Raw genomic sequence first — 72,089 nt, 5'->3', positions numbered from 1 at the left:
TAGAAGCTCTGCATAGACACTAGATTTCCCAATAACAAAATGGCGACTCCGCTGGGGAGCGAATATCTTGTTTGATTTTCTATACTTGTTTGTTTTATAAACTTACAGATGGAGCCTGAAGTCAAGCCAACTAGCCTTCAAACTGCATTTGCTATGCAAGTGCAAAGTAGATCAATGCTGCTTCAGTCTATCTCCGGGTTTTGTTTATAAACTGAAAAATTGATTTGTAAACATCTTAATTGCCCTTGTGGTGGCTCTAGTAACCTCCTTAGATCTACCCCTGTGATTTATTTACTGATTATCACTTGCTCGGCCTAAATCCCTGAACTGTGCTGCAAACTGTGATCAAGAACTGGATCAAAAGTATCGCAATGTACCATCGCACCCTATCTTCAAGGATATCAGTATGCATCGCACTTCTCGAGTGCAGTAGGTGGGATGCATACTGGAATCCCTGTGTAACAGGTGTGATGATCAGAGAAGGCTAATTTTGCCTCCAAACTTTGGTTTTTCTTCACTCTTTTCAGCTCTATTCAAGAGTTTTGCTGTTTGTAATCAGTATACCTCTGTGGAAACCCCCTTCCTTGCCATTATTCCACCTCAATTGTGAAAAGAACTGTAAATTTGTTTATGTATTGTGAGCCATTTTTAGTTCTCTTTTAAAAAGAAGTAGCGTAATTGAACTATCGTTCCTTGATTTGGAAGTGTCACAAGTGTCGTTTTCAGTCATAGAAGAGAATCTGATTGTTCTTAATAGTCAATTACACTGTTATTCTTGTACTTGATTTGAATTAATAGTTTTTCAAGTGTCGAAAGCAAGTTTTCAATTCCAAATTGCAAAGTGTTGTCATTGTCTTCATTTTGTCTTGAAAAGAAGCTTGTTAGTAATGTCGCTTTGAAAAATAATTCAGATTTTCACTTAGCTTTCTTTTATCATTCACACATTAAGAAGGTTGAAAAACAAATACATGCATGTGCATTTTCATTTAGACTGTTTGTTGGTTTGATTTAGGACAGTGCATATAGTGTGTCCTCTCTGCTCTATGTTGAAAGAATATCATCTCTCTTTCTTTTGTAGCTAGGATTTTCATTGCAAAAAGAAGATTAAACGATCGTTTATCATCTTAGATTGCATTTTAGGAATTGTATATCTACATCACGCGGTGAACCTGAAAAGCGAATTTCTTAAACAAGATCAACTTAAAATAAATTTAATGAATCTAAAAACGCTTTGGAACCTAACGCACAACATTTAGAAGTCTAGGCTAGAGACGTATTCCGGCATCGTAAAGCCTAGTAACTATTGTTTTCATTGATGGTTGGGTGATTCCTCCACTTTGAGACGACAAGTACCAGTACGGACTTGTGCTCCCATGTACCATCGAGTATATATTGGGAGACCACAATAGGCTATATCCTTTATCCATAGGAAGTCGTGTCTGCCGCCCTATCGATCGCAATGCACTGAACACAGCCTTCGGGAAGATTGACTGCCGTACCGTAAAGAGTATTCTGCAGTTTTGCAATTGGTTTGGTAATCCCTCTGTCTAGACTTCCAGAGTAGTCTCTTTCGTTCCTTTCCAGACTCTTAAAGGAAAAGGTCCATCTGAGCACTTGTCACTTCAAGCTCATTAAAAATCGAAGGCGACTAGAGTCATCTTTTGTTTTTTCTCGACTCTTAAAAATTGAAAAAACAAGTTGTGTCAAAGCATCTAAAATTTATTTTAATCGGAATAAACGTCACCTTTCCTATGTTGGTCTTAGGTTGAGAAAAATGCAGTCCTCCAACCAAGGATTTCCCTTGGAGGAAATCCTAGTCCTTTCTCCTCTTGGGGAGATGTTGGTGCACCCCATATGGCCACATTTTCGCTTCCAGGATTGACAATCGGCCTACCCATATGGCTCTTCTCGACCTCTGTCATTCAAAACACCGTGATTCCTGAGCAATCAAGTAAGCAACTAGAGGATACCAAAGCTACCCCCCAACCATCTACTTCGTCTGATTCTCCCTCTCCTCCTTCCTCTTCGCTTGATGAAGCTGGTAAAGCCAAAAATCAAGTAACTGAGAAGGAGAAGAAGGAGAAGAAGAAGAAGAAGCCAAAGGTGAAAAGGGGCAACCAGGCATCATCTAGTGAAAATCCACACATTGCACTGTCAAAGCCTAGATATCCATGTGTCATTTGCAAAGGAGATCGCTATCATCGAGATTTTCCTTGCATCCCTCAGATCTTAAGGGACTGGTCTCCTCATTTGCACAATCCGGTGTCAACAACCTCTGATGATCATGTTGAAAGTACACCATCAACTAGTGAAAGCGAAGTGTCGGGACAGAAAAGGAAAAGTAAATTCCCTTGTACACTGTGTGAAGGCAATCACGCCGTCCGCCATTGTCCCTTCCTAGACGAGGCTAAAAGAGTTTTGGACGACCACCCGGTTTCACCATTACGGCTCCCTCCTGGATATAAGAAACTCTTGCCAAGTCCATCACTAGTTGAAAATCCGACTGACACGCCATTGTGGTCGGTCGAAGCGTCTACCATTGAAGATAAACCATCTGAATTCACACCAGATGAAAGTCAAAAGGTCGAGGTGGCAGTTGACCCAGTCTTGCCTTCAGAAGGTCCATCTTCATATGATACAGTCACCGGAGAGAACAAGAACGACACTATTCAAATTCTCTTCGTAAACACATACTCTGATGAACATGGGGGCAGTCTACCCATTCCTTTACCACAGGAAGGAAGTTCATCAGAGTCATATCTGGCCGTCTATTCGGTCCCACCTCCAAGCAACCTAGTTGTTTCCTTCGATTGGAATCTACTAGGCAGACCCCGTTTACCGGCTAGTGTACCATTTCGAATCATTGCACAAATATACAGAATGGTCATGGCCAATACCATCATAGATGAAGGGGCTTCTGTGAGTATCCTTTCCTCAACTGCTTGGAAAGCGCTTGGTTCGCCATCGCTTTTGCCTAAGATGAGAAATCTAACAAGCTTTGACAAAGGAACCAGTCGACCGCTAGGGATCCTTCCCAATGTGCCGATAACATTGAGAAGGAAAATTGTTCACATGAATGTAATGGTAGTCCAAGGACCCCTAGATTACAATCTACTCCTCGGACGCGACTATATTTATTGCATGGGAGCCATTGTCTCCTCGCTCTTTAGAGTAATGTGTTTTCCGCATGAAGGAAGAGTGGTCAAGCTCGTAGACCAACTTTCATTCCCCGACTCACACATAGCAAATAGCCAAATACCATCCCTGAATGGTCTTTTCACACAAGGAATGTCTCATCAATCCCCAGTCTGTCCACCTGATGAGCGCGAGTGATTCAGGAGGACATGACTGAAACCTAAGGGGCATGCACCCTGGTCTGTTTCGGTAGGAAAACCTTGGGTATAGGGTAGGTTTCCACAAAGGATATATAACTGGTTTATGAGATTAGACTAGAATAAGATTCCTTCATCAAAGTTATGTGAGTGGCGGCAAGTTGCACCACTCACCTTTGTTTATCTCGGTAGACATCGCCGAGGCAGTGTTTTTTCTGCAATGTGGATGGGACAATCTTTAGTAACCTGGAAAGTTTTCGCTATACCTGGGGGCATGCAAACCTTTTAGCATGCAAGCAAAGAGCGACCATTTATTTTTTAAATTTGTAGGTCCTCTAACCCTTTAAACTCATAGGATTGGTCATTTCCTAACTTGCATAAAGAAAGGATGCGGAGCAAAGCTTTGTAAGGTGCAAGCTCCATAAAAAATGGCATCTTAGATGAGACATCCTTATTATACGACTCGATCGAGCAGTTTTTATGTGGAGTTCAAGCTCGTTAAAAATTAAACATAAGCAATGAGCAAATGTTTCCCCCAGAGTTTAAGCTCATTCATTAAAAAATGAACCAATTTCCGGTAAATAACCATCGTGAATGCATTATCATCAAACTTTGAGCCTTGGTCGTGTTCTCATCATCACCTCCACTCTGTTTTGGCTGATCATTCACCTCCATTTGATTGTTTACCCTTTTTGAGGAACAGCTGCGAAGAGTGATCCTGTTAGCCATCCTTGTGACACTGCCGTGATTGGAAAATTCCAAACCTTACCTGGAATCAGCTGCTACCTGAATTTATCACTCGTTCCTTGAAAAACGAGTCTCCTTTAAGCTCTTTTCATCTGACTCGTAAAATATGAAAATATTGCCGAGCAATTAGCCTCTCCAACTCGTTAAAGTGACCGGAAGTTCTATCCCTCCTCTAGATTTTAATCTTTTTGGACCTAAGGGATTATTACACAAAAAGATCGAGCGCTTGTTTTTTTCAGCTCGTTAAAATTACCAAAAATTCATCCCTTTTGTATTATTTTATACATTTTCAGACTTAAGGGATTATAAGACGAAAAAGGATTATTGGAGTTTTCTTTACGTCCCTTTTAGACTCTCTAAAATTGAAAAGGATTGAGTTATCTTTGTCGTTAAACTCGTTAAAACCGAATAGCGACAAACTTGTCCATACAAACAAGAACGAGTTTCACTATCTCTAGGCTCATTAAAACATAGCGATGGGTTTGCCCGAAGGGCAACTTATAGAACAAGCATATGTTATCCTCCTCAAGCTTGACAAAAATAAAGAGGTACTGGTCAGAAATGACTGGGGAAAAATTGGGAAGAAAACTTGAAGAAACTTTATTGGTAGCAAGTCGCTCTTGAACATGACATTTTCACTGCATCCGAGTCTGTTGGGTTGTTCTGTTCACTGGTCATATCACCATTGGTCCATCACACCATCCACATTTTGGGTTAACGCTACCAATCCATCATGTCAGTGTCACCAATATGTTCAAGAGAAGTCGCTCAGAGAATTCACCTGTGTCGCATCCACTGTAATACATTTACGCTCCATTCTTTCATGACCGCCACCCTGAACCTTATATCATCAGATCGTTCTCACCTCCATTAAAATCATTTGCTCCATTCTATGTCGTAGATGTGGGATTCATTAAGTCCCTCCTACGACGAATCGCTTCTTGTCGACATCAGCTCATTATCCAGGAAGTCGATCTAGGAACAACCCTTTCAGTACTTTGAAGCTTGCATGCCTCAATGGCAAGTTTCTCACTTCCAGCGACATGTTTACATCAATGGCATTCGACCGAAAGATTTTGCGTGGTGTTCGACAGCAAGTCCCTTTTTCACACCATGTGAATTGCACTGTCATACCTTGAGGGTCATCATCATTATCGATGATTCCTCTCGCGCCTGTTAACATCTTACATCACTAGCTGGTAATCAGGCGATGTATTTCCATGTTCGACTCCAGAACATCTCTCACATGGATCGACTTGTACTTTGAGTGAAGATCGAACGAGATTGAAGACCCCGGATATAGTTTCATCCATCCGGGCTGCGATATATATTCAGGAAAATAAAGACATCAAATGTACATCATTGCTGCACAGATAATAATCCAATCTAAGGGATGATGGCTCTACCAGAATCATCAGTCTGCACACAGACGATTGTCTGTCTTATGTACATGAAAATGAATTTATAAAACTGAGCATGGGAATGCCCACCTCAACTAGATCATGAAAATATTATGAAGATAATGTATTGTATTGTATCTTATTACAGGTCGCCTTCCAGCTCGAAAAAACTTTGGATCCTCATGATAAAGCATTTCACTCGACATCAAAAGATTAACGACCTCATGCTTTAGGGGGCTACTGTTATAGACATTTTTGGGCAGTGCGACCCCAATCATATATGTCCATAAACCAAGGGCTCCTATGTCCCTAAAAGTTTTTTTTCACACCCTAAAGGAACAAAGTCAGCTGATTACATCATCTCCAAAAAGTTCTCCACAGAAAACTACTCAGAACTGGTCAAATCTAGACCATAGAAACTGCCCAGTGTAGAAGGTGCGATGCATCCCACCTGCCCAGAGTAAAAGGTGCGATGCATACTGGATATCTCTTCAGCAGGGTGCGATGAGCGAGAGTGGACAAATGGCAGAGACAGTTTGCAAGGTGGTTCAACATGGAATCTTCCAGAAACTTCTCCTATGACACTTGCCTCTCTGAATTTGCCCAGGGATGAGTAAGAGATCATCAATCTCCAAATGCAATCAAGAACTATCAGAGAGAGGACACTAATCAAATCTCAGAAGCTGACTCACCTCCTTGCAATCATCTATATATGGATCCCTCATCCCAGAGATCCAAGAGGTTGGAATTTTGTATCTTGTAAGGAAGTGCTACTGGTTTCTTGGTGTAACATCATAGTGTTGGGTGATCTAAGCTTTTCATGAGGTGAAGAAGGGCTTTCTTGCTGAGAGGATGATGTTGGGTCAGAACAATTGGTTGTAATCCTCTTTGCTATTCTTGATATTAATAAAGCTATTCAAGTTTTCCTCCACATTCTTGTATGATTGATGATATATGCATTTGTGTGGTCAATATATATCTGGTCCTATATTGTTTGTGATAGTAGATCTCTGTTCTTGGATAGTGTTATGCTGCTTTGATTCCACAGGTTCTCTTTGAAGCTGGGTAGATGAGGAAGCGAGTGGCAAAGATCTATCAGAAGGGAGAGGAATCAAGCAAGGAACCAAGTGCAAGACAGAGGTTGGTCTCCTTTGTTCCCCTCTTATCTACTTCTCATAAAGGAAAACGAAAGTAGTTTTAGTTTGTTTGTTTCTAAGATAGCTACCAGTCTTAGTGGGACTAGCAGCTCTGCATAGACAACAGATTCCCCAATAACATGTTATCACTCTTATATTCACCTTCCTTGATGGGCTCTGGATTTCCTTCTTGTTTTCCACCTTTTTCTTTACTAGAGATCATTGTCAATGCTCCTTTTGAGTGAATATCATGAAGTTTATCCCCCTTTTGGTCACCAACATTTTTCAAAATTGGCCTTCATAGAATTAGGTAGCCCATTAAAGATCACTTTCATTGCTCTTGTATTATGTTCCTTGGATTCTCCAACCATTATGCTATCATCAATCACCGATTTCCAGAATTCAATGACTTAACTCTTTAAAAAATTCCTCATTCTTGCCTCCCATATATCAAAGTTTCCATTGAACAATGGAGCCTTCACAAATTGATTGATTTCAATTTCAGTGGTTGAGGGAGGTACATCTTTAATAGGATTGGAGACTTTTTTCCTTGGCTTCACCATTTGTATCCTAATGATCAACCTTCAAGCTGTTAGGCTTTCAGTGAAGGTACTGGCTCTGATACCAATTGTTGGAAATACTTGGTGGGGGGGTGAATTAGTATTTATATTCAATTATTACTTTTACAAGTTAGATAATTTATTTTTAGAACACAAAATGAACAATAAGAATAAATGCTTTTATTAATATATTTTTCACAATAAATCAAGTACAATGTATATAGGGCTCCAACCCTAGATGAAGACACTGACCTTCAATATCTGAGTCTCCAACCTATTACCAAGCACCAACTTGGACTTTTGTGAGGCTCCGACCTCTAGGGCACTGACCCTATCTTCTCAAGGCACCGACCTTGCGTTTAGAGGCTCCAACCCCTAAGGCACCAAACCTTCTCTGGTACAAGCTCCAACTTGGTTTCTTGATGACACTGATCCTCTAAGGCTCCAACCCTATCCTCCAAGGAACCAACCTTGTCTTTTAGAGGCTCCAACCTCTTGGGCTCCAACCCACTGCAATACTTCATCAAGATATGTTTGGTAGCAACTCACGGATCCCAAAATCTTCTTCACCGAGCCCCATCAATCTTCAGCTTCACTGTAGTCTTCCACTTTACGTCATCAATGACAACCTTGTCATATAGAAGGTGTCACGATTGCTCTTCATCGTACCCAAGCAATTTCTCTAAGTCACCTCATGATGACATCAATGACGATTTATAATAATATTTCCAAGTTCAATTTCAAGGCGTCTTCATAAGATGCTCCAAGGTGTCGTCAATGTGCTCAAAAAGATATTCAAAACAATGCTCCTTCAAAAGTACTTCAAACCCAAAGCCCAATCAAGAAATACATAATGTATTTAATTGATCCAAGGATAACCTTCAGGTCTTCAATCTAGATCCTTCTTCAACGTCACTCCAAAAGGTTTCAATCAAAGTCTCCAACTTCTAAAAGGTGTCTTCAACAATCCAAATTCTCAAGGTCTTCAATACTGTTGTTTAAAGGCTGCTCCAAATTCTAGTCACTGTCCAGCACCCAGCTCTCCAACTAATGTATGCTCAATTAGTTTCAAAAGTAATCTTGACTGTCCAATATTAGGTTTGCTGCTAGTTCATTCTATGTTTGAGTCATAACTAGAAGTCTGAGCCACTAGAGTTTGCGAGATAACCAAGAAACTATCGAATCTAAATCTGTGAGATAACTGAGCCACTATTTGAGGTTTGTCTAAAAGAATGTAATCCTGAGCTTGAAACTGAGGTTGCACTGAGCTCTCCTCAAGGTAGTTTCCCACAGATCGAGGTCTTCGAGTTTATTCACAACAACAGTAAGCTACATGATGTAGGTCCAATGTTTGGTGGATGCTCTCCACAGACAGGTCTCGTTTCTTATCCAAGACTGCAATCTGGAAACCAGCTGAGGTGTTGGCACTGGTTCAAGCTTCACGTATCATTTGCTGAACTATCTAGTTGTCCATCATGGGTTATGTGGTAGGCAAATTATTTGTCACAAATCTGAAGTATAAGTCATTTTTTTTGTCTTTGAGGTTTCTGCGAGTTTCATTATTGTTCAGATTATCTTCCGGATACATCGCATAAGGATTATTCTTCATTGACGTTTCAAACCAGCAACGGTGGTTCATGTTTTCTTCTTCCACCCACAGATCAGCAGAAGGATAATCTTTATATTTATCTGTGTTCACTAAATTCTGAACTGTATGCAATGGTCAAATGTTGAGGCATTATTACCAATATATATGAATTCATTTCATCTAGAAATGTTACGTTTTGGAAAGCCAACATGCCAGAAGAATGACCAACATCAAAGATTTAAAACATTTTAATACGCTTTAATATTTAGAGTTTATTGCATAGCGTGGAGCATTGTAAAAGGTTAATACATGCCAAGAGAATGGCATTGACCAAAGTCCAACGTCAAATTTTTAATATCGTTTAATGTTATAAATCTTATTGCATGGTGTGGAGGAGCATTATAAATGCTTTATTAATGTATAAAATTATTATGGTAGAACATGGAAGAATGTAATGTTTTTAGGTCCCTTTTTTTTTAATTAATAATTTATTTTTTTATGAATGGATTTTTAGAGTTTTAGGATTCTGTATTATAAATGTAGGTTTCATTATGTTAGGGAATTAATACATAGGGTTTATAGGATAAGGTCTAGGTTTTAGACATCATGCTAGGGTTTTTATAGTAGAGATAGGGTTTCTAGACTTAGGGTTAGGGTTTCACCTTATGGTCCTTTAATAGGGAAACGAGGAATTCAACATTAGATTAACATAGACGTCGGGTTTTTTACTTAGGGTTATAATTTGACACCTTAGGGTTAATGTCTTGCACCTAGGATTTTCATGAGGTTCATGTATCACAAGAATATTTGCCATCTCCAATAATATCATATTGAGATCAATGACAACCTAGATTAACATTAGAGAGACAAGCTAGTTCTTTTGGGGCAGAAGGAGTGGCTCCAATGCTCCACTATTGGGGCTAGTGGTGTTCACTATATACATGTGTCTACTGACTTTGACTTAATACTTGAAGCCTGACGCTCGACACGTTTTCATGCATCGATTGTGAATATTTGAAATATTGTTCTATGAATATTTATGATTCATGTTTCCTTTCACCTATTCTAAAGTAGTTGAACTATTTTGGTTATTTTAGTGCTTATCTAATTGATAATGTGTTGTAATGGTTGCTATAAAAGTGACATCCTTGTGGACTGTTCCACTAGATGTTAGACAAATATCTTCTGTGTGTGTTGGCCTCTAGTAGGGTGGCACTATTAACTCCCTCCTAGAGGTTCACTTTCCTTTCCCTCTGTAGTAGACGAATCATGACACACATACAACCAAACACTCAGTAGACATGCTCACTTGTTGATCTGAGATTACCTATGCATAACTCTGCTGTATTGAACTTTGTAGCCAAGGAAAACCTATAAGAAATATATGGAAACTCAGTCGATATCCATGATGAGGCTCCTATTCCAAATGGTGTGAGGAAAAATTGGGACTTCACATCAAGGAGACCCCCTTGGATGATGGATTCCCAACACCGTCAACATACGTATAACCATATTTAGACATCTAAAATGACCAAGGAGCTAGGTAGGCCCCACATTTTGAGCCACTAGCAATTGACTTAGAAAATTACCATTATAAGCTTCAGAAAGCAACAATACCACTCCTAGAGACCAATAACTAAGTGCCCAAATTACCACAATTAACCTCAACCATTGAGTATATATATCCATAAGCTCACTTGAAATAATAAACATATTTAATTTCCCCAAAGTCCCACACAAAAGACCAAAATAAACACATTAAGAACAACAAATTGCAATGTGAGCTCGTACTAAGGAAATTAAAACTTACAAGATTCCAATGACACTCACTAGAGGGGATACCAATGAACCAAACATCAGCCACCAAAGATGCCACCAAATGCAGAATTTCCACGCCAAATGATCGAAAACAAGAATTCCTCATATAACAAAAGGAATACGAGCAAGAGAATCCACCAAACGGAAAAATTTCCAAGCCCGAGGCTCAGACACCAAAATACACACATTGAATATGAAAGGAAACACACACCAGACAAACCACCACCATTCGTCAATTGATAACAATATGATACCCCTAATGGAGGTAGAAGAGTTATCCTCACTTCCTCACACAATAAACTTGAAATTTCATATTTCCATCACATTATGCCTGCATTTAAATTCACAAAGAAACACACATGCTAAGGTACTAGTATTAATTCCCTCGTGAGATGCCCACTTGAGAATGAACCAGTGTTCATATAACACTGTCTCCAATATAACTGAAGAAACCATAGTGATGCCCACTTGAGAATGAACCAAGTGTTCATATAACATCGTCTCCAATATAACTAAAGAAACGAGAGTGATTCCCCCATGGGGGACATATATCCTCTATGTTTCTAGTGTATATGACATGTTAATAATAGAAAAATCTCACTACAAATCACCATAAATTTGTTAAAAGTTCAATAAGTAGAAAGTGAGCTAACAATTCAAATAGTGTTTGAATTTTTTAATAGAACACAATGCAAAAGGTGGATAGAAGAAAGATTTATGAGGACAAAGATATTGATGGTGAAACATGATGCACTCCTTAGCCTTATAAAAATGGAAACATAAGCCATCAATAGTGAGGTTGAATGGTGGTAAGATACTCAAAAGACTAACGATATTAGTAAAGGTAGTGGACTCTGAAAAGGGAAAAGATAAAAGATATATGATAAAAATAAAACAAAGTTGTACAAAGAATATAAAGTGTTACTGTTATGAATAAATAAAGAAATATTGCAGAAGGAAAGAGCCCTTGATGTGGTGGTCTAAGTGTGAGATGTAAAGACAAGGCCATAAAGTGGAGGAGTTTTGGCCAGCGCAAAAAGTGAATATCAGCCAACTATGTTGTACACTTTGTTGAGAGCAGAATGGATGGTTGTTTGACACTTTTTTAGAACAAAATGGATTGTTGTTTAGAAGATAATAATATCTTTGGGATGTTGTCAAAGATGGTATCTTTGGGATGTTATCAAAGATGGTTTCTCTTCGAATCTTTGGGATGGGTAGTTTCAGATTTGGTTATCTCTATAAACTATTCTTGAAGCGGGATTGAAACCTGGTTGCTGGCACTTGATGAAGTGCCACGTCCGACTCACCACCATTGAAGATTGTCCACCTTCATAGAGAATTCCATGACTGTCAGAATGTATTACGACTTATCAAGGATATCTTAATGGCTTTCGTTCATTTCTAGTTATATTTAACCCAAGACATAGGTATTTTCGAATTTCCATGTCAACCCTTTTGAACAGAGCCTTGAGAGATGCTCTACTAATTAATGAATCCATAATAGTCTCTTGATTGAACTAAGAGAGGATCAGCTCTTTATTATTTCCACAATAATCTCGATTTGCCGAGCAGTTTTCGAGACATCCCTGCCTGTCTTTCCCCTTAGCATTTGTTAAGTGTGAAGCCAAATTCATGCAGGATTCTAGATCCTTCTAGATCAGATCTTTCTAGATCTCCAAGATTCTAGTTCTTTCTACACCACCATTAGTTTCTAGATCATTCCAGATCTCCATCTAAATCACATACAAGATTTTAGATCCTTCTTCTGCCTCTATAAATTTGTAGTTTCTCTGGCCAAGGAAAGCAAGCCTAGGCCCAAGCCTGTTAGGTAATGCAAAGTGATTTCTATTCTCCAGTGATTATTTTATCTATTCCGATGTTTCTAACCGAGTAATCTTGTTGTTTCTCCACTTGTCTGTCGCTGTGAATTATTCTCCGCTTTTTCCATCTAAGTCTCTGAGTATAAATCTTCTGTGTGTTGTGTATGCTTTGATTTAACAACTGGTATCGGAGCTAGAGTCAAATATCCACTGTGCAAGCCACTTAGTGCCATCGCCTTACTCTGGCAACGTTCATTAAAATGTTGGTTGTTACCCCTGAAGCTGTTGAAGGATCTGTGCGAGATATAGCTGAGGAACGCTGGAACTAAAAAACAGTTGCTGCAAGAAAGATAAGGTCGTGGAGATCCGTACATGTTGGTGGAGTTTCAAAAGTGGAGATCCGTGGAGATTGGAATTGAAACATGGTGTTCGTAAGTTTTTTTTACATCATGCTTGCACATATACGTCAAGTTTTTTCTCAAACCAACATATGTATGTGTGAAATGTGAAAAGGTTAAAACATTATATATGTTTTTATATTTATTATGAAATTATATAATTATATGTTGGAATTTTGAAAAGTATATTTCAAAAGGAGCAGGAATTTTGAAAAGGGTATTTTAAAAGGAGAAAGAGTAATCATTAAAGTTTTATTTTTAAGTGGATTTTTTGTGTTTTGGGGCATGAATGTGATTGAAAATGGAGACAACAGTTACAGATATGGAGAAGTTGAGCGGGGCTAATTTTTCCCTATGGAAACCACAGATGGAAGATATACTGATTTTAAAGGATCAGTATTTGTCGATTGAGAGCACAATAAAGAAACCCTCATCGATGACAAATGATGAGTGGAATAAACTAGATAGAAAAGCGATTGCAACAATCAACCAATATTTAGCAAAGAATGTGTATTTCAATGTGTCCAGAGAAAAGACGGTTGAAGGATTATGGAAGAAGCTCCATGATCTATATGAGAAGAACACAACATCAAACAAAGTGTTCTTGATGAAGAAGCTTTATAATCTCAAGATGAAGGAGGGTGCTTCAGTTGCTGAGCACTTGAATGCATTTAATATTACTAATAGACTTGCCTCTGTTAAAATCTTTTAGATGATGAAATTAGAGCTATTTTGCTAATATGTTCTATGCCAGAAAGCTGGGAAAATTTAATTGTAGCTATGAGCACTTCAACAACTATAGGGACCCTAAAGTTTGATGATGTCAACAGCAGTTTAATGAAGGAGGAGCTGTGACACAAGTCAATTGCGGAAAACCAGGGAGGAGAGGCTCTAGCTTTAGCTGATCATGGTAAGAGAATGGATCGAGGTCGGCAAGGGAGATCAAGATCAAGAGGCCGATCAAAATCAAGGAGAGGCAGAATCATTTGCTTTCATTGTGGCAAACTCGAGCACATGAAGAAAGAATGTCGATTCTGGAAGAAAGGACAAAAGGATCAGAGACCGTCCAGTGCAAATCACAAGTCATCCAGCACAAATGAAGGTGAGACTACTGTTGTAGCCACAGATGGTGATGTGTTGTTTACTATTTCAGTAGAGGATGCATGTGTATATACATCTAGCAGTAGCTTTGATTGGATCCTTGACTCTGGGGCATCTCACCATGTAACCCCATGCAAAGATAGTTTTTTTTCATATAATCCTGGTGATTATGGTAGAGTGCATTTGGGGAATAATCATTTTTGCAGTATTGTTGGAGTGGGAGATGTCCAGATCAAGATGAAAGATGGACAAGATATATTGTTGAAATAGGTCAGGCATGTACTAGAAATGCGCATGAGTTTAATCTCTATGGGACGACTGGATGATGAAGGCTATTCGACAAGCTTTGGAAAAGGAGGCTGGAAAATTAGCAAAGGTGCATTTGTCGTGGCCAAAGGACCCAAAACAGGAACATTATACACATTGAAGACACCGTAGGAAAATCAGATTTGGCTGTTGTCACAAAAGAAGGAAATTCATCAGATCTGTGGCATAAGCGTTTGGGTCACATGAGCGAGAAGGGCTTAAAAATCCTTGTTGGTAAAAATTTATTTCCAGGTTTGAAATCCTACAATCTTGATATTTGTGAGCATTGTATATATGGTAGACAAAGAAGCGTTTCATTCCTTAGAGGTGGCCATGGCAGAAAGAAAAACGTGTTAGAATTGGTACACTCAGATGTGTTTGAGCTTTTTAACATCAAATCATTAGGAGGAGCATCATATTTTGTAACATTTATAAATGATGCATCCAGGAAGGTTTGGGCATATCCTATGAAAAATAAAAGTGAAGTGTTTGGAATATTTCAAAAATTCCATGTTGCTGTTGAAAGAGAGACTAACAAATTGCTGAAGTGTTTAAGAACAGACAATGGTGGAGAATATTGCTCAAATGCATTTAAGGAATATTGTAACAGGTTTGGCATAAAGCATGAGAAGACTGTGCCTAGTACTCCTCAACAGAATGATGTCGTAGAAAGGATAAATCGCACCATTATGGAAAAGGTGTGAAGTATGTTGTCCAATTTTGGTTTGGAGAAGAATTTTTGGGCTGAAGCAGTCAGGACCAATTGCTACCTCATAAATAGATCTCCAACTATAGCTTTGGATGGTGGTATCCCTGAAGAAGTTTGGACTGGTAAGAATTTGAATTATTCTCACTTGAAAATCTTTGGATGTGAAGCATTCGTACATATTCCCAAAGAAAATAGAACTAAGCTAGATGATAAATCTATTAAATGCATTTTTTTGGGATATGTGGATGAAGATTTTGGTTATCGTCTATGGGATCCAGTAAAACATAAATTATTAGAAGCAAGGATGTTATATTTAATGAGTCGGAAATTTTCAAGAGGATTGTAGGTGAGTTGGAGGTAAAGAAGGTTATTGACAGGTTTGAAGAGCAGCAAGAAAACATACCACCAATACAAGAAAATGAACAGCAAATTCAGGAGCATGAAGAACAACAAGTGGAAAATTATGAACAACAAGAAGAAGGAATCTTGTAGGAACCTTTATAGGAGATTCAACCTGATAATGCACCACCACAGTTGGTTCACAGATCTTATAGGCCTCATAAGCCTTCACAAAGGTATCCTCCTTCAAACTATATTTTGTTGACTAATGAAGGCGAACCTAATTGTTTTCAAGAAGCTTGTAAAGTCGAGCACAGTAAAGAATGGAAGAAAGTAATGGAAGAAGAAATGAACTCTTTGCTGGAAAATAAAACTTGGGAGTTGGTAAACCTCCCAAAAGGTAGAAAGGCTCTACAAAACAAATGGGTTTACAGGATTAAGCATGAAGGTGACGAAAAGAAGGAGAGGTATAAATCAAGGCTGGTGGTGAAACGTTTTTCCCAAAAATAAGGTATTGACTTCACTGAAATTTTCTCACCTGTTGTTAAAATGTCATCCATTAGAGTCATTCTTGGTCTAGTTGCTGCTTTAGACCTAGAATGTGAATAGTTAGATGTAAAAACTGCATTCCTTCATGGTGAATTGGAGGAAGAAATTTACATGGAGTAGCCAGAAGGCTTCATAGAAAAAGGCAAAGAAGGCCTTGTTTGTATGTTGAAGAAGAGTCTCTATGGGTTGAAACAGTCACCTCGACAATGGTATAAGAAATTTGATTCATTCATGTTGGAACATGGTTTTTAGAGGTTTGAAGTTGACCATTGTGTCTATATCAAGAGGTATGATCAAGGAAAGTATATCATATTAATGTTATATGTGGATGACATGTTGATTGTTGGGCATGATAAGAATAAGATCAATAGGTCGAAGAAAGATTTGGGTAGCAAATTTGCAATGAAGGATTTGGGACCAGCACAACAGATATTGGGCATGCAGATTATGCGTGATAGGAAAAACAAAAGGTTGTGTCTTTCACAAGAAAAATATATCAAGAAGGTGCTTGACAGGTTTAATATGAAGGATGCCAAGCCAGTTGGTACACCCCTTGCAACCCACTTCAAGCTAAGTACTTAATTATGTCCCAGTGATGACAAGGAGAAAAAAGAGATGAGCAAGATTCCTTATGCTTCAGCAGTTGGCAGTTTGATGTATGCCATGGTATGCACATGACCAAACATTGCATATTTAGTGGGAGTAGTGAGTAGGTTCCTTTCCAATCCAGGAAAACAACATTGGCAAGCAGTAAAATGGATTTTGAGGTATCTCAAGGGTACTAGTCATTATTTTTTATGTTTTGGTCATGATGAGACTATGCTTGAAGGATTTACAAATGCGGATATGGCTAGAGATATGGATACCAAAAAATCCACTACAGGTTATTTGTATACATTTATAGGTGCAACAGTATCTTGGGTGTCAAGGCTACAAAGAATAGTAGCCCTCTATACAACAGAAGCAGAGTACATAGCTGCAACAGAAGCTTGTAAAGAGATATTGTGGATGCAGCGATTCCTAGGAGAGATAGGAATAAAGTAGGAAAAGTATGTGTTATATTGTGATAGTTAGAGTTCCATTCACTTGGTGAAAACCCCAGCATTTCATTCAAAAACCAAGCACATTGACTTAAGGTACCATTGGATCTGGCATGTGTTGGAGGAAGAATAGTTATCCTTGGAAAAGATCCATACAGATAGGAACCCTGCTGATAAGCTCACTAAGATTCTACCACGAAATAAACATGAATTATGTAGAGGCATGGTAGGACTCGGTGTGACTTGATGACTCTTATTTGGCGACATCCCTGCCTGTCTTTACCCTTAGCAGATTCATCTTGACAGAATGAAAATGGATCTGTTTCTGAAGGCAACGCTTCTTCTTCCATTATAATATCTATGTAAGAGTTTATGGAGCCCATGGCTAAACCACTCTGCTCGACTTCTTTAATATATATATCAAAGTCGTTTTGTCTATATGCCTTTCTAAATGGCGTTTACCTTCACTGGCTATGCCTTGATATAGGTTATAAGTTGTTGTCTAATAATTATAATACTCATGAAAAATTAAAAGCATAACATTATTGCTATTTACAAAATGAGAAATTATTAGAAAACATGTTGTTACTATTTGGTTACGGTGCAATATTTGGAAAATTGTGTCATGTTAATGACACATTAAGAATATAATGCTCAGTGCATACCATCCACGACATACATTTATGATATAAATTATGCAAAGTTCACATCAATGGTTGGATTGCCATTAAATTATGCATTATTGTTTCAGAGTAACGAAAGGTTTGGCTGGTATTGATGACGGTTAAAAATTACATGTATTATTGTTATGCCCAAAATGAAGTTCTGATTAAAATTTATCAATAGAAATTATACAAGAAAAATAGATATTAAAAATAGAAAATGTACAATGAAGAATTTTCAATGAATTGTTGGAACTACTACACACCTACATGCGGACTCTTAGTTAGAGAATGGGACTACATGCAAGATTCCTTCTGCATGATTTACTCCTTGATTTTCTCCTTCTTTAACTCCGCAACTGGTTAGTTCTTCTGCATGATTTACTCCTTGATTTTCTCCTTCTTTAACTCCGCAACTGGTTAGTTCTTCTACATGATTTACTACCTGATTTGCTCCTTCTTTCACTCCGCAACTGGTTAGTTCTCTCCGGAACTTGTTGTAGGTGTTGAGTCTTCTCATTGATCACCACTATGGTGCATTACCTTGGGATCTTCACCCAGTAATTCTATATCATGAGCATTGTAACCTATTTTCTAATGAATCATTCTTTTGTTCTTTCGATTTTCTTTTAGTGTTTTTGCTCTGCAAAGCTGTGTGTTCAACCTTTACTAGCTAGATTCATCTATGCAGGTTTTCTAACACATTTACATGGTATCAAAGCCCATAGGTTGCTAGATAAAAGGTGCACCAGTACTTTATTTTGCAGGTATTACAGCTTGGAGATCGAAGATCGACAGAAAAATGGAGTTTCCCAAAGCATCGATCCTAACACCGTACAACTATCACGAATGGAAGGACCAAATGGCTCGATACCTTCGTCATAAAGGGTTGTACAAGATTACCATGGCTACAGAAGTGGAACCCACTTCAGCCATAGAGAAATCCAAGTACCTCAACTGTATGGATGAGGCCCACGGATCCATATGCATGTGCATCTCTCCAGAGTTGCAGTTTCATCTATCTGCCTGCAATACTGCCAATGAGATTTGGAAAAGGTTGAAAAACTCTATAGGAAACAGGATGAGATGAAAGGACATCTGCTTGAAGTGGAGCTGCTATCATTGGATCCACAGAACTATGACAGAATTCAAGACTTCTTCACCAAATATAATGATCTATTGATGTAACTCAAGGGTTGTGGAATTGACAAATCCAAGGAGGAGAGTCACCAAGTTCTCTCTATTATGTCAAAGCTCAGACCAGAATAATCTGTCTTTGTGTCTACATTTCATTCAGTAAGGCTCACAACAGGTAAATCCTACACTATGCCTTCTCTCAAAGAATTTATGGAGTCCCTTATTTTAGAGCAAGATAAACTCATTGGCATGGGGAAAATCAAACCTCCAAAAGCGCATGCACTTGCTGTGCATGATGGAAGCCACAATAAAAATCATAGATCTGATTCAAATCAGAAAAATCAGCAGCAAAAATACAAGGGAAAAGCGCATTCCCATCCAAAGAAGGAAGGGTACACCAAGCCCTTCAATGACTCCTCTGGCTCGAGAAATGAGAAAGGGAATAAAGGAAATAGATGCACCTACTGTCAAAGAGGATTCCATCCAGAATCCTCTTGCACGAAGAAACAAATTGACCAAATGGCAGAAATCCTTCAGAAGCACAACCTTGGGGACCACATCCCTCAGGGCGCCAAGAAGAAAAATAAGTATCCGCCACACGGGAAAGGTAACAATTTTCATGCTTAGTTGCAATTAATTCTTCTCCTGATGCATGGATTATAGATTCTGGTGCATTACATCATATGGCTACTGCAAAGGAAGTCTATTCCTCTTTGGATGCATGCAAAGGACCTCCCATCCTCATGGGAGATGACTCACCTATTAAGGTCGCCGAAAAAAGTAGAGTGGACTTTTACACAGAAGCTTTAAAGATGTGCTTCATGTTCCAAAACTTTCGGTAAACCTACTTTCAGTTTATCAGATCACTCATTCTGGCACCAGAAAGAGAGTGGAATTCACTCCATATGTAGTGAACATATATGACCTACATAGCAGCTCCAAATTTGCAACCGGTGAGGTAAACAATGGAGTCAGACTGTATACATTTTCTAAATTTATTGAATCTGAATCCTCCTTATTGCTTACACATGCTAATGATAGTAGTAGGCTTTGGCACGAGAGGTTTGGTCACTTAAATTACATATATATGCAGTAGCTAAGAAAGAATGAAATGGTGGAAGGCTTGCCAAATATCAGTTTCTCCAAAGGAGTTTGTGAAGGGTGTGTCCTTGGAAAACATCCTAGAGAAAAGTTTGACACCGGCAAGACTCACAAAGCATCCTTTCCTCTAGATCTGATCCATAGTGATATCATGGGGCCTTTTCCTCATCCTTCCATCAACAAAGCAAGGTATGTGCTTACATTTATTGATGATTTCTCATGGTATAATTGGGTGTATCTTCTCAGGGCCAAATCTGAAGTTTTTGCGCACATTGAAGATTTCAAAGCACTAGTTGAGACACAGATAGAGAGAAAGATCAAAGCTCTCCGTATAGACAATGGGGGGGAATATGTTAACATAGCACTTTGGAACCTTTGCCTTCAGTCTGGGATACAGTTGTAGTACATAGTTCCGTACACTCCGCAACAGAACGAAGTTGCTGAGAGAAAGAACTGATCTCTTAAAGAGATGGCTTACTGCATGTTGCATGCTATGTCACTGCCTCATAAGCTATGGGCTGAAGCACTTAATTGTGTTAACTACATCCAGAACAAATCCCCTCATAGGTCTGTCAAGGATCAGACCCCCTTTGAGGCTTGGAGCGACACTAAACCAGAGGTCACCCACTTTCGTGTTTTCGGCTCCCGGGCATGGGCCAAGATCCCCTTTGAAAAGAGAAAAGCTCTTGATCCACATAGCATTGAGTGCATCTTTGTTGGATACCCTGATGGTGTGAAGGGATACCAGCACCTGATTTCCTCTACGGACAAGCTCATCATTGAGCGAAGTGTCAAATTTGAGGAAAGTCTCTCACATGCACCTCAATTGCCGCATGCAGACACCTTTTATCTACCTCATGTACGAGATGATGACTCAGTACACTCAGATGTAGATACAGAGCATGTGGATGCCGAGGTAGAGCATGCAGATGCAGAGACAGAGTCTTCAGATACAAATCTAGTGCATGCATATGATGATCCACATCCAAGCCTAGATCTAGCTTCCAGCAGTGAATCATATTCCCCTGTCATAAATCAGAGAACAAGGAGCTTACATGAGATATATGCATAAGACCACCCAGCTACTAGAAATGGTCTTGTGGGGGATAATTCCGATCTGCAGAGGACTAGCTCAAAGTTTATTGAGCCTCCTCTTGCCCTCACTGCCACTGAACCATTGCTATCCTGGCATTGTCATTTGGTTCATTCTTCTGATTCACAGTCTTATGTTGAGGCTGCTGGGCATCCATCTTGGGAGTCCGCCATGGAGGAGGAGTATAACTCCCTCCTCGAGAGCCAGACCTAGGATCTGGTCCCCTTTCCTTCAGGAAGGAAACTTGTCCAATGCAAATGGGTCGACAAGAACAAGAGTGCTGCAAATGGGCAAATCACCAGACGGAAAGCAAGGCTAGTAGCCAAAGGCTTCAAACAAGTGCATGGCATTGATTATGACAAGACCTTTGCTCTAGTAGCAAAGATGGATTCCATACGCCTTACACTTGCCATTGCGGCTGCCCAGGGGTGGGAAGTACATCAGATGGATGTGAAGAATGCCTTTCTTCACGGATACTTATCTGAGGAGATCTACATGGAGCAGCCACATGGTTTCATTCAGGATTCATCTTTGGTCTACAGACTGAAGAAATCTCTCTATGGCCTTAAGCAGGCCCCGAGAGCTTGGTATGCGAAGATTGATTCTTTTCTCTTATCACAAAACTTTGAAAGATACATAAGTCTGATCCAAATGTTTACATGCTCAGGACACATGATTCTCTTCTTATCTTAGTTTTGTATGTGGATGATCTCCTAAGCACCGGCAGCTCGGCTTCAGCCATTGCTACAGTCAAGAGGGCCTTGCATGATAGGCTCTTGATGACGGACATGGGTCCATTACACTTCTTTCTTGGTCTTGAGATCAGCCAGCATGCCATAGGCATCAAACTCTCTCACGCTAAGTATGCACGGGATCTCCTTGAGAGATTTCGCATGACTGACTACAAGCCAGCACCGACTCCTTTTCTGTCTGGGGTCCGCCTTGAGGATGGAGGTGACACTCCATTAGTTGACAACACTCTCTACCAACAGCTAGTGGGGAGCTTATTGTACCTCACCCACTCCAGACCAGATCTCTCATATGCAGTAGGGGCAGTTTCCAAATACATGCAGGAGCCGCATGAGCTACACTGGAATGCTGCCAAGTGCATCCTCCGATATGTGCAGGGCACCATCACCTTCAAGATTCACTATGCAGCAGGCACTGCATTGAATCTCCTTGGCTTCATAGATTCTGATTGGATGGGAGACAACTTTGATCGCAAGTCCACCTCCGGATATTCACTCAGTCTAGGATCTGGCCCTATCTGTCGGTCGAGCAAGAAGCAGGCTACTATTGCTCTCTCTTCAGCTGAGGCCGAGTACAGAGGAGTAGTCAACATCACCATTCAAGCTCTGTGGCTACAACACTTCCTCACTGAGTTGGGCATCCAGTTCCACCAGCCAATTATCATCTGGTGTGACAACCAGAGCACTCTCAAATTTTGCAGGGATCCAATACAGCGGCAGCAGACGAATTACATAGAGATCCATATGCACTACATCAGAGACTTAGTACATGATCGGGTCATTGATTTGTAGTTCTGTCCTTCAGCAAAACAGACTGCAGACATCTTCACCAAGACATTCACTGGGCAGAAGTTTCGCTCTTTGCGCGATTGTCTTGGAGTGAAAGACACAGTTGCTTAGCAATTGTCTTTTCTTTCTCTTTTCTTTTGATTACATTGTATTTTGAGGGGGGGTTTTTTCCCATGAGGTTTTCCCTCTTTCCTCAATTTTAGTATAAGTTGCGTTGTATTTTGGGTAACCTTTGGCCTTAGTTACTAGGGCCCATTTTCTATTTTTCCCCATAGTGGTGTTCAGGGGGGGTGTTGGAACTACTACACACCTACATGAGGACTCTTAGTTAGAGCATGGGACTACATGCAGGATTCCTTCTGCATGATTTACTCCTTGATTTGCTCCTTCTTTAACTCCACAACTAGTTAGTTCTTCTGCATGATTTACTCCTTCTTTAACTCCGCAACTGGTTAGTTCTTCTGCATGATTTACTCCTTGATTTGCTCCTTCTTTCACTCCGCAACTGGCTAGTTCTCTCCGGAACTTGTTGTAGGTGTTGAGTCTTCTCATTGATCATCACTATGGTGCATTACCTTGGGATCGTCACCCTGTAATGCTATATCATGAGCATTGTAACCTATTTTCTAATGAATCGTTCTTTTGTTCTTTCGATTTTCTTTTAGTGTTTTTGCTCTGCAAAGTTGTGTGTTCAACCTTTACTAGCTAGATTCATCTATGCGGGTTTTCTAACACATTTACATGAATATGGTGGCTGTATGCTCTGTCAAGCCAAGCCAGAAGTGGAATAACAGAAAAGAATAAGAAACAGAGAAACAATCATCTCATTAAATCTAAAGAGGGAAAGAGAACACGTGATGCAGCGTAAAGGAGGAAAGTGGCTCCTCCAAGCAAGGCGGCTCCAAAGATAGACATCTTCTCCAAACTGGTGGTAGAGACAGCCCTGCTACTGGCGCTCGGTGGCGAAACGGTAGCTGGGCCTTGAGCCAAGGGGCTAGATGTTGGAGTTTGAGCTGTGGGAGAGGTGGCTGAGTTTGGTGGGGTGGCGATTTTAGAGGGAGAAGACGGAGGAGAAGAAACAATGGGGACCACTATAGCATGAGGAGAAGCGAGTGATGGCACTCTCGGGGATTGAATTGGTGATGCTTTGGGCGTTCCTGCCTTGGGCGATGATGCCGGTGCTAGTGCGGGAAAAGATGAGCTCATCAATCCCAAAAGAAAAAGGAAGCAGAGAATAGCACTAAATCGACCCATCTTATCTGCTAGTTGTTGTTGGCGAATGATACTACAAATTCCTGTATGGACAGAAACTCTATGGAATCGATCTGTTCTTGAAAAATTAAAACAAGAAGATGCCCAAGAAGAGTCGATCTATTTCTTGAAAATTGAAACAAAAGATGTTCAAAAATATAAAGAAGGCCTTAACAGAGACACAGAGAGTGAGAGAGCAAGAAGTGCTTGATTCGGTTGGCTTAGATATGTTTAGGGAGAGAGTAAGAGAGTAACGAGGGCTTAGGCCTTTCTTGGATGAGTTGGATTGTCAGCGACTATTTCGTGCGATTGTACACATGTATATCCGCAATGGAACTGTAGGGCTTGATATAATATATAGGTAGTGCCACAACGACAATGAGGGATTTCTTTTAGTTACTCCACTAGGCTACGTAGGCCACTTCTAAATGATTCCGAGCTGTCCATGTCCCTACTCAACAGCCTGTTGTTGTCGATCGGCCTTTTCTTGAATGGGTTCGATTCCCAGCGACTATTTCGTGCGGTTATACAACTGTATATCAGCATTGGATCTGTAGGCATTGGCTCATGCCGTGGTTGAACGGCAATGTCAGGCAAAGCTGCAGATGGGAGTCGGTATACCAATTCGCTGTCACCATCAACCTCTCTGCTGGACATATACGTGTCGTCTGATAAAGTTGTGGCCTTCAGAAGTTTGGTTGAGGTTGCTGTAGGTGACAGCCGTAAGAGTGGCGTGGAGACTTTTTCAAGAGTTAAAGGCATGCGGCTAGTCATATGAATCTCAGAAGCATCCAATGGTAACAATAACTCACCCGATAAGTGGCTATCTCCTGACTAATAAAGGGAAGTTAGACTGCTTCGCCAGTTACGAATAGCAGACCTAGTAAACCGTTGTCTAAAGACAATGGAATAGGCATTAACTGGTTACATTAGATTCCAATCAACGGTATCAAAAACATTTGTATGGGGTGGGACTAATTTTGGTCATTTGGTGAACATGGAAGCATGTGCGAAATCGTATGATTGCACATTTATCATGCCATCAAAACAACTTCAACTTTGTAGGTAAGACGCAAAGCGAATCCGAGTTGGCAGACCCCAATAAAGTCATTAAAATAAGTATGCATAGCCTTAACCCTCCAACCGTCAATAATGGCGAGATGGATTTTATCATTATAGGTTTTTTTATTCTTAAATTTTTTTTTTTTTTTTTTTTTTTTCAAAGGTGGAAAAACCTATCAAATTCAGTTGTCAAACCAACAGTGAGGACAACCATTTCTGGCTGCTATTTGCGAATGTCAGTTTGATGCATCATTGTTATCAAGGAAAACCACGCCACCTAGAAGTGGTCCATAAGGGAGCAGAGTTTCACTCCTGCTAGATGCCTCTGGGTCTTGGGCCGTTAACCTGTTTCCTTATGTCCGAGGAAGACGAGCTCTTAGCCAAGCAGAAGCAGTTTTAGGGCATACTCCATGCCCGAGTTTAGTATGAACTTAATGTCTATAAACAATGTATTAATACATTATATAAATACCACGTAAATCAGCCCAATAAATTATTGATTTTCATAGTTAAGAATATATATATCTATATATATATAGATAGATAGATATAAATATAAAATCAACTAGTCAATTTAATTTAAATGAAATCCAAATTATTCTATCTCATTACTAATTGCTCATGCCTTTAATTTTAAATAAGACACGTCAATAAATAAAATTAATTATATTATATTACTTTTTTAAATATTAAAAAAATAATAAGATATAAAATTACATATTGAAATAATTTTAGATCCATATAAAATATTATTATATTATTTTATGTATTTTTAAATATTAAAAAAAGCATTAAGATATAAATTTATATGTTAAAATAATTTTAGATTCATATAAATATTATTATATTATATTATTTTATACATTTTTAAATATTAAAAAAGCAATAAGATGTAAATTTATATGTTAAAATAATTTTTGATTCATATAAATTATTATTATATTATTTTCTATTTTAATATTTTCCAATTTATTTTTATTAATTTAATTTACTTTTTTTGTTATTTAATCTATCTTATCAAGATTTATTATTATATTTCTCGTCTAACTTTATCATCATTATATTACATTTAAATTTAAATTTATCTAATTTTTATTTTTCATTATAAAACTTTTAATATTCTAATATTTTATTAATATCAAAATAAATTCATTTTAACCTTAAATTTATTGAATTGTGAAAAAATCAAATTTTTAAACGTGTAAATGAAATTTAGGAAATATTTGCACCTCCACAAATTTAGTTTTTCTTTGTGTTTGATAGATCTACAGTTAAGGTGATTCTACCTAGGTTGTGTGAATTCCATTATCCTTTTGTCAAAAGTGCAACATCTCCTATAACTGCATCAAATTTCTACATGAATTCAGCTCTGAATAGCTGCACTAATTTGGTGTGCATATACTTACTTTCATACTATATGCTAAATTATTTGAGGCACTGTAAGCATAGTTGTAAGGTCATCAAAGTAATCAAGCCATGAAATAGACTATATTACATGAAATACCATGAAAATACCCATTAGTAACAAAAGGCTTGACATGAATTTATCATAAAGCCAAATTTAATCTAACAAATGGCACAAAAATGAGCAACAATAATTATACTGAATGTTATTAGAGTGATAGGTATAATCAAATTAAAGATGCCTATCTATAGTTGTCACAAACCTCATCTTCAATGAAATCATCATTCATTTTCTAACCAATGCCACAAAAGAACAAAACAAAACATTCAAGTTTATGAGACAACCATTAAAGGTTCATGTCTTTAAGCTAGCCACACAAACTTACAGAAGGTGAAACACAAAGATAGTTCCTTTCATGTTGTATTAGGCATCTTATGCTCTGAAATTAATTTTGAAAAATAAATATTTCAATGAGAAACTAAGTTGCTAAGTTGGATGAAATGAAAGACATAGTAAGCTTGTTGACTACCTGATTAAACCAATTTGGTATTAGAAATTGACTATTGTTATTTCTAAATTATATTTAAATTATTATGTGTTTCTTTGAAATCATTTTAATTGGGACAACAAAAACGATTAGTGGGTCAAGGATTCAAACGCAATATTACCATACTTGTGTTAGAAGCTCTAGGAGGATGTTAAGTGTATTAGTTTACCATCTTTAGGGATGGTTGTCACAAGTGGAAAATGTCACCAATAAAGGAAACAAACACAAAAATCCAATCCTTGTGATCTGCAAGGTAAACACAACATCAGGTACTAAACTTGCATAATGAGGCAGAGTATCATCCTTGGAAGTTGCTAATAAACTACTCATCAAGCACAAGTGATTTATGCACATTGTACTATGCATTTGAGTTGTTACAAGTTATGAAATTTCATATAGCTTGCAACATTAAGGTAACAAAATAAGCGAAGATCACTATATAATAAGTTACAACTTACAAACCTTCTTCTATCACACAATTAAGTCCTTTTCAATGGCCTTATTAGTCTCTCAATGAGTAGTCCCATACACAGGAAGCTCGTTTTGGTAGATATTCATATTAATATCTTCCAAATTCTCCTATTCAAACAAGTCAAAACTTGAACAACTAGCAACATCCTCTTTGTCTTGTTTGTCAAGCATCCTTGTTACAACTTCCATAACGCCATTTTCTTTGTGATGCTTCACGATTATGTCCTTTATTGCCATTGTGAATGAATGGTTTTCCTTCCCAAGGAGTGAGAGCGGTGCCTTTAGATGGTTGTATATGCGAATAACTAAGAGGATTTAGATTTTTTGTTATATTTTTCATTCTATGGAGACACCTCTCCCCATATGGGTGAATGTCCCAATCCACATTTGCACTTGTTGGGCAGAATGTGATGGACATTTGACCCATCCCACTCCTTTTGTTTGAGTGACCTTTGGATGTTTCTCAAACATGGCCTAGATTGGATTAAAGACTAATATGAATAAATAGAAGGGGCATTTATCACAGAAGAATCATATGAATTGGATCACTTAAAGAAGGAGGTGATGAATGCTTTGACTTCTTGGTACCACCAGCCATAAAGAGAGAACTTAGAAATTTTGTGAGATTTTTTCCTGGAGAGATTAGTTGTTAGGGATTCTTGGACTCCTTACTTGTTTTAGACTTTGAATTAATCTTCGCATGATGATCTATAAGGTTGAAAGGCTTCTCTGTAGATTGAAAATTTAACCGATGATTTCCCATGTGAATTTTGGAAAAAAATCTCCACTAATAGCCCATTTACATGCTCTGCCTTCGCTACCGGCTACATGATGAGACTTTTCCTTGTTTTAGCAGTAGCAGTGGAAGAAATATTTTGGTAGAGGGATTCCCAAGCTAAACCAAGGTGAACATGTGGAATCAAGTTTAAGCCTAACCATCGACAGTTAAAATAGAGAATCCAGTCTTTGCCCATGGATAGGCAGATATTGGGGTGCCATTTTGGGAGGCTAAGTTGCTCCCAAGGAATTATAACAAAACCTTGTTTTAGATACCTCTTCAATGTACATCGATAAAATTTCTTTTCTAATCCAAGAACCAGGGCAAAACCATGATAGTTCAAATTCAACAATATTTCCATCTTGTGGGAGTTTTTCACTTACATATTATTTGATGCTCTTCAATGTGGTGTCATGCTCTGATATACTGTTATTTTTTTAATCCATTAATGATGTAGAATCATCTCCACAATGAGACTTTTCTTGTTATTGCAGGTGGGATTCTAGGCATCGAAGTTGTATTGCTCTAGTATGGACATGGATTGATCATGACCTCGTATCCAACCGAGGACAAGAAGGGAAAATACTTTTCTCTGTTCTAGACTATATTCAATCTACGTGCAGTCATAGGTGACTTCGAATGAATCAACATAGGAAGCATCAACGTAGCCACATAGAAAGATTGTCACGTGAGGGTCTAGGATGTAAATTTTGTTGTCGAGCATGTTGTAAATTCCATTGTCGAAAAAACTGAATACCGTAAACTTTACAAGGTAGTGTTGACATCGTTCGAGGCCTGGTCATTCTCATGCCCTCTTCCTCAATCTCGAGAGGGCACTGAACATACTCAGGCAATAGAAGTAGACCAAATATGTTAGAAGCACCTCAAGCAAGATTATGTTGCAGAGCGATTACGAGTGGCTTGATATAGAGATTCATCTTTCCGTGGTGGCTCATGGATGAATAATGGTGATGATGGTCCACCTTGTTGATCAACCTCCTGTATGTCCCATGGCTCCTCTATTTTTTCTCTTCTAAAATTCAAGGCCCGCCCTATTGTTTTTTTCTCTCCGGAAATCTTAAAACACTTCTCAAAACCCTATAACACTCAAACCCGGAGACTTGAAGACTTAATATCTTGCACCGACTTTGAAAAGAGCCAAACTAATCGCCTTTTAAAAAAATGATCATTTTAAGACAAAAAGGATTAAAGATAAAATCAGAAAATTTTAAGACCAAAGGGGGTTAATACAAAATGATAATTTTAAGACAAAATTATCATTTTATCTTAAATATATGCCTGAAATACCTTTTTCGTGTACTAGTGACTATCACTGTTAGAACAATCCATCACTTGTAGGATGCCCTTATATTGATATCGACCTAGAAGTTCTATAGCTAGGTAATGAGAGCACATTATTAACTTATAGGATGAGTATCTTATAGATTTATTGTAGATGGATTAGTTAGTCATAGAGTAGGTCATTAATAAAGTGGTGGACATTGAATAATGACATGTTGAACTTTAGTAAACCAACACAATTATAGGTCTAGCTTGCCAAAGTCATTTCAGATAGAAATCTCAAACTTTGTTCATAGAAGTAGGATGAGAACAAGTTAGTGATGGTCCAAGCTCAATTAAAGAACATTTTGGATGAGTTGAAAGAGTTGTATTTTGACATTTTTGACTTTTTCCCAAACTATCTACTTGTAGAATTCTTGGATATTAGACCAGTTTCTTGTAAACTAAGTTGGGAGATAAGAAATCTCAAAGAAATTAGTAGTTTCAGGAAGGCATGGAGAAGATGAGTAGGCTTGGTTTCTAAGGCACATGAAATTTGGGATTACCTACACAAAGGTGCTAGTGAAATCCAACTAATATGCAATGAAGTAGAAGATTGGTGGGTCTTGTGAAGTAGTGCAATTGACCAATTGATGAATTATGATAGAAGATTCAATATCTGAATAGTGAACCTAATGCATTGACTACCCTTATTGAGTAGTAAAAGGAATTTAAAGTAATTCAAGTTGTCAATGAAAAATTAGTAGAGTTAGATGATGTGGCTACAAAAGACAAGAATTCCCATAGATAATTCCAACCAAATACAAAACAAAACTACTTAGATCTCAAGTGGCTAAATTTTTTTGTTTGTTCAAAGTGGTAAGTTATCACAAAGATGCAACTGGTATAACAAGATTAGGTGAAATCTCAATCTTTCATTGTTTGAGCATCAATTGTGTTTGGTAATTGGAGAAATCATGGTAAAAGGCACAAGAAACATCATTCACATTGAGAGAGAGTCAACAAGTGTAGTTGAGGCTTGATGGATCTTTTATCTATTTTTGGGATTGTAGTACAAGAAAGAGGAATATTGGAGGATAACATGTCATTTGGATACTTTCAACTATGCTAAATGGAGCTCCAAATGGAGCCTTGAGATAGATGCACAAGTTATTCAAAGATAATATTTTTGTTTCCTAAGTTTGTTGGTATTATTGATGTAGTACAATGTCTTTATTTAGCGAGCATGGTTAGTTAGGTCTTTATTAGGTCTTTATGCACTTCAACCTTAGAGCTCCACACTTTTCCTTTTTGACCATTTTGTTATTCTTCACATTTTTCCCTCTACACAACCTCCATGCTTTTTACTTCGTACTTATTCCATGATTTTCACTCTATATGTATCCCATGCTTTGTATGGATGTCAACTCCACACTTTTCTTTTTTGACCATTTTGTTATTCTTCACACTTTTCCCTCTACACATCCTCCATGCTTTTTTACTTCATACTTATTCCATGATTTTCGCTCCACATCCTCCATGCTTTTTACTTCGTACTTATTCCATGATTTTCACTCCATATGTATTCCATGCTTTGTATCTATGTCGGTCCACCCTTTTCCCTTTGCATTTCAATATACTCTACATTCAACCATGCTTTACCCTTAGGAAAAAACAAATAGAAAATCAAATTGCAACTAAGACACAATACAAGAAATTGTTTTAGTAGATGTGGGATTGCCCAATGTGAAGGATGCAGGTAGATCAAACCCTTTTTCTATGCAATGAGAATTAAGAAAGTAGAGCTAAGTGTTATTAGCATTTTTATTTATTTCTTAAATTTTTTTATAGGACTAATTAGTTTTGTCATAGTCTCACTCTTCTACGTTTTGGCCCTTTTTTGGGTATATTTTCTGGTCAATTTTGCCCAAAATCCAATAGTGATTAGTTAGAATCATAAGTTTCTGTGTAGACTACACAATCCAACTGCCTCATGCGATTTTCATAAGTTTTTGTGTTGTCTGCACAATCTAATTGCCTAATGAGATTTTCAGGTGCTAAACTTAATTATGTATTGAAAAGAGCATTTTAAACAACCACAGTTCACAATCTTTCCCAAATTATATTGTTGGCCAAAAAATCCAAAAAATAGAAGAATTATACAACATTAAATTTTAATTTATAGCATACCACATATTTAAATAGATTTCATTTACACTATTATTAAAGATGAATTTCAGATTTATCTTAAATAATCCAAAAAAAATAAAATGTTCTTATCCTCTCCATTAAATTCAATTCAAATTCAATTCATGATAAATATTTTATTTTAATACATTCAATTTTTTCTTTTCATAATTTAATAAGCATTCAATACTCTTCCATATTTTTATAAAGTCCCATCCCTTATAAAGTTAAGTTTGTTATTTAGTTGACTATTTTTGTGAAAGGCGTTTTAGTTTTTTAAATTAGTGGTAAAAAGTAATTAACTTCTTTGTCTTATTTATGTGGTGTACATTGATTCATTCTGATTTTTGTAGAATTGCGAATGTATTTTGAAATAAAAAAAATTGTAAAATAATTAATTTTTATAAAATTTAGTTTTAATTCATATTTCATTTAAAAAACAGTTTTGAGATAAAAAAATTATTTATAAAAAATAAAATAAAATAAAATATACAGATTTTTCTTTCACTAAATGATTAGTTCATATTTCATTTAGAAACAATTTTAATTGCTTTGACTAAATCATTAGTTAAAGCAATTAAAATTGTTTCTAAATGGGGTAGCAAGCTAAGTGGGCTTGATTGTGGAAAAAACTCCACAGTTAAGCGCGCTTGAGCCAGAGGAGTTCTGGGATGGGTGACCTCCTGGGAAGTCCTGGTTACCGGGTGCAAGCCCCGGAAGTGATGATTGATGCTATGTGATTCATGCTATGTGATTCGTTCTCCACATTTCACTAGTTTCAATCCCACTTCTTCACCCCTGTGAGCATCACCCGATGCAATGAGTGCTAAGTGAACTATTCAAAAATCATGAGAAATTAGTCAGTTACGACTACCTCTCATGGAAATGGTCATACGTTTGAATGACTTACTTAACGCAGTTGAATCCCAAAATGATATCTAATATAATGCACTGCGTAAATCCCCATACTTAAATTCAAAAAGAGTCAAGGGATCTCTACTTGAATGGTTCATGAGGCACAATACTTGCTAAGGTTTTGCAAATGGGGTAGCAAGCTAAGTGGGCTTGATTGTGGAAAAATCTCCACAGTTAAGCGCGCTTGAGCCAGAGGAGTTCTGGGATGGGTGACCTCCTGGGAAGTCCTGGTTACCGGGTGCAAGCCCCGGAAGTGATGATTGATGCTATGTGATTCATGCTATGTGATTCGTTCTCCACATTTCACTAGTTTCAATCCCACTTCTTCACCCCTGTGAGCATCACCCGATGCAATGAGTGCTAAGTGAACTATTCAAAAATCATGAGAAATTAAAATGAGTGCTAAGTGAACTATTCAAAAATCATGAGAAATTAGTCAGTTACGACTACCTCTCATGGAAATGGTCATACGTTTGAATGACTTCATGCTATGTGATTCGTTCTCCACATTTCACTAGTTTCAATCCCACTTCTTCACCCCTGTGAGCATCACCCGATGCAATGAGTGCTAAGTGAACTATTCAAAAATCATGAGAAATTAAAATGAGTGCTAAGTGAACTATTCAAAAATCATGAGAAATTAGTCAGTTACGACTACCTCTCATGGAAATGGTCATACGTTTGAATGACTTACTTAACGCAGTTGAATCCCAAAATGATATCTAATATAAATCATTAGTTTTAAGAAAAAAATATTAAAAAAAAAATTATTTATAAAAAAAATTAAAAAAAATCATACAGTTTGATTCATCCATCCAACATTGGAAAAGATTAAAAAACGAAACAGCTACATTTTTTAGCCTTTCAAATTTTGCCCCATGACAGGACACGTGATTTTTTAAAAATCTTTTTAACTCTATTTCGCAAATCCGTGCGGCCTGCGACATTTTCTTGGGTTCCAATAATATCCCACTCGTTTGAGATGTTATCGAGAAACGATGTTTGGGTTGTTATCGAGGATTTCTCTTCCTCTGGGAAATGTAGATTAAGACTTGGTTATCTTCATAATGCAGGATCTTAAGATTTGTCCAGCTCCGTAAAAGAATTTTGAATTTCTTTCATCTGATTATGTCGATCAAAATTCAAACGACACATATAAGGGAAGCAAACCCACAATGGGGTCAGGTTAGGGGTATCGATCCTTGAACCAAAACCTGGTCGCTGGCACCTAATGAATCAAAATCATTGACCACCAACGAAGATCCTGTCTATCCACGATGGATGTGCCTGCCCTGATGTACCGTGACCTACCAGGGATATATATCGATGTCTCCAGTTGATTTCCAGTTAGATTTCACCCAGGAATTGTTGGAATATTAATTCCAACTGCAGCCAAGCTCGTGGACGCAGCATGGACAACGGCGGCATCAGGACTACGCACCCAAAACCTCAGCAGCGCGGTGGATTGACCGGAATTCGGCACCGGATTCTCTCGGGCCAGCTTTCCGACGAAGGAATAAACCGGCAAGGAGCTCCGAGAAAATTTGGAGCCGCCACGTGTTTCTGACCTGACGTAACGCAACGTCACGTTCTCGGGAGGTAAACTTCAGCAGTTGTATGGTTTCCGATATTCACCACCACCGTCCGATCAGCCTGTTCGTCCTCCGCCGTCGATCCTTGAAGGTGCACGGGCCTGCGTCAATTCAATGCGTTGCGTGGAGTGTTTGTCTTATGGGTTGACCGCCGTGGAAGAAAGGACATGAGATTTAATGTTGATATGCATATTTAGGTGTGGCTCTTTTAATATGGTGATGGGCATGCGTCCCATACGTTTCTTTTTATATTTGTTTACATACGGCATGTGAAGTTTTTCATATAAGTGTTAGTTGTAGGATTTAATACGTATGTGTTTTTCGTATTAAGTTTTTTTTGATATGTGAATGAGTCACGTGAAATGTGCTCATTTTTGGTTTTTTATTGTGTTGACCATTGTTTTTGTATGGCACACGGGAGGCAATGAAAAATAGGAGTGTGTTCGCAGCAGCGAATGAGAACCAAAAATGTATGCACAGAAGTGCCAAGAAATTACAAGGAACAGATTGTAATGTTTTTGTGTTGTATTGTAAAAACAGAGGAGTAGCAAAAACCATGTGTGGTTTTGCATAGTAGTGCATGAAGAAAAGAAACGAAGTGGAGCGCATGTGTTTTGAGTAAGTTTTTTTTATAGGTTGGATTTGCATTGAAATGCAAATGAAAAGAGCGCTCAGGTATTTTTTTTATGAGACTGTGAATGTAATGTAAAGATTACTGTATGTGTAAAATATTTTTACAGCAGTATGTGTAAAAATAGTTTTACACCAGCAAATGTAAGAATGGGTTTTACTGCAGTAAACCCAGCACAGTAATTTCTCAGGTGAAAACAGAGTTTTGATGGGTGAAAGTAATTTTGGTGAATCCCTCTCAGCAAAGAGGATGAATGTTATTTCAGGCTTTATATTTTAATCAATAGAAATATTTTTATAGCTGTGTAATGGGCTGTTATGAGTATATTTGATTTAAAGCTTCCCTGTGCAAAGATCCTGGAACAAAGAAAACAGAGCATTGGCTCTGTGGTATTAAGTTTGTTTGGTTTTGGTATTTTCCCGTTTAAAAATACCCAACATTGGTATCAGAGCTAGTCCAGGCTCTTTGAAGGCTCAAAGATGCTGAAGGAAGGACTCTTGTTGCAGCAGTGAAGGCTCTCCAGCAGTGTGAAGCCACAGCCAAAAGGGGTAAGGTATTTCTCAAAGCTTTCCCTTGTGTTACTGTTGAAGGAACAGTCAGTGATTTAAAAAAAAACACAGTCAAGTATTTAAAGCCTAGATAAGAATGGCAAGGTCAAAGAAGAAAGCCTCCAGGGCTGTTAAAAATGTGTCTCCCTCCTCTACTAAACTAGAAGGGAATCTATTTGAAAGCATTGTATTTGAGGTTCCAAAGTTTGATGGAAACTTTGATGTATGGGAAATAATGATGAGGGCTTTCCTAATGTCTGAGGGGATTGAAGTCTGGGAGTCAGTGATTGATGACAGCAAGATGGATAAAGAATCCATGGAGTATGATGCACAAGCAGCAAAACTAATCTTGGATGGTCTCCCTGATTCTGTGAAGAAGAATCTAGGAAAATATTCATCAGCAAAGGATATATGGGATAGACTGCATGACCTTCATGCAAAGGGACCACTGACCATGACAATGAGTCAAGAAGAACCCATCATAGAAGCTGAGAATGAAAAGCTTGACCTCATCAAGCTTCAAGTAAGAGAAAGGGATGAAGAGCTTGCCAAGCTTAAGAAGGAACTTGAAGAAAGCAAGAGGAAACATCATGAAGAAGTCATATCCATGACAAATCAGCTGAATGAAGCAAAGAAGCAGGTAGATGTCTTGATAAGCCAACTTGAACAAAGACACAAGAGAATGAATAAGCTTGTAGAAGAGATTGGACAGTACAAGGTAGAGGTCTCCTCCCTTAAGTCCGAACTGCAAGAAGCCAGGAAGCAGGCACAAAGAGCTGAAAAGAAAATGAAGAGCAGTGAAGCAAAAGATGAAGAAATCTCCAAAATGAAGACAGATATTATCTCCTTCAAAATAGTAGCAGCTGAAGCTACTCGTAGCAAGGAAGAAACTGAGGGACAACTAGCAAAGAAAAATATTGTATGTGAAAAGTTGGAAGAAGAGATTGTCCTCCTCAGGAAGAAGGTTGAAGGGATGAACAAGATAATGAAGAGCTCTCAAGCATTGGATGACATGCTTAGCTATCATAAATCTCCATTTGATAAATCAGGACTTGGGTATGTAGGTGAATCCTCAAACAAGGATGAGGATGCTTTAAACAAAGGAGATGTGAAGAAGCCAGAAAGAGATGGTGATGCTCCTAGTTCCAGCGAAGGCAAGGAGAAAAATGAAGGCTGCAATAGAAGAGATCCTGCTCCAAGTAGAAAACCAACTCCAAGAAGAAATGTAGCTGATGGCAAAGAGGCAAGATGCAATGGTCATCATCAAAGGATCTCAAGGCAGCAAGGCTTCAGAAGTGCATCAAGAAAACCTCCATCTCCTAGGTACCAAAGTTCATTTTATGGTTATTGTTATGCTTGCTCAAACTTTGGTCACATGGCAAAAGACTGTAGAGCATTTCATAAAGATAAATGTTGTGGTCTCCGAAAACCTCCAAGAGACAATTTTAGAAGAAATCATGAAATGTCATTCATGAAAAATGTAGAATGTTTCAAGTGTCATAACATTGGGCATATGGCACGAGACTGTAACTTGACATGGGCTCTTACACAAGCTAGACCCATGCAAAAGAAGAAAGTTACACAAGTATGGAGAAGAAAAGAAATACAGTGTGAAAGCCCCTTAAGCAACGCAGCTGATCTAAGTTTGTTTTGAGAAAACCTTGCTGAAAGAAGACAAGCATACATTAAAGGGGAGCTTATAATTTTTTTGTTGCTGAACTGTTTTAACAGTCACTCTTTGATGACGACCTTTTCATAAGGGAAAGATATGAAGTTAAATCTGCCATAGAAGCAGAGAAGAAAAAGGGGCAGCGCTCAAATGTAAAGTACAGCAGCGCAATAAGAAGTATGCAAAGCAAGAAGACCCTCACAGCAGTGGGAAGACAGAACATAAAACAGCAGTTTGGGAATTTTTTTTGGAGCACATGGATTAGAATGAACAGCAGTTTGAAATTTTTTTGTGGTGCACATGCATTGAAATGCATAGCAATGGAAGGTAGTTTCCTTTTATGTAGTATGAGAGAATATACTCACAGCAGAGTGAGTATAATACACAGCAGATTGAAATGTTTTGTATTGGGAATGAAAATGCAAAGCAGTGAGAAGAAAATGAGAAGAAGGCAAAACGCAGCAGAGCGTAAATGCCCAGTGGCTGAGAATGCAATGAAATTTTTCACACAACAGTGAAAAATGTAATGTTTTTTTTGTATGCAATGCAACATGCAAAGAAATGCATAAAGAAAAACAGGGACAACAGATTTTTAATGCACATGGGTGAATGATAATGTGTGGCAGCAGAAAAATGAAAGGAACTGCACAGCAGTGCATTGTGTAATTAAAAAAAATGAAACTGAAGATTGTGTGAAGCAAGGGTGTAAAAGGCAGCAGCCCGTGTTATTTTTTGTGTGGAGAATGAAGTGCCAAGAGTATGGGCACAGCAGTATGATGAAACAAAAGGCAGCGACAGTGCAAATTGCAGAGGCAACGCAGCAGCAAATAAAAACCCAGGGATGACAGTCTATGGTTATGAGTATGGACAACAGTGAATATGAAAAATGCAGCAGCAAGAAGTTATGGACAGCAGCATGATGGCAAGAAGGAGAAGCACACAGCAATGCAAATAAAAAAAATGCAGCAGCAAGAAGTTTTGAACAACAGCACATGCAAAAGAAATTTTCCTTACAGCAGTAAAGGTAAATGTAATGAATTTGTTGTTCATTGAATTGAAATGCAATATATGCAACAGCAGTGAGTGTAAGAAATGTTCACACACAGCAGTGTAAATTTGTAAGTTGGGACAGTGTAATTGTTCCAAGAAAGACAGAGTATTTTGTCTTTGAAAAGTGCAGAAGCAGTGCAAGTGTAGACACAACAGTGTGGGATAGACACAGCAAAGAAGATGGCACAACAGTGCAGCAGAGAATGTGCAGCAGCATAAAAGAACAATGTAATGAGTTAGCACACACAACAGTGCAATGATTGTTTGTTTTGGAACTACATTTGCAGCAGTCATTTGGTGAAACCCTCTGTTGAGAGGAAGATGCTTTTTAGCATTGTTTGGTAAATCCCTCTGTCAAGAGGAAGATGTTTCTTTATAACAGGTGAATCCCTCTGTCAAGAGGAAGGTGCTCTTCAGCACATTGTAATGGTGAATCCCTCTGTCACGAGGAAGGTGCTCTTAAGCACAGTTTCAGGATAATCCCTCTATTAAGAGGAAGACAAATTTGTTGTTTGTGAACTGCATCAGAAGCAGTTGGTGAATTCCTCTATGCGAGGAAGATTGGTGAATCCCTCTATGTGAGGAAGTGTTTGGGTAAGATTGAATGCCCAGCAGTTGAAATTAAAGGGGAGTGTTGGAATATTAATTCCAACTGCAGCCAAGCTCGTGGACGCAGCATGGACAACGGCGGCATCAGGACTACGCACCCAAAACCTCAGCAGCGCGGTGGATTGACCGGAATTCGGCACCGGATTCTCTCGGGCCAGCTTTCCGACGAAGGAATAAACCAGCAAGGAGCTCCGAGAAAATTTGGAGCCGCCACGTGTTTCTGACCTGACGTAACGCAACGTCACGTTCTCGGGAGGTAAACTTCAGCAGTTGTATGGTTTCCGATATTCACCACCGCCGTCCGATCAGCCTGTTCGTCCTCCGCCGTCGATCCTTGAAGGTGCACGGGCCTGCGTCAATTCAATGCGTTGCGTGGAGTGTTTGTCTTATGGGTTGACCGCCGTGGAAGAAAGGACATGAGATTTAATGTTGATATGCATATTTAGGTGTGGCTCTTTTAATATGGTGATGGGCATGCGTCCCATACGTTTCTTTTTATATTTGTTTACATACGGCATGTGAAGTTTTTCATATAAGTGTTAGTTGTAGGATTTAATACGTATGTGTTTTTCGTATTAAGTTTTTTTTGATATGTGAATGAGTCACGTGAAATGTGCTCATTTTTGGTTTTTTATTGTGTTGACCATTGTTTTTGTATGGCACACGGGAGGCAATGAAAAATAGGAGTGTGTTCGCAGCAGCGAATGAGAACCAAAAATGTATGCACAGAAGTGCCAAGAAATTACAAGGAACAGATTGTAATGTTTTTGTGTTGTATTGTAAAAACAGAGGAGTAGCAAAAACCATGTGTGGTTTTGCATAGTAGTGCATGAAGAAAAGAAACGAAGTGGAGCGCATGTGTTTTGAGTAAGTTTTTTTTATAGGTTGGATTTGCATTGAAATGCAAATGAAAAGTATTTTTTTTATGAGACTGTGAATGTAATGTAAAGATTACTGTATGTGTAAAATATTTTTACAGCAGTATGTGTAAAAATAGTTTTACACCAGCAAATGTAAGAATGGGTTTTACTGCAGTAAACCCAGCACAGTAATTTCTCAGGTGAAAACAGAGTTTTGATGGGTGAAAGTAATTTTGGTGAATCCCTCTCAGCAAAGAGGATGAATGTTATTTCAGGCTTTATATTTTAATCAATAGAAATATTTTTATAGCTGTGTAATGGGCTGTTATGAGTATATTTGATTTAAAGCTTCCCTGTGCAAAGATCCTGGAACAAAGAAAACAGAGCATTGGCTCTGTGGTATTAAGTTTGTTTGGTTTTGGTATTTTCCCGTTTAAAAATACCCAACAGGAATTTGTAGGAACTTTCGAAGGCCAAAGGCCCACGAATTACCAAATTAATTGGATCCACAATAACCTCTGATTCGCCGAACAACATTCCAGACACCTTACTTGACTTTGGCTTTAGCAGCTTCTTCCTGCAGCAATGAAAACAAATCTGTTTCTGAACGCAGCTCTTCATCTCCCATTACAATATATATGACGATTTTGGGGAGCCCTTGGCTCAACCACTCCGCTCAACTTCGTTTAAATATATGTTTGAATCGTTTCTGTATACGCCTATGTAAACGACATTTATCTTTCACCAGCTAGGCCCTGATATAGGTTATACGCAGCAGTCAAATATTCACCAGCTGTGCCCTGATATAGGTTATAAGTAGCAGTCAAATATTTGTAATACTCAGGAAAAACAAAAAACATAACACTGTAACTATTCACAGACATTAGCGACTCCGTAAAGTATCTTGTTATTATTTCGTTAAGGTACCAGGCAAGGAAAGTTGAGTCACGTTTATGTGTCATTAAGAATATAATGCTCAGTTCATTCTATTCGTGACAAAATCATAAAAAGCTCTCACAAAATTTTCGAGCGCCATTAAATCACGCGTTATTATTTTCCACATTAACCAAAGATTTAGCTGGATTGATTGGCTGTTAAAAAATAAATGCAGGATTATTACTCCCAATCTGAAGCTCTATAAGAATCTTCAATAGAAATTACACCAGTCGTAAATAAAGAATACTTATTAAAATAGAATTAAAAATAGTAATTATACAATAATGAATGCCCAATGAATATGGTGGCAATCCACTCTGTCAAGCCAAACCAGGGGTGGAATCATAAAAAAGAATTCGAAAAAGAAACAATCATCTCATCTAATCTAAAGAGAAAAAAACGCAAGATAGAGCTAACTAGAGGAAGACGGCTCCTCCAAGCAAGACGGCTCCAAATATAGCCATCTTCTCCAAACTCGGGGTGGTTGCAACCCCGCTGCTGGTGCTTGGTGGCGAAGCTGTGGCTGGGCCTTGAGCCAAGGGGCTAGATGCTGGACTTTGAACTGAGGGAGAGGAGGCTGAGGATGATGGAGTGACGACTTTAGAAGGAGCGGACGCAGGAGAAGCAACAGTAGGGGCAGTGGCTGTCGGAGGAGAAGCGGGCGATCCCGCTGCAGGAGATTGAACTGGCGACGGCTTTGTTGTTCCTGCCTTGGGTGACGGCGCCGGTGCTGGTGCGGAGGAGGCTGAGCTCATCAATCCCAAAACAAAAACGAAGCAGAGAATTGCAGTGAATCGGCCCATCTTGTCTGCTGGTTGCTGGGGACGAAGGATAATGAAAATTCGTGTAATAACAGAAACTCTACAGGGTGGATCTGAAAAACTAAAGCAAAGTTGCCCAAGAGAAAAATCCCTTACAGGGAGAAAGAGAGAAGATAGCAAGAGAGCAGGCAGGAAGTTGTGAATGGAGGCCTCGATGTAATGTATTATAAAGGTCGTACCGCGACCACAATTAGTGATTCCTTTTCAATTACTCCGCAACGCGATGTGGGCCACGTCTAACTGATTTCCATCTGTCCGTGTCCCTACTCCATAGCCTGTCGTCGACGATCGACCTTGCTTGGATGAGTTGGATTGCTTTCATCCGAAAGAACACGTGTACAACGTCTCTAGATCTGTGACATTACATGCTGGAATGGTTTAACAGACTTTCAAGAATGCCCATGATCTATACGCATTTTGTCATACCACTGTTTGACAGCAAATTCAAGAAGATAGGAAGTGTATATATGAATTCGCATGGAGTTTGGACACCGTCAACGTCAAACATTCTGCCGGACAAATACTCCTCGCGTCTTTTGATAAAAGCGCAGTTTCCCATGTCTCGCAGAAGTCTATGTAAATTACGAGGAGATCGTCGTTGGCGTTGAGACTTTTCCAAAATGCGTAGTCTAAACACATCACAATTTCGCCTCGGAAAAGGTTGGCTTTTTTGGAGTAGATTTTTTTGTTATATATATATCAGATTACAGTTGTCAAATTGTGAAATTTCACAATTTGGAGGTGTATTAGGGCTTTTTGATAATGTTCAATTCAGTTTTTTTCTTAATTTGATTAGAACACTGAAAATTAAGATTTTGCAATCTAAAAAATGTGGAATTAAAAAAATATATATATTCAGATCACCCCGTTGAACAACGCCTTTTGAAAATCCAAAAGCAGCTGGTGGTCATATGATCTTGGAAACATCGGATAGTTAAGTATAACGGACCCCGTAAACGGCTATCTTAAACGGGAAATCAAGTGGCTTCAACGGTTAGCAATCGCCGACCTGGTAAACCGCTCTGAAAAGTCACTAGAAATAAGTATACGTCGGCTTAAGCCTCCAGCAATGATGGTGAGATTGCTGTTTTATTTATATTTTTAAGCTATTGTGAAGGGTGAATGGATAGCGTGTTGTAATTTGGGTGAGGCTAATATTAAAGGAATTGGATTTATTTTTTTATTTTTTTTGAATTTTGAATGATGTTAATTTTCTAATAGTAAATGTGCTGGTGCGGTAGAGGCTGAGTTGGTCAATATAATCCACTATAAGCCAGGGCTTAGTATAATAGATAGGTATTGCCAAAACCACAGCGAGGATTCCCTTCAATTACTCCCCCACCCGATGTAGGCCACATCTAACTGCTTTCGACCTGTCCGTGTCCCCACTCAACAGACTGTCGTCAATGAACGGCCTTCCAGCTCGGATGTGCTGGATTGCCACCGACTATTTCATCGGAACGTACACGTGTATATTGGCGGTGGATGATTAGGCATTCGTTGGATAGAAGTAATGAAGATGGGAGTCTGTATGCGACTTCGCATGGAGTTTGGACAGCGCTACCGTCAAACTCTCTATCGGACAAATACGCGTCATTTGAGAAAGCCGCGGCCCGACCTTCAGATGTTGCTCGGAGTTTGAGCAAATTACGAGGTGATAGTCGTTAGAGGGCATTGAGACATTTTGAAAAGCCAAAGGCAGCTGGTCACATGATATCGGAGGTATCGAACCGTAATAATAACGGTAATAATTTTGTTGATTTTGCTGTTGCACGTAGCTTAGGTTTATAGTGGCAGTCAGTTAGATTTGATCCTGGGTTTGTTCAAGATAACTCTCACCAGTTATCGATTATCTTATATTTAAAAAAAAAAAGGCAATCAAATTAGACATTTTCAACAGTGAAGAATAGCGGACCTAGTAAACCGTTGTTTAAGCTTCATAATGTTAGGTGTCTCTATTAATAAGTGGACGTTAATTTGTTAACAGAGATTAAAATCAATTACTACAAATAATTTTATTGGGATTGGGTTAATTTTATTTGTATTGGGATTGGGTTAATTTTCATAATAGCTAGCAAATTCGAATTGGAATTAGGATTCAAATTGATACGATACAAAAAAAAATTGTATTGGGGTTGGATTAATTTTTATCATAATTTTATGTGGTGGGATTAATTTTCATAATAGCTACCAAATTCAAATTGGGATTAGGATTCAAATTGATACGATACAAAAAATTGTATTGAAAAATTTCAATTAAGAAAAATTGGACAATATACATCTTAAACATTTAAATATATACATTTTTTCTTTTTTCTTTTTTCAGTAATAGCAATACTAATTTCTCATTTTCTTTCCATTCATTTTAAATTTTAAATAGTTTTTAATAATTTTGGTCAATATAAATAATTTTAACCATGTTATTCACTAAGTAAAACCACAAGGGCACTTGCCTTTATCTCCAAAATCTCTTTACTGTTCAAAACTCAAAACTATATCCCTCCCTAGTTTCAAATCCTTTCTAAAAACTTTTTGTAATTAATATATAGTTAAAAATTAAATATCCAAAACTCAGAACTATATCCTTCCCTAATTTTAAATATTATATAGAATCATTTCTCTTTAAAATTAAATATTCAAAACTTATCTTTATAAGATTCCTCCCTAATATAGACATATTTAAAAAATTGATTACTTTTTATAAAACTTGTTTACCTTGTAAAGAATCTGTTCAACTTCAAGTTTAAGGCTCAAAACCTTATTTTCTTTTTCTTCTTGTCTCACTGTTTTAAACCCTTCAAAATATTATTGAAATTGAAAATTGGGAAATTTCCCTACTCACAATAGTTTCTATTTGCTACCTACAATCCATCGCCACCACTCAAGTTAACAAACCCATGCCAATAAACTATAAATCTTGATTTTTTTGAATTTTGAGTCATCTATGTAATTAGCTACCATGAACCAAATCTAATCAGAGAGAATTTAGTAATTATGTGTAAAATTACATGATTGCACATGAGCTTATCATGCCACCAACATAGATCCATCTTAACTGAGGATGTACCAAGCATTAAGAGGGACCAAATCTCTTTTCGCCTCTAAAATAAGTTTGCATGTCAATGGATTTGATCCCTTTCTATACTTCGTAGGAGTTGAAGATGGGCCTAAGTTGGTTTAATTCCCCCCCTTTAGATAAGTTATATTCCACATGAATACCATGGGTCATTTTTATCTTTTTTATTATTTTATTTTGATATGGTTATTTTTATTTTGTTATTTTTAATTTTATTGAGAGGAGAGGTGTAATAGTTATTAGTTTTAGTCATTTTTATTTTGTTATTTTTATTTTTGTTGAGAGGAGGACATGTCATAGACCGCCAAAGGTTTATTAGTTTATGATGGACTAGTCTATTGTTCTGGTTACTTTTAGTCAAAATCCCACAAAGATATTTAAAAACTTGAGTTTAAGTTGTTTAATTTGTAGAATTCGGATGTTCGAGGGTGTTGAATACATTTATGCATTCAAAAATCTATTTTAAACAACGAAAAATTCACAATCTTTCTTGACATTGTGTCGCCAGATTCTTGTGAAAACACCATTTCATCTATAAGTTAGACAAAGTCGTTTATTATTGGTAGCTACATGTCAGGCAGGCTAGCCTAAGGGATCAAATATCTTTTCACTACATATCAAGTGGGCTAGCCTAGAGGGATCAAAAGCTTGCTTTAATAATTAATTATAGCTAGCAATTGCACTAAATGTTGCAAAGGAAATGTTGTAAGGCGAAAACAAATGGAGAAAGGGAATAGATGAACACAAATGTGATATGTTACAATATGAGTGAGAGAAATAAAATGATGTTGAAAGTAAAGTGAGCTCCTCTTTCGTTATCCTATTGATTTGAGTTGCAATATGTCAATTGAGGGAATGCTTAAGAGTTTCAACATTGTCTTTGTAGCCCGTCAACATGTTTTTGCTTCACCTAATACCGTATTTTTTATACCTTGTACATCCTCTCCCATGAATACTCCTACTAACTATTATTGCTTTCTCTTTGCTGAATTTTCATACAAATGTACCAATTCAAATAACCAGGATGTTGGACTGATATCATTGACTACCACCTTTTTTTGGTCTAAAATTCTGTTTAAGAGGTTTTGAGAATAACCAACAAACCAGAGTGACAACAACATATTTTGGCTTTCGATATTTCCTTCACCAACTTCAAGATTTCCAACTGACTTAACCTCAAACTTTAACAATCAACATAGAGAGTGATATTCTATTTTCTCCTCCAATGTACATTGTAGTGTTGGATCACAACTTGTACCTATTCTATATTCACGACTTCTACCTATTGTATATCCTTTTTCTAGCTCTAAATGTGTAAATGTGTGTGTCATTGTTGAACGTTATCAACAAATCCCTTAACACTACTCTTTCAATGTTTTAATCTGCATTTCTCTTCACTTTAATTCTCGTGCATTAGATTTCTTACCCCTATTTTATTTAACCACTGTTTGGTTTAACTTATAGATAATAAGTGTGGTATCTAAGAACATCACTTTGGGAAGGTCGTTCATGCGAGGAGAATATGGTGAATATGGAGGTTGGTTAGTTGTAAAAGCCTTTGGCAACAAGTGGTTAAACAAAACCAGTTATTAATAGAGCATTGAATCAGGCATAGGAATATACCTACTACAAATTCTTCTATTATCTAAAAATCTTTAGTTAATCTAAAGGGATTTAGTTTTGGTTTGTACCCTTCGGAAGACCAAGAACATCTATTCAGAATCATACATCATTAGTCTATGATAGATGAACACAATCTTCAACTATGCTAGCTCTGCCCATAAGTATTGACCCCGCATCAATCAAAATCACATTCCTCCACACATGTATGTATGTCATTTCAAACCTCTAAGTGTTATTGTTGTTACATATATTTTTTTATTGTAAATTCTTCTTGTGTGAGGTGCATTATTACAATTCCTAATATATTTTTTAGGAGAAAGGAGAGTATGAATGTAGAATGAAATCCTTCACATAAGGATATTCCCCTGTAGTAGTAAGACTTGCAAATATTATGAACATCACATAAATAAAAACCATAACAACAATCCAAAAAATACACACGAGACATGACATTGAAACTACAGACAATGTTATAAGTGAGGGAGCAATCACATCAACCTTGGACCCCATAGAATCTAGTGGGATCCATCATATAAAAGTTAATGGTGATCCTCTATGCGTTTTTTCCCCTATAGACCATTCAGCATGGAATGCATTATAACTCTGTACATCTATCCATTAGTTGGGTTGTGGTTCAACAGTAAAGTAATGTGATCTTTTTATCTTAACTGGCCCAACTTCAAGTCTCGGTGTATCAGTGCATGCAACTCTCACTTATGCTTGGGCATTCCTAGAATGGCATGTCCCAGCAATTTCATTCCTACTCTGGCCAAATATTGGGTGGTTCTTAGTGAAGGAATAAAAACTAACAACATTTATCCATATATGCTCATCAGACTTCATCTCCAAAGATATGAACAACTTGTATGTGAAAGCTTCCTAAACATTTTAGGTTACAAACTATAATGGTATATGTAAGTGACATAATAAACTGGTATATTAAATTTAAAAATTACTATAAAGAAGGATGAGATTAATATCATTTTTCTGAACCAAATTTGTTGATTTATTCCAAGAGACTTCAATCCAGAGATTAAGAGCAAATATTTTCTTAAATAATAATAGTTTATATGAAACATTCAATGTCCATCATGTATTTGATTAAATAATGTATCACACCCATAATTATACACATTTTTCGTATTTCAAAAAGCTCAACGCATTTTGATAGCTACTGAGATCATCATCCTCTTGAACAATATCAAATGATTTAATTATATAATTGGAGCAGGCGTCATGGAAAATATCATGTACACCTTGGAATTTCAATCCGATGACCATTCAAGACAACATTAATGAAAGTGTTGAAAGAGCGTGAACATTCCAATATCTCTAGACATTAAAGGGTGGTGAATCTTTGTGATAAATTGGAAAAGGAGACTCCAAAAACTAGTAAAAGAAAGAGAGACACTTTCAACAAAGACAACAAACAAGATGAAAACTTTGACCGATCTCATCAAATTTATTTTTTCCACAATATTTATGGTTATAGAATTCTTTTATTAACAATGCCAACTTGAAATGCATTCTCAAATAAATGAAAAGAATTTGACAAGATCTCTTGCCACTAGTAGAATAGATAGAGACCTGATTGAATGCCTAAAATTGATTAAGAAATACATTAAGTTAAAACTACAATCTAACCATTCTTCTGGACCATAATAACAATACCTTCAGATTCTCACATCTTCACTCGTTGAATAAAATTAACCTATCTTAAACTACAAAAGTATTTATTGTAAGTACCAGAAATTGCATGTGGTGGTGATTGTGGTGGTAGTGTTTCATGAGGTAAGCTTCCTCCCATTTCTCCAATGAACAATCTGATTCCGAGGAAGCATCTAATTCCATCGAGCATGGACTAGTCATAAAAGGTAAATCACCCACACATTTGACCCCGTAACACCCCCAAAGCGTTGTCGTGGTACACATATAAAAAAGAAGAAGATAAATAGTGTCTACACAAGGACCCACATATTTCTGTGAAGCGGATTCTTATGAAGAAAAAAGACCCTTTTATTCAAAAATTTTGGTGAGATTACAAAAACTTCCAAGGTCTAATGCATCCATTAATTTTTAGTTACACTGAGTTCATACACAGTGTTTTGCAATCGCCTTAGATGGAAATAATTTTTTTCATCCCCAAGCACCTATTTCGGCCCTAGGTTTAGGATTTTAGGAAAAAATGAACCCCCAAAAAAGGCATTGCATGGTTGGAATGATTGAATTGACGGAAATAAGTTACAGGGATAGGGCGAAGAGCTTCGGGTGCTTAAGTGGGACTTCATCGGCCACATTCCTAGTTACACTAGAAATTACATGTGATGGTGAGGTGGAGCAGGGCTTCGTCATTGAAAATTTCCTTCCGCTCCTCCAATGAGCCATCTAATGTCGATAAACCATCTAATTCCATTGGGCATGGAGTAGTCCTAAAAGGTAAATCACCTAGGAGATTCAACCCCCTGACACCCCCAAAGCATTGTTGTGCCACACATAAAAAAAAGAAAAAAAGATAAATAGTGTCTACACAAGGACCCACATATTTCTCTGAAGCATATTGTTATCAAGAAAAAATCATCTTTTAATCAAAAATTCTGGTGAGATTGCAAACACTTCAGAGGTCTAATGCGTCCTACATTTAGTTCATACACATAATTTTGTAATTGCCTCAGATGGAAATGGTTTTTTTTCATCCCCAAACACCTATTTGAGCCCTAAGTTTATGATTTGAGAAAAAACGAAACCCTAGAAAGGGAATTTCATGGCTCGAATGATTAAATTGCTGGAAGGAACTTACAGGGATGGGACGAATAGGTTGGGGCACTAAGTCCACTGGCGGTGAAGGAGGCGAGCAATCATCCCTCCATATCAAGGCCTTCTTCATGGCTCATTATCGTAACCAACTTTCAAAGCAACATTTATTGTAACCAACTTCCAATGAGTTCTCCACCGCCTTTGATGTTCCAATGCCATAAATTTTTTAATCATCTAACACATTGGATCAACAATATAAGACAAGGGAGTTTTTCCCAAAGGGGTGCCTTATGACATAAAAATTTAATTTCATTTTAAAATATTGTAATTGTAAATTAATTTTAATCGAAATTTAAAGGAAATAAATATTTAAAATTATAAATATTTTGATCATATAAATTGATTTTGCCAAATAATAGTATCATTAAATTCCATCCACTTAAAATTGATATATATATATATATATATATATATATATATATATATAAGTTTTAAAGTTATAACTAAGCAAAGCATTATAATGGTGTTTGAGAATCCCAATTCGTTGTTTATTGGGTAAGGGATCACTTTTAATATTTTTTATATTCATTCTCTCTATTCACATATTTGTGGGGAATTTAGGAATGGGAATGAAACATTTTTTATTGACTCCAGAATAGTTTTGGGAACTTGAAATTTTTTGGCTTTTCTAATTAAAGCGTGAGTATACTTAGGTTATTTAGTTTGGTGTTTTAAGCTTAGATTTATTATTGCAATATCAATTTTATTCTTTTAAATTGCAAACATAAATGAAATGGACATTGAATCAAACCCTAATCTCTAGTAAACCATACTCTCACCTCATTGATTGTGTCTCACTTTTTAGGCACAAATTCCAGTGACATGAATGACAACTCGCAGAGATGAGTGTTTTGAAAAATGTGCTTTTAATTTCATAACACATAAAGACACCATATGAGAAAACAAGTTGCACTCTGGATCATGCCTGAATTTTAGTTTTGCAGATGGAAAATATTTATTTAATTTATTTTTTTCATAGTATGTAGATTGTTTTTCATTCACAATTGGAGTTGGCTTTTCTCTAAATCCAAATTGTTTTGGAGATATCTAAAGATAAATTACTTTTCCAATCAACATTGAAACTCATTTTGGATTATCTTATTTTAAAATAAAATAAAAGCACTTATGCAGTTGTATTATGGAATCCAATGGGTATTCTTGTATCTAAGTTTATTAACCTAGAAACCGTGAATATATGGCCATATGTACAGTAACTATGAGGTCTGTATTTTTATTTTGCTTGTTGTACACTGCTAAATTGGAAAAGGTTGTAGTCTACCTATAACTGTTATACGCACTACGAAAGTACTTTTGCGTTCATGATTACAGTTCGGTCTGCATCACCATGCTCCAGAACATAACCAAGCACAAAAACCCATGAAGGAATGTGGCATGCACGCCTTAGTCACTATACATGTACACTGATTACTCTCTAACTCGGCGACTGCAAACCAAAAAATTCCAGTGCTTTGGCCAAAATGTGAAGTAAAGCATAAAGAGCAACAAGACAGTGGTATGTTTTCCCTTGATGATGCGCTTCCTCTTCCACAAGGCATCTAGGCTATAATATTTTTCCTGCAACACAGATGTAATGCTGGCCAGGTACCCAACCATGTTTATATACACAAGGATAGAAGAAAAAGGTGAATATTGAAATTGAATTGAAAAGAAACTCTCTTGAATTCACATATTTATAGAATCCCACGTTATACATAACTAGGAAGAAGGCCAATATGTAGACCGTGGTATAGGCTAAGACGACTATGAAAAACCATAGGAGAGTTACTGTCAGGCACTTCCAAGACCTGGTAATGACAGTCAAAGTGTTCACAAGTGAAACATTTTTGCCTGTGTAGATGGAAGTCATCATGTACATCACCACCGCAGTGGGCAACATCCAAAATTCAAACACTCGATTCATCATCCGGAGATGTGGGATTCTTTTGTGGATGATAAATGGTCCAACAACAGGGCAAGCCTTGTCAACTTTAGTTCAGTGTGGATGGGACAACTGTACATCTTCAATTTTCCACTTCTTTAATGTGTCGCATGAGCATTGGAGTGTGGAATCTTTTATTGTTTATGGAAATTTCACTTTTCATGATAGGATTGTTTGTCTGCACTTACTTGTATGTGTTGTGCTTATTTGTCTATGTTAGGCTGTGATTTTTCCACGCCGTGTATGGAATTAATCTAAAATAGCTTATGAAATGTCAAATCTAAACAAGGGTAGCTGCGACGCAGCGAGTCCCTGCAGCAAGTTGAAACCTGTGACTGTGCCCGTAAGCTCCTTAAAAGGAAAGTGACTGAACCCTGAATTTGAACCTGTGAATTATGGATTTGTTAAGGTTTGACAAATGACTCTGCTGAATAAGATAGAGCCTTCTGAATTAGATCGCAAAAGTTTCTGACAAAGCCTTCTGAATTTGATTGGATCTGATTGCAATGCAAAGTGTATAGCAGAGTTCATGGTCTTTTTATTTTAATACACATTAGAGTAAATCCATAAAATTATATAAAAACAACTCTTTAGGCATTTAAATCAGCAGATGGAATTCTCCTACGAATTGATCAACAATTACGGAGTCATTGATTTTCAGAGACCATACCTTGGGCTACATGGCACAAAGCAGGCCCATGATACCTCATTGGATAGAGGAGATCGAGGACAATAACATGGCAACATTTATTTCATCAAACCTACACGCCAAACATGCCAAAAATTTAGCATAAAATGGCTATAAAATCTGATCAATGCTTTTATCTGATCAAAATTTGTCTACTTATTAGAATTGCAACAACACAATTTTTTCTGTGCTCATATTTTGGAGTTTGTTGCTAATTTACAGGAATTGAATTTTTCTTAGAGTGATTAGTTCCGCATATTTTTTATCTGAGTGTTGCTTTGAGTTTTAATATATTGTTAATGATAATTTTGTGAATATATTTGCAAAATGCAATGATGTCTAAAGGGCCCAACGCAATGAACATAGAGTCACAGACCAAGCATATCAACTTCCACTGATAGATCTCTGTAGTAGACTAATTCTTTTTCATGGCACTAGATTGCAGCAATTGCTTGTTGGCTGTTGTAAGTTTTCTCCTTTTGAATTGGACAAGGCCATATGAAGGATAGGAGATATAGAGCCATTCAACATAGACTAAGCATATCAACTGCCATTCATGAAAGCCTCATTGCCTGTTAAACATAAGATTCTGGATATGATATATATGTAGAAGCCTGAGTCGACAAAGCTAAGTGATTTATTGTCTATTAGAGTAGAAATTTATCATGCTAATATTGATAAGGTGTAAGGTGATAGCAGGTCTCTGTGAAGACCATTGACCAATTCTAAGACAAAAACTACAGAGCTTTATAATGAGCTTAACTGAACCCTGAATTTGATTGCAATGCAAAGTGTATAGCAGGGAAGGCACAACCAAGAGCACCAGTAGCCCAAAAGGCAGCAGAGACAAAGACTATTATACTCTATTTCAACAGCAGTGGAGGCGAAGACAGACAGTTAAGTCTCATGACAAAGGCTGCAAAAGAACCACTGAGATTTCAAAAGAGCTGGATGGGAAAACACAACAATTGGAGAACCTTAGTCATTCAAGGTCGAAACCTTGAAATTTTGCAGTAGCTTTACAGTAGCTGTTTCACTGGCATGGCATAACTATAAAGGCCTCATACATCTACTTACAGAACTCACAATGCGAGAATCTATTGATAGGAAAGATCCTAGAAAACCCAAAGCTACTTTCCAAACGGGAAAGCAGATACATAGACATCCACAAAGCAAGCCCACAGCCAGCTTCCAAAATGAAAAAGTGAAACAGGAAATTCACACAAAGCCCAAAGCCAGCTTCCAAAACGGAAAAGTGGCACAAAACCAACACGCCAGACAAAGGTACCTGTAAAAAAATTCAGAACTTACAGGCCAAAAAACTGTAAACAAAGCAATGTTCAGTAGTATCCTACAGCACAGGGCTCTGGTAATAAACAGTACCTGGAGCCGAAGCGCGAAATAACAAGCCGTAATGACCAAATCATGTATAACGCTCATTATATAAGAAGAAAATAACGCTACACGTAGCCCCATGCTGCATGTAGAATGTCACCTGGAAGGAATGGAATGTCTACGCGCAACAAATGTTAACCATAACCCCTGAATCACACCAACCCACGTCAAACACCGGACCAACCCATGGCGTTAAAGAACTAAGGCTGAGTGTGAAGAACCGGTGGTAGACTTAACATTAAAGGTTAACAAATTAATGCCAGCATTAATAGTAAACCGCACACAGTCAAGCACAGATGATAGTGGCTAAATATCATTTTACCATATGCTCCGGCCTCTTCCGCCTCGGGAAGAGGCCAAATAAGATGACAAAGGCGAACGGCGGAATCGACTTTGGTTAACTGCAGAGAACAGGTCACAAGACTTTAGGATAAGGGCGGTATAAGGGCGGTATAAGAGCACCGAACTAATGTTAAGTCGACCGGAACGATTACAATAGTCCCTGGCCATTGCCAGATGGCAGGGACTAATAAGACGTATTTTTAATTCTTTCAGTTTTGTTTTGAAGTTTTTGAGTCGCTTGAATAATTCCACAACTTTTGACATGAGAAGTGTCCAACTTATCTAACATAATGGTAAGAATTCGGAGATATTTTAGAATGTCATTGATGAACAATAATTAGTTCAAACAATTAACCTATCTTCTCTGTTTTCTATTAGATTATAAAGATATTTCTCGAATCTTTAATTTTTAAAAAATTTGATGGAGCATATTTATATTTAGCTTGACTTGTTAAAAATATATAATTTAAATAATCATAAATAACCACCTTGTTTATTTTGGAATACAATTTTTGAAATTTGAATTTAATTTAATTTAAAATAGAATTTTTGAAATTTGAATTTAATTTGATTTTTTTTTTGCTAAAGCAAGAGTCGGACCTTCTATTTCATTAAACAACAATTAAAATACATAGAATACAACAATTCTCGGTGAGTTGTAGACCAAGGAGAAAACCTACAATGACTGTTAACGGACTAGAGGAACAAGCCCCGAACCCTACAACCAAGCCTCAAAACACTCAAAAGAAATACATTGCGGAAACCAACAGACCAAAAAATAGACTCGGACTTGGAGCAGAACAAATGTGCCGTTCAAAAAGAAATCAAATCCACTTAACACACCACCCGTGTAACTGTGGAAGGTAAAGGATGGGCGCTTCCCACAAAGAACAATTTGTTGCCCGCCAATAGTACTAAACACTGACTCCGCCGCAAGAAATTCACACCCTGTACGCATCCATCGGACCCACAAAACTACATTGTTATTCTCAACCGTTGATCCTGGCTGTTGGATCCAACAGCCAGGGATCATATCGCGCTCCCCAACCTGTCTGAAGAATAGTGTGTGATCGATAACGGTATTCAAAACCATCCCTTGCCCACGTGTCGCTCGTTCTATGGGATCGCTACCGTAACACAAAAACCACAAACTGCTTATGGTACGTGCGATCACCAGACATCCAACCCAAGTGTGGTTTTCGGAAATGAAGGTGGGAAGAGGGGAAATAACCATAGCCGGCAAACTGTTTCCCATTTTCCGTCTATTCTGTACACTGTACCTGTCCTCGAGACTGAGCTTCTTTGAGAAGTGACCCCTTAAAATGTCCTCCGACAACCTAAGACTTCCCTTCACCTGATTACGGTAGGGTATGAGACAAATCCCTGCTTGTCTTTCTATCAATTGCATTTCGAAAGGAAGAGAAGCAACTTGCCAGATAAATTAATTTATGCCTATTATCCAAGTCCGATAACCAAACATTTCCTTGTCTTCTGTAGCTTGCTCCTCGCAGAGAACCTTTAAACAGTTTTGAGGAATTTCCCGCCACTTATATGCTATCCCACTTTCAGCATTGTTCACCCCTTGGTTGGCAAGAAGGTCTGCTAGTTTATTGGCCGAACGTCGAACATGGTTGAAACTCATCGTTCGCAGCTCATAGAGGTGAACCTAGATTCTTTGGTAAACCAGGAGTAGTTTCCAGTGATTAGAAACTTTCTTCGGCCGAGTACCACAATTAATTCTTTTCACATAGTAAATAGGAATCTCCAAGTCCGCTTCAACAATGACATTAGAGCAACGGTGCTGGATCAAAATCTCCAGGCATTGTTCGAGAGCCATTAATTCTACCATATTATTAGTGGCTCTGTCAAGATGATAATGGAAGATAAATATGATTTTGCCCTCTTCATCTCTTAAAACTCCTCAAAACCAGCTGTTCCCGGGTTGCCTTTTGAAGCCCCATCAATGTTGTATTTCAGATAACATTTTGGTGGAGGTTGCCAGAACTCCATCTCTATATCCATAGACGTGTCCTTTCTGCTTAGAACTTGAGGAATAATCCCTTTCATTCCAAATTGTCTGAGAATTTTCAGCTCAGACACCGACGAAGGCTTTTTGGGGAGATTTTGAACTGTGGTACTAACATCTCCCGAAGTTGTTTCAGGATAAGATTAAAAAGACCCTGTGGGGTGGAATTTTCACTTTTGAAAATCATTTTATTCCTTTCCTTCCAAATATTCCAGATTATGAAGCTTGGCGTGAAGGTCCAGGCCAGATTAATGAACTCATTCTCTGAAAAGTTAACTCTCCAATTGTTCAGGGTATTAGTGATATTACTACTGTTCCTGAATGACTACTGGAAAATGGAAGAGAAGGACTCCCATAACCAGGAAGTATAAGAGCAACTGTTGAGAATGTGCTCCATATTTTCCTCCTCCTCAAAAAACTGGCATCTAGAGGGCCCCAAGACTCCCCTTTTCCATATGTTGTCTCAAGTTAAAAAAAAAATATGATGAACCAACCACATAAAAATCTTGATTTTCATCCAGCCTTGGTGCTTCCAGAGGCGCTACCAAGTCTTGTCTGGGGCCCTGTGATCTAGCCCAAGAAGAATGCTTTTGGCTTCCTTAAGGTCAAAGTTACCTTTATTGTTATTGCCCCATCTCAATTGATCCTGCCCCTTTGTAGCTAAAATTATTCTTTGTTTAAGTAAGCTTCCAAGAGCTTTTGCCTTAATTTTCATGGGGCTATCATCTCCATAGTCAAGTTTACTCCAGCTTCTCCATTTTCCTGAGGTCTGAGCCTGATCCCATAAATCCTTGACTTTGCTTAACCCTTGATTGTCTGTTTCTTGCTTGAGACTTACAAAGTCTTCTGTTAACAGTATTGGTTCTTGCTGCCACTTATCTTCCCAAAAGAGTGCAAGATCTCCGGCTCTAATTTCCCAGAAGTTATTATTTTGAACAAGGCTTTTGTTGTCCCAGGCTCTATTCCAAATGTGAGACCCTTTTACATTACCAGACATTCTTATTAGATCCTTAGTGTGTCAAGAGCTGGCATATTTTTCTTTCTAGATTCTTGCCCACTGAGCTTGTGGCTCTTGAACCCAGTGCCACCAAAGCTTGGCTCCTAGAGTTTTATTGAGAATCTCCTGATCATCCAAGCCTAGCCCTCCTTGTCCCTTGGGTTTACAGATTTTGTCCCAAGAGACCAGGGCCCATTTCTTCTTTGTTTCTTCTTTACCCCAGAGGAAATCTCTTTGAATGTTTTTGAATTTCTCTAAAACGCCTTTGGGAGCTGGGAGGGCCGATAACATGAAAATCGGGATCGATTGTAGAACCGCCTTTGTTAAAACTAACCTGCTTGCCATATTCAAGACTTGAAAAGTCCAATTTTTTACTTTGTCTTGCAATTTATTAATCGTCTGTTCCCAGATAATTTTGTGCATTGGTTTGTCTGTGAGAGGAATTCCCAGATACTTTGTGGGGAGGGAGTCCCTTTGGAAGCCCAGAATTCTCGAAATGTTTTTCTGAATAGCAATATTAGTATTTAAGAAAAAAAAATTGACTTGGAAAGATTGACTTCCATACCTATGGCTAGAGAAAATTCCTTCAGGATTAGTATGTAGGCTGAAGCTTCTTTGACTATAGGGAGCCCTTGTAACATGGTATCATCAACAAATTGTTGGTGAGTCAGAGCTTGACCATTTTCCGATAATTGCAGACCTTATATTTTTCCCGTTTCTTTGGCATGCTTAATAGATCTGCCCAGTCCCTCCATCATGAGAATGAAAAGAAAGGGAGGGAGCAGGTCTCCCTGCCTGAGACCTCTAGAAGGAATGAAAATCTCTGAGGGGGAGCCATTCACCAAAATTGAAAAACTGGAAGAGGTCACCAGAGCCATGACCTAGCAGATCCAATTGTGGTCGAACCCAAAAGCCATGAGAACCTTTTTGATATAGCTCCAATTGACCTTGTCATAGGCTTTTGCTATATCTAATTGCATGATCATCCCCACCTGTTTTTTGTTGTTTAGCATATGGACCACCTCATGGGCTTGAATGATATTATTTAAGATTTGTCTGCCCTCCACATACCTTGATTGTTCCTCTGAAACTAAAGAAGGAAGGAGAGGTTTAAGTCTATTTGCCACTACCTTAGAGATTATGTTGTAAACCACATTGCATAAAGCAATGGGTCTGTATTTGTCTGCAGTTTGGGCCGATTCATGTTTGGGGATCAGTGAGATGAAAGAAGTATTGAGGGCTTTCAGGATCGTTTTACTAGATCTAGAGTCCTCCACCACATCCAGAATGTCCTGTTTAAGAATGTGACAACAAGCTTTAAAGAAATCCACATTGAAACCATCCGGACCTGGTGCTTTGCAGTTCTTCATGTCTTTAAGAACCTCACTAACTTCTTCAATGGTAACAGGCCTGTTGAGATTGAAATTATCCTCTCTAGACACTAGCTTAGGAATATGCCTTGTGATTTCTTTGATGGAATGTTCTCTATCTGGATTGTTTTCGTGGGTGATATCGCGGAAATACTAGACAAGCATGGCTTCAATACTCTTATGGGTATTCTATAGCTGTCCATTCTCATCCTTTATCATTGAGATTCTATTGTGTGCTCTGTTGGCCATCGTGGATCTGTGAAAGAATCTTGTATTCCGCTCTCCTTCCTTGAGCCATAACACTGTAGACTTCTGCCTCCATAATGTTTCCTCTTGTTTGCATAAATTATCCCATTCTTGGTGATATTTATCAGCCTGATCACTTCTGATTTTGTCAAAGTCGTCTTTGATTAGTGCCTGTTTGAGTTCTTGTAATTTGATTTCCAATGATCTTTTGTTCACAAAAATGTTACCAAAATCCTTTTTGTTCCACTCTTTTAGTCCGAACTTGACATGGTTAAGTCTTTTATGAAGGAGGTACATTTTTGAGCCCTGGAATTGCAAATCCTCTGACCACCACTTTTCAATATTGCTGATGAAATCTGGGTGAGAGAGCCAAATGTTCTCGAATCTGAAGGGCCTATTCCTGGGAGAGATTAAACCCTTGATTTCCAGTTAAATCAGCCAGTGGTTGGAACCTCCAAAGGGAAGGACCATTGTTGTTATTTCTTTATCTGTAAGTAATAGCTCCTCTGAAATCATGAACCTGTCCAACTTAGAGGCTACTTGTGCCTTACCTCCTCTTTTGTTGTTCCAAGTAAAAAGTCCATTGTTGAGGGCTGCATCAACCAGTTTCATCTCCTCTGTGAAAGTCTGAAATGCTAAGGAGTCTTTGTTGAGCACTCTGGTACCTTTCTTTTTTTCCGAGAGTGATTTTATCATATTAAAGTCCCCTCCCATGATCCAAGGAATCCAAACTTGTCTATGCCTGAGATCAATAAGGGAGTCTAATAATTTAAGTTTATCATCTATTCTTTAAGGACCATACAAATTTGTGACCAGGAAGGTTTTTAGCTCCCCCACTGGTTGAATGACCATTGATAAATAGTTTCTAGATGCTTTTGCATCTGTTATACTGATTTTCTTTGGATTCCACAGAGTTAGAATGCCTGCAGCTGTGTTTTCAGCTTTAACCTCTAGGAAATCAAATCTTTTCCACAGAGAAAAGTCGGTAACCTTTTATTTATAAAAATGAAAAGTTACACTTAGCATATGCATTGAAGCATTTCCGAAAGTTTCCCATTGGGCTCATGTGCTTTTGCACACAATGCGACGTAGCGAGGCTACCTTGCATTCAAAAAGAATGAAAGAAAAATAAAAAGAAAAGGGAAGAGAGAAGAGGAGAAAAGCGGAAACTTCTAGATAGTAGGAAAAACGTCCTACAAATCACGTTTTTCTCCCTTTCTTCTTCTCGACCTTGCGCCATTCTCCCTGAGATGGCTCACAAGTGGCAAGGACAATCTGATTTTCGACAGGTTGAGTCCCTGTGTCCTTATCTGAATCTGATGTTTCTGAAGTATGGTGTCTTTTAATTCCTCCGTTGCCTGGGTCCACAACATTCATGTCTGATTGTTTCGTTGGACGGTGTGGATCCATGAGAACAATTGTGTCCACTGTTTGCACCTCAGGTTCCTGTGTAGGTTGTTTTCTTTTTGATGGAGCTAGTTCCTCTTCTTCTTCTGGCTCATCCTCCTCTAACTCAGGAGGGGGAAACTGCCAACCTTTCCTCTGCTTCCTGTTCGGTTTCTTTTTGTTGTTTGTTTTCTTAACCTCTGGGCATGTATTTTGAAGATGTCCGGTCATCCTGCAATTCCTGCATCTGAACGCAGTATTCTCGTAATCAAGTGATTGCAACCATTTTTGTTGCTTATAGATCAGCATGATCTTCTCTGGTAAACCTTTGCTTAGATCCACTTCTACACAGATCCGAGAAAAGGTGAAGATTCTATTTTCTAGCCTTTCCGTGTTTGTTTTAATATACCATCCAAGGCTGTTTCCGATGCTTTCTAAAACCTGTTCGTTTTAGAAGTGAAGAGGCAGGTTGTGAAGTCTCACCCATATTGGTAATTTAGAAACTGTCATGGTGTTGGGGTCAAAATCTGGAAACCATGGGGTGATAAACAACCACGTGGACCCCCAGAACCAAGGCCCCTCTTTGATTATTATATCTCTTTCCTCCGAGGTTTGAAATTTAATAATAAAAAACCCCTTGGAACAGAGGTATATTTCACATTCCAGAGACCATTGAGTAAAAATCCAGTGAAAGAGGTCCATGGGTTTAGGCCAGAAGCAATTGAAGCGACATATTAGTGCCTGGGCTTCATATGTATTTGTGTGCTCCTCTGTTGCTGTACTGTTGATTTTTAGTGCTGGGGTTTGTTCTTGAAGTTCTACTATGTAGGGTCTCGGTGTATTTCCAGCCTGTTTTGGAGGTGAGCCCACCGCTTTTTTCCCTTGAAGGATGTTTTTGTAGGAGGGGCCTCCATTTGATTGCTGATGACTGTTGGGCATATTCCTTTTGTCTCCCCCTGCAGATCATGGGATGCTCTAAACCGCACCCCCTCGCAGACGCAAGTTTAGGGTAATGGTCACTTTTGGTTTAATGGAGTAGTCCTTTAAGAGCCTTCAGTCCTGGAGGGAGTGGTGCCCATTGACCAGATATTGGATTGGTACAGGATACCCCATCAATCCCCATATTTTATGCTTGAGTTGAAGGATAGAGGAATCATCGGTTACCCAGACTATATGAGAGTTACCCACAGGAGGTCTGATAAAAATTTGAAAAGGAGAAGAGTACGGTAGGATCTGGTTCTTACCTATTGCTGGAGTAGGGAGCACTTCCTGCTTATGCCGATCCCTCCTCTTTGCCTCTTCATTCTTCGGGTTCAGCATTTGGGTCTGCATGACAGGCTTGGGTGCCTCTACTCTTGCCGCCATTTTCATTTTCCGTATCAGAAGCCCTTCTCACAGATCAGTTCATAAAATCCAGGGTGTTCTAGGAAATCAAATCTATTAAGCCATTTGCTGTGGATTTGTTTTATTTTCTGGATGGAACATTTTGTTTCTTGGATGAAGATAACATCTGGTATTTCCAGTTTCATTATATGACTGAGAATTCTTTGTTTTCTTTTACTACCTAGACCTCTAATATTCCATGATGTGAGCTTCATATTTAAAGATTTGTAAATGAATAACTAGTTAGGTCTTTCATCTTACCTGAGTCTATCATCAACTTTCCACACTCCATCAAGAGGTCCTTCTACTTTTTCCTACCTCTCTTTTTTCCTGCATTTATTGTTGCTAACCCTGGAGTAGTTTTCATTACCTTAACTCCTCTGTGTTCCTGCTTTTCAATGATGTTTTCATTCACTAAATCTTTATCATGAGTTTTCCATAAGAATAACTCCTGAATTTTGTTGCAGTCTTCTTGGAGTAATGAATGTATCCCTCCCATGGAACCCTACCTCAAGAACCCTTCCAGATCTAGATGTTCCTTATCTAGAATTTCGTGAAGCTCATGATCTTCCAGATCTGTTTCACTTTGGTTCATTTCCTGATCCATCTCTAGTTCCATTTCACTCAGTATGTTTTCTTTCTTATTATCCGTCTCTTGTGATGGGTTGCAGTCTTCTTTCATTTCCGTTTCCATTCCCTTAGGGCCACCCTGCATAGATTGGTCTTCATTTTCCATTTCTACATTTTCCTCCAGTACATGATACCTATTTTCGCTAACTTTTTTCCCCTCATTACGTGGTTGCCTTGATCCTTTTTTGCCGCCTTTTTCTCTGCTTATTACTTTGTGGAAGCTATCTGGGTCCTTCATTTCCTTAGTTTTGCCTTTGTTTTCTACTTGACTAAGAGGGAAGTCTCTGAACAATTGTCCATGTTCATGGAATTTATGACATCTGAAAGGGATATGCTCATAGTCAACTGTTTGAACCCATTCCTCATCAAAAACTTCTAGGATGACTTCATCCGGAAGAGCTCCTGATAGATCCATTTCCACACAGATCCTTGCATAGGAAGTGTATTTGCCTCTTCTTGTGACTTCCGAAGCTTTGACAAAACGTCCTAGTTTGTTACCTATGGCAGCAAGCGATTTAGTTTGCCAATAATCAAGAGGAAGAGAATAAAGTATTACCAGACTGGTACCGAAGTGAAAGTCTCCCGCTTTGGCACAAAGTTCATCTTCCAAGGCCGCATATAGAGGTCAGCTGCTACATAAAAGTAGGGTCCTCCTTCGAATATTCTGTCTTTGTCTTCGATGTTTGTGAACATCACCGTGAAAATTCCCTTGGACCCTAGATGCAGATCTATACTTCCTTTGGGTTTCCAGTGATACTTGATCCATAACTGCAAAACCTTTTCAGTGGGCCATATTCCCATAAACTTGCAGATTATAGCGTAGGTCCCCATATGTTCTCTGTGTGCCTGAAGTGCAGGATTGTTTAACACCACTCTAGGATTGACCTCCATTTTGGGTCTACATGGTCCCTTTTGTTTATTGTTCTTAGTACCCTGACTTTTGTCTTCTTCTTCTTTGTCTTTAGTGCTGACATTTTCCTTGGGTCTGCCCCCCTATGTTTCCTTTTCATTATTAATCTATTCCTCTTCCTCCAAATCTTTGACTTTTCCCAGAGGGGACTTACCTTTATTAGCAACAACAATTTTGTAGGAGGGAGTGGAGCTCCCTCCCCTACGATTCTCCATTAGTCGCAGGCCCTGAATCACTGCAAACTCTGGCGACGCATTTTTCCCTGCCTACAACTCCTCTGTCGTTCGCACCCTCCCCGAATTTAATTATTAAATGGAGAATAAGATTTTGAGTTTCACTAAATATGTTTATTTTAGAATAGTATTTATGAAATTGAAAATTGAAGAATAGTATTTCTAAAATTTTTAATTTAATTATAATTATGAAGTGGATAGTAAGAATTTGTTTTTTAATTTAATTATAAATAAATATTCGGAATAATATTTCTAAAATTTTAATTTAGTTCAATTTAATTTAATTTATGTTTTAGATTATAATTATTTTTAAATAAAGATTTATTTTGGCTAAAACATAATGTGCGACAATCAACATAACACTCTTATGAGTCATTCAAATGTTGTACAATGGGTTTCTTTTTAAAAATATATCTCTCTTCAAGTTTGATATTTATTTTACTCATAGTTTTTCTCATTTAAACCTCTATTAAACTACAAAACTTAAAAAAAGTTTGAGATTTAATTTTTTTATGCATTTGGATTATATAGATTATAAACTCAAAGAAACCCTGATAAGCATTTTTGAGTTAATGTTTGCAGCTCCTTTACACTGATTTTCACATGGTCATCCGACCTATGGTTTATAGATATCAATCCTCATCTTTGCATTTCCATGATGCAAATGCTTTGATACCAAAATTATAATATCTATATAGAGCAAGCGATAGCTGCGGGTTCTGAAAAGCAGACTCCGTTTCCTTTATTGGATAGAAAAGCCCTGATAAAAGGATTCGAGACACAGCATGGATCGGGAATAAAAAGAAGAAATCGGACAGCTCGATTGCCCTATTATTCTCATTTAAGGGAAAGCTTGGCCCGTAGATGATTATTTCCCCAACCATTAGCACATTCTAAGATTCACAAGACTATTTTTTCCATATATTATTGATTGTAATGTGAAGAAGTATAAAATTAAAGTGCTTTATATAATGAGAAAATGGAAGCATACATGTTTCTGTTTCCGTTTCCATAGCCCAATTTAATTTTCAAGCAAAACACATTACATAGACTATTGAGGTTCCAAATGCAGATGCAGATCAAGCATAAACTGCGGGTGAAGACAGATCATATGAGGCAAAATCCACAAGTCAAATAACAAATATAGAGTCAGCCATTTACCTTGAACCAAGGGATCCCGTGGAGAAGGGAGAGACAACAAAAAAATAAAAATCAGAGAGCTCGATTCCCCTGTTATTACCATTTAAGGGAAAGCTTGGTCGTATATTATTATTTCCCCAACCATGAACACATTCTAATATTCACATGACTTATTTTTTGTATATTATTGATTGTAATGGGCAGAAGTATAAAATTAAAGTGCTTTAAATAATGAGAAAAGGGAAGCATACATGGTTATGTTCCCGTTTCCATAGCCCAGTTTCCTTTTCAAGCAAAACACGTTACATATCCTATTGAGGTTCCAAATGCAGATGCAGATCGAGCATAAACTGCGGGTGAAGACAAATCATATTAGTCAAAATCCACGAGTCAAATAAGAAATATATTGTCATCCATTTACCTTCAACCAAGGGATCCCATAGAGAAGGGAGAGACAACAAACAATAAGTTGAAGCACTACCATCACCCATGGAAGCAATAATGTAAGCTAAAATTGACCTCACAAAAGGAGGAAACACAGAAGCATATGCATTTCGACTAGTCCTCATTTAAGTCAATTACGTAGAAGTCAAAGTGGTGGTTACAGAACCCATTATAGGGGAATCACCCGCCTAGTTCCATTAATTTTCCTATCAGAAGAGTTGGAGAAAAAGATATAGATATAATCCTCCACCATAATAAGGATCGTATGAATCCATTTAAATGCTTGTAATACAATAGAAACAAATCGAATACATAGAACTCTGAAACTTAAAGAAAGAGCAATCAAAACGATTGCATGAACTATGAATTGGAGATGATTCTTTCCGTTATGAGCCAATACAGCTTTTAAATAGATCCGCCCACCCAATCAATTATTTCTAAACAAAAATAACAATTAATAATTTTTTTACTTACTGTTTTCATGTTTATGTTTAATAATACTTAATTGTTTTATTAACGCTTTAATCTAAGGGAAAACCATTAATCAATTGTCTAACAATGAATCTAATAGTCAACAATGGTGCAAAGTACGATCTAGGGGAGTTCCTCCCAGAGGGAAACCCCTTACAGCGTAAAAATAATTATTAATTTTATGTCTTTTTTTTCGTCTATAAGTTAGACTAAGTCATTTATTATTAGTAGCTACATGTCAGGCAAGCCACCCTAACAGATCAAATCTCTTTTCACTACATGTCAAGCTGACCAACTTAGATGGATCAAAACGTTGCTTTAATAATTAATTATAAATATATTTATTAATGTTGTGTATTATTTTATTTTATTTTGACCAAGTCAAAATTTTAAATAGGACATTACAATATCTCTAACATCTTTATATATTTGGTTGGATACTTCTATGTTTTTTATTTTATTTAATATTTTATTTTATTTTATTTTGATACTTAAAATGTTAAGTGTTACATCTCTAACATAGTTGGTGGGAGATGTCGGGCGGTATAAATACAATATTTAAACCAACATTTAATTTGTAAATCTGGGTAAGTAAACTTAGAGGCGTAGCACAATATATGCCAGAATACAACCTCAGGGATCTGTTAAATAAAAACCAAGCTCTTGCAAGAAATTCAAAAGAAGCATCATTTAGGAAAAAAGAACAAGACTCTTTGAATGCAAAGTGAACACACTCCGGGAATCTACTTCTAGCTCCTCTTCTGGGGTGAATTGACTCCTTCAGTATGTCTTCCTCAGTTGTCCAAGGGACAAAGGAATGTAGGCCCCATTCAAAAGAAAGTGATTCAAGAAATAAGGAATGAAAAAACTCTTAAAAATCATTGCTATGTGGCAAGCATGAAAATAGAAATCACACGGAAACTTCATTCCAACTAATCTAAGGAAATAATTGAATGCTTTAAAAAGAATCAAGATAATAATGCACTCATTCTCTTAAAGACAATTCAATACTTTAGTTGTAAGAGAAATATGCAATAAGAACCAATATATAATTCGTGTTATTTACCCTGATCTTATTAAATACTTCCTTATAATATATGCAACATTTAATTATAATAAAGAAATTTCTGAGAATTTTGTCAACAAGATTCACAATCTTTCGTTATGCTGATCTGGGCATCTGCTTGCAAAAGTGCAGGAATAAATGTTTTTCTGCAAAAGTGCAGGAATCCATCTCATATAATATTCAAAGGCAATCATGAACACATGTTAAGTTAAGTTAACCAGAATTCTTGCTTAGCAATTATTTCACCATTGCGTTCTAGAAATAAAGTTTGTTATGTAGCAACGAGACCAGGGAAAATCTTTGTAATAATAAATAAGAGACGCAGTTAAAACATTCACCGTTTAGTTTAGTTCAACCTTTATGAAAATACATCCAAAAGCATTCTTATTAAACTTAAATAACCAGAGCAGTAAAATAAAGTTTGTAGAATGGAATTGAAAATAAATGTCTAAAGAAGAGCTATGAAATGAAATTGCAAAATTATCTGAGATCACACTCACACTATGAAAACTAAAATGCAGTTAAAGAAAGTTAAGAAGTTTGCGGCAACGGACTGGCTGGTGGGCCCAAACACCCAACTCAATTCCATTGTAGAAATTTAAATCACAGGCTTTAAAACATTTAGGAGAAACAAAAGTTAGAAGCGATTGCCAAATAAAATCATTTTAGAGTAGAAACCAAAATTCGAAGTTAAATGTTGAAGAACTTCATTGCAGGAGCCCTGTTACAAATTCATAAAACAATGTTGCACTGGTTCTAGTGGTCCCCTCGAGGGATCATCCCACTAGTGCGAAGCTCCTCCATTCCTGCATGGCAAGATCGATTCCCTCCTCCTGCAAACAAATATGATTTACATAATACATTCTACCATCTACCAAAAACCAGCGTTCACACCTATGTGACTCCTTCCTTTTATAATTTTCTTTCATGATAATTTTGTCTCTATTCATTAGCAAACAACATGGGGATTGAATCCCAACTGATATTCATCAATAAAATATCAGTACAACCATTTACCCATTGAAGGAATGAAGATCTGCCACGAATTTCCCAAATCTAGCAGTTTTCTACAATTCTGGAAAAATCTGTTTTTTAACAAAATGCCTCCAAAGAACTATGCATATCTCCTTAACCATTACGAATTTCAGAAAACTGTTTGGATGAAATATAGCTTGTTATATTTTCAACAATAACCTCTCTCAAAATGTTCTGGTTCAGATCCATTGCCTTGAAAATCGTTCCTGAAAATGACTGTTTGAAATCTGAGATGTTAAAATTATGGAAAAACGTCTATTTTTAGAAAACGGCCTCAAAGACTGTTATGTAAATTTTATACCGTTTTGAATTTTATAAATATTTTTGAATATTTTTCAACTTTTTATACTGGGACCAAAACCCATGTTCCATAACTTCTCTATTCACCTTGACCTGCACAAAAATTGAGACAAAAGTTGGCAGTTTGGAAATTGCTGTGAATTTGGGGTTGAGGCAGTAATTATTGCCTAAACATAAATCCATATGACCTGGGTTTATCTTAGCTTATATGTAAGTTTTCAAACAATATTTTGAACAAAATAATCTTTCATATTTCCCTAGAGATGTGTCAAAGTATGAAAGGCCCAAATTAGTGCACGCAGAGCTGGTGTAGGCACAACTAGTATAGGAACTGCTACTATAGGAATGTTAGCACTTGCCACAAAATAACTTTAAATTAATGACATTTTCACATTAAATTAACAAAACAATAAGAGTTCATAGATTAAAAACTGTTAGCTCTAAATGCCTCTAGATAATAACTTAATAATACGCAAAACGAATAATAATGATTATAGACACTTAGTACAAACATAAAATTATTTAGTTAAATCATGAAAATTTGGAAAAAATGAAGGCTCAACACTCCTGCACGTTGACCTTCTTGCATGTCCTCATGCATGCCAAACCATAGGATTATAAAATCATGGAAGAAGGAAGGGGGAATATTTAAAGGTCATACTATGCTTCCCGATAAAAGTGTCAACAAAAATATCCACAAGGAAATATTAAGATATCATAGCATGTCATCATTTTTAAAGCATTCATTTTATGTGCAACATCACTATTATAGTTCCAACTAAAACCATGTTACATCCCTTATGAAAGTATCGAGTGCAGGAATGATAAAATTACAACAAGATCAAGTATAGGAAAGCAATGCTTTGTACCATACATTATGGAAAAAGAATATTGCACCTTTATGATAGACATCACATACCTGTTGTCCTGTTTCAATTGAATTCCCTACTTGTCATAGATTTTAGAGCTCTTATTTCTGTCTAGAGTCTTATTAACACTTATGATAAAAAATCAAATCTTTGTTGAAAAGGTGCAATTTCAAGAAAATTACCATAAGATTCCTGCACCTAATACAACAATCATGTACCTAGGTCACATAGTGCTTATTTAGAGGCAGCCACAATCAACACACATTGTTGTCCATCAACACCTAGTGAGTAATCATCGTTGAGCAATTCATCACTCTAAATACCATAAAAAATTAAGTGAGTTATGATACCAGAAAAGGGAGATAAAAATAGAACAAAATGACACCTTCCTGGACCAATCAACAAATTGAACACTCTAAATTTGTTGTCATGTAGATGTGAAAGTAAATTTCTCCTTAATACAGTACAAAGAATTACCTCCACTAAGGGTACCACATCATTAAAGATTCCCAATTTTTGAACGATAGAACTCAAAGCATCATGCTCAAATCCTCTTAAAACCATTATCCAACAAATAAAATGACGAGTTTTATGGAAAGGGAAAGATAACTGAGTAAATCATAGTATGCAATTAACTTTAATACCATAGATATGGCCCTACTGTCTGCAGGTGTCTATAACCTCGGAAAGGATGTATTTTAACCCAATGAAATGCTCGTGTCCCACTTACTAGATATAGATTCAGAGTTATCTTATTTAATTTTAAAAATTAGATGAAGGCCACTGTCCTGGCTTGGTAACCAGCTGATGGTAGTGCTACTCACAAGAAGTAACACAGATGAATAAGTCTGCTCATGATGAGACCTCCTGTCTTCCAACTTTTCAGTTGAAAGCCATTAGTCTAGCTTGGTGATTAGCATAATAATGTCAAGCATGTTAGATCCCATGATCGTGGTAGGTCGGCTCATCACGAGACCTCCTATCGTCCCCTAAATCTTTTATAATTTCTAATTGTATTTAACTTCAAAAGTTACTTAATAAGTGGGGAGGCAGATCTACTCCTTAAGAGTATGAGATGGCATGAAAAGTTTTTAATGACTAATCATTACTGGCTAGTTCCTCTACCCTAAAGAATTATTAAAAATATCACAGATAATGATTGAAATATTCTTTAAGTTAATAATGCTAGTTTTCTCATGAATAGCTTATTATGTTCTTTACAAGAGTGGTCAACCATAGGGGGATCTCCAATGGTACTTTCTAAGGGAAACTGAAAATATATATCTCAGATGACAACTTCATTAGAGTGGTTAATCATGGTTACTTTTGCAAAATCATGAGGTATTAGAGTGAGTCATACTCAACAAGATTTGTCACAGATGTGTGTGTTAAAAACTGATGTAGACTAAAAGCAGTTTCAGGGGCTGTGCTTTGAAAGTCAAAACCCCAATTACATTGTTGTAACAACTTTATTCATGGAATTTCTTTATTATTCTACCCTACTCTACCCTAAGATGCAGAAGACTCCCTTTTAAGTATAGGAGGACTTCCAATGCAACCAAGTGCGCAATAAGAGGATAATCATATTCATGTTCAAATTTAGAAAGTATATGTGAGAAAATACCAGAACATGAGGTACCAGCTGCATTAACTGATGTGATGTTACAAATTTCCAAATGATAAAGGAGGAGTGGATACTGATAGTCATCTGAAACCAAGATTCTATGGGATCCATATACTCTTGGTGATTTGATTCATGGGCAAAATCTGGTGCATCATGCAAATCCTTCAATTTTCTTTGTTCATCCTCTAAAGTGCAGGCTAGATCAGGTTGACGTTCTTCAATCTCTGATTCTGATGGCTTATCCTCAACAAGCATGATCCATAGCTTATCAGTCTCTTTAGGAAGATCTTTTGGTTCTTCATGATTCTCTTCTTCCAGAGGAGTAGACCGATTTCTATTTGATGCCAAGATATGTTCTTTCTATGAAGCAGAGAGCCCAGCTTCTTCCAGAATTTGAGATAGTTATTGGAATAACATCACACTTCCTGGGATTTTACTGATAGCTAGAAAGTCTTGTTAGCACCTGGATTGAGAGTGGGGGTTTCCTTTAGCACCTGAAAAGCTCAAAATATCAATTTCAGTAAAAAGAACAAACCAAGATTGTAAGCTAAGGAAATCACACTTGCCAAAATTAAATAACCTCTATTGTAGAAAAAAAAAGTAACACACTTTGCAGTAAAAGAAAATTCTCATAAAAAACTCAACTGCAGTAAATCAAGCATCACACTTTGCAGAAAGAAAAATTACTCATAAAAAAACTAAATTACAGTAAAAGAAATGTTAGGTCCCTATAATACTAGTAATTACCCCAATTATCTTGTCATTGTATCCCTTATTGTTATTGTTGTCCCTATTGTCCACATATTGTTATTATTGTGCCCCATAGAAGCCCACTATTGTTATTTTTGTGCCCTTATATTATTATTATTAGGTTGGCTTTTATTATATTGTTACCCCTTAGACTCCTATATATAGAAGGGAGGTTTTGTCATTTGTTTCATCCAAGAATTGTTCATTTTTGTAATGTAAAGGAGGTTTCCCCCTCAAAGAGGCTAATTTCTAAGTCGTTGATCTATCTTTTCAATCTTTTTGTGAGTTGGTTTCATAACATTTGGTATCAGAGCTTGGATTCTAGGGTTTCGTTGCTCCAAACAGGTCATCGTGGAATTTTTTATATAACTTTTTCTCTGCGACATTTTAGAAGCAAAAAAAAACCCTTTTAGCTGAAATTTTTCTGGACCTTGGGTCCGAATTTCAGATCTTGTCTCCCTATATTGTCAGAGATATGATCCAAGGAAGTTAGGTTTTTTACAGGATCCCGAATTATATCTCAAACAGGTGACCTAGTGAAAATTGTCATAACTTTTTTTTTTGAGAATCAGATTAACCTTTTGTAAGAAGTCACAAAAAGAGGACAGACTAGAGTTTTATGTGTCTCAATTTTAGATAATAAGGTCAAAAGAGTGACACGTGGTGCTTTGTACAAGATCGCTCTACTGAACTAGTCTATAATCAGGTCATCGTGGGAGATGTGGCATAACTCTTAATTGGAGAATTGAATCTTGATCAGACATGTGGGGTTAGAAAGAGTACTCAGAGGGTTACCGTAGGAAGCAATTTCAGACCTTGGAGATCCAAAATCACAGAGATACAACATATTCAATATCGAGCTCCTACAAAGTGAAAAAAGGTGTGTAGTTTTTTCAAAGTTTTGCATAAGTTTGGTTTGAAAATTTAGTTTGAAGCAATTCAAAGGGCATGGTGAAGCATTATTATTAGTAATTGATGCCCCAAAGAAATAAAATGGAAATACCTAGTAAGAAACCTGAAAGCTATAGCATAACTCATGAAGAAGAGGAAGAAATACAACATGATATATCAAAATTACAAGACCAAGTGCAACAAATTTCATTCACATAAAAAGTAATAGAAGCTAATATGGATGGTTTAAAGAAAGAAGTAGAAGCTAATATGTATGGCGTGGAAGCTAATATGGATGGTTTAGAGAAAGACGTAGAAGCTAAGATGTATGGCGTGGAAGCTAAGATGGATGGTTTAGAGAAAGACGTAGAAGCTCAGATGTATGGTGTGGAAGCTAAGATGGATGGTTTAAAGAAAGGCGTAGAAGCTAAGATGGATGGCATGGAAGCTAATATGGATGGCATGGAATCTAAGATGGATGATTTAAAGAAAGGCGTGGAAGCTAAGATGGAAGATATGAAGACATACTTGACAAAGTTTCTACAAGAAATGCTTACTAATGACGAAAGGGTAGTAAAGGAAACTCATGATGAGAACAAAATAAATGTTAGTCATGATTTCACAGACTCTAATGTTGGATCGAAGAACCACCATGTTCCAAAGATCAATATGAGGAAGTTTGATGGCAAGGATCTCGTATCATGGATACTACAAATGGAGCAATTTTTCGATCTCCACAATATGCAAAAAACACAAAAGGTACGCATTGCAACTTTATATTTGAAACCAAATCACTTTGTATGGTATCGATGACTTTGATCTTGTAAACAAATTGTCACGTGGGCTATTTTTATGGATGAAATGATAGCACATTATGAGGATACAAAAAGCAACACGTTGATAAATCTCAAACAAAAGGGTTCAATGATGGAGCACATTGAGGACTTACAAAAATTGAATATAAGGGTAAAATATATTCCAGAGGAGCATATGATTGATGTGTTCAGAGGGACTTTAAAGGATAACATCCAGCATGAGGTTCGCCTTTGGGAACCTGATTCATTGGAGAAGGCATTCAGGTTGGCAAGAAAAATGGAAAGCAAAATTATGGCAACAAGGAAACCTACCACTCACAATCATAGAGATGGAAGTGTTGTTGCCCCTAGCTATCCATAACCTACAAGGTTGACACCACAACAATTGGAAGAAAAAAGAGCAAAAGGGGTTTGTTACAGTTGTGATAGAAAATACACTAAAGATCATAAGTGTGCTGAGAAGAAATTATTTTACATAGATTGTGAAGAGGAGGAAGAAAAGGAACAAGAAACATCAAAAGAAGAGGATATACACCAGGAACAAACCATAGAGAAAGAAGAAATGAATCTGACCATATCTTGCAATGCATTAGCTAGAATTACCACTCCTAAAACTATCAAGATAGAAGGGCATAT

At 37.4% G+C, this 72,089-nt stretch overlaps 1 protein-coding gene and 1 pseudogene across 1 annotated transcript; both read right to left on the bottom strand.

Annotated features, from left to right (window-relative positions):
* Window positions 1-40,404: 40,404 nt before the first annotated feature.
* LOC149266725 (uncharacterized) lies at window positions 40,405-41,112 on the bottom strand. The gene has a single exon (XM_089397279.1). It carries the CDS (start codon window positions 40,970-40,972, stop codon window positions 40,586-40,588), a length of 387 nt encoding a protein of 128 aa, XP_089253405.1. The 5' UTR covers window positions 40,973-41,112; the 3' UTR covers window positions 40,405-40,585.
* An 8,714-nt stretch (window positions 41,113-49,826) lies between these two features.
* Window positions 49,827-50,424, bottom strand: LOC149266724 (uncharacterized; annotated as a pseudogene).
* Between the last annotated feature and the right edge of the window lie 21,665 nt (window positions 50,425-72,089).

Source organism: Pinus tabuliformis, chromosome 6 (assembly GCF_031772625.1).
Source record: "Pinus tabuliformis cultivar Carrire ecotype Pingquan chromosome 6, CPIR1, whole genome shotgun sequence".
In the NCBI taxonomy this organism is placed as follows: domain Eukaryota; kingdom Viridiplantae; phylum Streptophyta; class Pinopsida; order Pinales; family Pinaceae; genus Pinus; species Pinus tabuliformis.
This window is presented reverse-complemented; position numbering and strand designations above follow the sequence as displayed.

Bases quoted from the DNA above. Each gene is read 5' to 3' on its own strand.
- LOC149266725 (XM_089397279.1), bottom strand. From the start codon at position 40,972: ATGGGCCGATTCACTGCAATTCTCTGCTTCGTTTTTGTTTTGGGATTG.